The sequence below is a fragment of the Equus quagga genome, chromosome 2 (assembly GCF_021613505.1).
Source record: "Equus quagga isolate Etosha38 chromosome 2, UCLA_HA_Equagga_1.0, whole genome shotgun sequence".
Taxonomy (NCBI): Eukaryota; Metazoa; Chordata; class Mammalia; order Perissodactyla; family Equidae; genus Equus; species Equus quagga.
Window position 1 is genome coordinate 48,093,866 of NC_060268.1, and position 71,465 is coordinate 48,165,330.

Here is a 71,465-nt window from a genome sequence, read left to right on the forward strand (position 1 = left end):
GTGTGTCAACTTGTCTAGTTGCTAGTCACCAGTTATTCAATTAAACACTAATCTAGGTGTTGCTGTGACTGTGACTGTGGATCTGATTACTATTTGTAATTAGTTGACTGTAAGTAAAGGAGATTACCCCACACAGGTGCACATAGATGTCCAGATTCCCAGGAATATGTCAGAGCTTTTCAAAGCCCTTTATGGATATCTCATTTCCCAGCTTTTCCTTTTAAGTTTTTCGGTCAGCTTCTTGTTTCTCCCAACTGTTGTCACTGCCTCAGGCAGCTGCAATATTAAACAATTGTCCCTGATTATTTTCAACAAATTCCCCAGGGAAAAATTTGTTGGAATTGAGTGAGCTCTGAGTCAGGTCAAATTAAAAAAAGCCCTGTCAAGGGAAGTTTCCAGGGAACTTTCAGACAGGTCAGATAATGATAATTCTCTGAGAATGGTGTTTTGGGAGAGCTCCAACCCCTTCTGCCCCCTCCAGTGGCTGCTAGGTTGTTGGCTTTCACTCTGATTACAGGACTGTTAGTTGTCAAGGCTACTGCTGAAGAGGGGAGGGAATGGATGGGAATAGCACACATTAAAATGCCACAGAGCTGGCTGTTTTTACTGAGATTCAGCTGTTTGCTTAAATAAACATTCTTCAGATTGTATAAGCCTTTAGTTAACTTCTAGAGTTCTGAAAAAGTTGATTTTGACAATTTTTGCTAGTGTTGACATTGCTGTTATGGAGGAGTGGCTTTTTGCAGATCTTTATTCTGCCACCTCTCTGCCCTAAGGACGAAGGCACAGAGCTGATGTCCAGGTGCCCTCTCAGCAAGGAAGCCAGCAACCACAGGCCAGTGGTAACATCTTCAGAACTCAAGATTTTTTTAAACCTTCGTAACTTCACCATGTTGTTACTTTTGTCACGCCAAGTCTGTTTTTCCTCAGGGTAAAATGCAAAAGTCCTGAGGGCCTGGGTTGGGCACAGTGAATTGTGATCAGGGAAAAGGACTTCACATGCCCTTTTCTGAGTTCGCACTTTGAGAACATGATGTGTTATGTGAGGTTCCTGAGAAAGCTAACAGACATTTCGACTCTGAAAATGTCTTTAGGTTAGTTCACTTCCTAAGTTGTGATAGGAAGTTCAGATAGTTGTGGATGCAAAGTCTAAGTAACAGGAAAGCATGGTGATGAACAGATATTTCGTGAGGAATGATCTCATAGGCTGTATGCCCAACTGAGCAAGACAGATCCAGTGTCCACTCACCTGGAGTGAGTGTGTGTGTCTGTGTGCATGCACACACTGGAAGAGCAGACAGACAAAAGCAGGCAAATAAATACATAGTTAAAAATTAAGAAAAGTGTGGTGGAGATGAGGGCCAGGAGGCTTTGCTAAGGAGTCAGAGGGAGGGAACCAACTATTTCAGGTGGTCAGGCATGAGGAAAAAATACTTAAGAGACTTAAAGGATGAGGAGCCAGTAGTGTGAAGATCAGTGAGCAATTTTGCATGGTGAAGGGAAGGACAGCATTGCAGACAGAAGGAATGGCCTTCAAAGTTTAAGGCAGGCTGGGCTGGGAAGCCAAGCCTGCGGAAGATGGCATGATGTTTAGGAGGTCAGTAAGGGGCCAGCTCCTGCAGGGTCTTTAAGTGACTGTGTGTCCTGGTTTGCTGAGCATATTGTTTAGACGATAACTTTTGTGGTCATCTTACTTATTGGCTATGGTAAGCAACATACATATAAAGAATATGAATTTTATCCTATGTGCAATGGAAAGCCATGGGTTTGAGGGAGGAGAAAAATCTTTGGATTTTTTTTTTTTTTTGAGGAAGACTGGCCCTGAGCTAACATCTGTGCCCGTCTTCCTCTACTTATACGTGGGACACTTGCCACAGCATGGCTTGATGAGCGGTGCGTAGATCCACACCCGGGATCCAGACCAGCGAACCCCGGGCTGCTGGGGCAGAATGTGTGAACTTAACTACTTGCCACCAGGCGGGCCCCAGGAGAAAAATCTTGATTGGGAAGTCTGACTGGGCCACAAAGTAAGGGAAGGTTAAACCCAACCAGCTCTTACTCAGACTGTTCCACAGACCTCATCAAATTGTTGACAGTGGGCTATTGAAGTTCACTACTGTTATTGTAGTGTTGTCTATTTCTCCCTACAGATTTGGTAGTTCTTGTTTAATATATTTACTTGCTCCAGTGTTGACCACATATATATTTACAATTGTTATATCCCTCAATGAGTTGACCCCTTTACCATTATGTAATGATCTTCTTTGTCTCTTGTTACAATGTTGTTTTCAATTATTTTATTGAGGTCATTTTGGTTTATAACATTGTGTAATTTCAGATGTACATTATTATATATTAGTTTCTGTATAGACTGCATGGTGCTCACCACCAATAGTCTAATTTTTATCAATCACCATACATATATGCCCCTTTACCCCTTCCACCCCCTTCCCCTCTGGTAACCACTAATCTGTTCTCTTTATCCATGTGTTTGTCTATCTGCCACATATGAGTGAATTCATGTGGTGTTTCTGTTTTCTGTCTGGCTTATTTTGCTTAACATAATACCCTCAAGGTCCATCCATGTTGTTGCAAATGGGATGATTTTGTATTTTTTTATAGCTGTGTAGTATTCCATTGTATATATATATACCACATCTTCTTTATCCATTCATCAGTCTATGGGCACTTGGGTTGCTTCCACATCTTGGCTATTGTGAGTAACCCTGAAATGAACATAGGGGTGCATAAATCTCTTTGAATTGTTGATTTCATGTTCTTTGGATAAATACCCAGTAGTGGGATAGCTGGAGGGTGTGGTATTTCTATATATATATATAATTTTTTTGCTCAGGAAGATTCACCCTGAGCTAACATCTATTGCCAATCTTTCTCTCTCTCTCTCTCTTTTTTTTTTTTTTGTATGTGAGCCACTGCCACAGCATGGCCACTGACAGACAAATGGTGTAGGTCTGCACCCAGAAATGGAACCCAGGCTGCCAAAGCAGAGCATGCAGAACTTAAACACTAGGCCCCTGGGGCTTTCCCTGGTATTTCTATTTTTAATTTTTTGAGAAATCTCCATACTGTTTTCCATAGTGGCTACACCAGTTTGTATTCCCACCAGCAGTGTATGAGGGTTCCCTTTTCTCCACATCTTCTCCAATGTTTGTTATTTTTTGTCTTGGTGATTATAGCCATTCTGACAGGTATAAGGTGATATCTCATTGTAGTTTTAATTTGCGTTTCTCTAATAATTAGTGATGTTGAGCATCTTTTGATAGCCTGTTCGCTATCTGTATATCTTCCTTAGAAAAATGTCTGTTCATATCCTCTGCCCATTTTTTGATGAGGTTGTTTGTTTTTTTGTTGCTTAGTTGTATGAGTTCTTTATAGATTTTGGAAATTAATCCCTTATCAGATATATGATTTGCAAATATCTTCTTCCAGTTGGTGGGTTGTCTTTCCATTTTGTTCATGGTATCCTTTGCCTTGCAGAAGGTTTTTAGTCTGATGTAGTCCCATTTTTTTTTTTTTTTAAGATTGGCACCTGAGCTAACAACTGTTGGCAATCTTCTTTTTTTCTCCCCAAATCCCCCCAGTATATAGTTGTATATTTTTTAGTTGTGGGTCCTTCTAGTCGTGGCACGTGGGATGCCACCTCAGTGTGGCCTGAGGAGTAGTGCCATGTCTGCTCCCAGGATCTGAACCAGCAAAACCCTGGGCCTCTGAAGCAGAGCACACAAACTTAACCACTCGGCCACGGGGCCAGCCCCAAGTCCCATGTTTTTAATCTTTTCTTCTGTTTCTCTCATCTGAGTAGAAATGGTATACGAAAAGATCCTTCTAAGACTGATGTCAAAAAGCGTACTACCTATATTTTTTTCAAGGAGTTTTATGGTTTCAGGTCTTACATTCAAGTCTTTAATCCATTTCGAGTTAATTTTTGTGTATGGTGTAAGATAATGGTCTACTTTCATTCTTTTGCATGTGGCTGTCCAGTTTTCCCAACACCATTTATTGAAGAGACTTTCCTTTCACCATTGTATTGTCTTGGCTCCTTTGTCGAAGATTAGCTGTCCATAGATGTGTGGTTTTATTTCTGGGCTTTCAATGCTGTTCTATTGATCTGTATCTCTGTTTTTGTACCAGTACCATGCTGTTTTGATTATATAGCTTTGTAGTATATTTTGAAGTCAGGGGTTGTGATGCCTCCAGCTTTGTTCTTATTTCTCAGGATTGCTTTGGCTATTTGGGGTCTTTTGTTGTTCCATATAAATTTTAGGATTCTTTGTTCTATTTCCATTAAGAATGTCATCGGGATTCTGATTGGGATCGTATTGAATCTGTAGATTGCTTTAGGTAACATAGACATTTTAACTATGTTTATTCTTCTAATCCATGAGCATGAAATATCTTTCCATTTCTTTACATCTTCTTCTATTTGTTTCAATAATGTTTTATAGTTTTCAGTGTATAGGTCTTTCACCTCCTTGGTTAAATTTATTCCTAGATATTTTATTCTTTTTGTTGTGATTGTAAATGGGATTGTATCCTTGACTTTTCTTTCTGCTAGTACATTATTAGCATATAGAAATGCAACTGATTTTTGTAAGCTGATTTTGTACCCTGCAACTTTGCTGTAGTTGTTGATTATTTCTAATAGCTTTCTGGGAGATTCTTTAGGGTTTTCTATATGTAAAATCATGTCGTCCACAAACAGCAAGAGTTTCAATTCGTCTTTTCCAATTTGGATACCTTTTATTTCTTGTTCTTGCCTAATTGCACTTGCCAAAACCTCCGGTACTCTGTTGAATAGGAGTGGTGAGAGTGGGCACCCTTGTTCCTGTTTGCAGAGGGATGGCTTTCAGTTATTCACCATTAAGTATGATGTTGGCTGTGGGTCTGTCATATATGGCCTTTATCATGTTGAGGTACTTTCCTTCTATACTCGTTTTATTGAGAGTTTTTATCATAAATGGGTGTTGGGTCTTGTCAAATGCTTTCTCTGCGTCTATTGAGATGATCATGTGGTTTTTATTCCTCATTCTGTTAATGTGGTGTATCACATTGATTGATTTGTGGATGTTGAATCATCCCTGCATCCCTTGTATAAATCCCACTTGATCACGGTGTATGATCCTTTTAACGTATTGCTGTATTCAATTTGCCACTATTTTGTTGAGGATTTTTGTTTCAGTGTTTATCAGCTATATTGGCCTGTAGTTTTCCTTCTTTGTGTTGTCCTTATCTGGTTTTGGTATCCGGGTAATGTTGGTCTCATAGAATGAGCTAGGAAGCATTCTGTCTTCTTCAATTTTTTGGAATAGTTTGAGAAATATAGGTAGTAAATCTTCTTTGAATGTTTGATAGAATTCTCCAGAGACAACATCCGGTCCCGGACTTTTGTTTTTTGGGTTTGTTTGTTTGTTTTGTTTTGGTGAGGAAGATTGGTTTTGAGCTAACATCCGTCACCAATCTTCCTCTTTTTGCTTGAGGAAGATTGCTGCTGAGTTAACATCTGTGCCAATCGTCCTCTCTTTTGTATGTGGGACACCACCACAGCATGGCTTGATGAGTGGTGTGTGGGTCTGTGCCAGGGATCCAAACCCATGGACTCTGGACTGCTAAAGTGGAGTGCACAAACTTAACCACTATACCACCGGGCCAGCCCCTGGGAGGTCTTTTTTTAAAATTTGAGTTCATAACAGTTTACATCATTGTGAAGTTTCAGTTGTACATTATTTCTTGTCTGTCACCACATAAGTGCTCCCCTCTCTCCCTGTGCCCACCCACACCCCCTTCTTCTGGTAACCACTGAACTGTTTTCTTTATCCATGTGTTTGTTTATATTCCACATATGAGTGAAATAATCTTGTGTTTGTCTTTCTCAGTCTGGCTTATTTTGCTTAGCATAATTCCCTCCATGCTGTTGATGGACCAGCATAAGGTCCATCCATATTGTTGCAAATGGGATGATTTTGTCTTTTTTTTTTTGGCTGAGTAGTATTCTATTATGTGTGTGTATATATATATATATATATATATATGTGTACCACATCTTCTTTATCCAATCATCAGTTGATGGGCACTTGGGTTGCTTCCATGCCTTGGTTATTGTGAACAGTGCTGCAGCGAACATAGGGATACATATGTTACTTTGGATTGCTGATTTCAAGTGTTTGGGTAGATATGCAGTAGTGGGATAGCTGGGTCATATGGTAGTTCTGTTTTTAGTTGTTTTTTTTTTTAAAGATTGGCACCTGAGCTAACAAATGTTGCCAATCTTCTTTTTTTTTTTTTCTGCTTTTTCTCCCCAAATCCCCCCAGTACCTAGTTGTATATTCTAGTTGTGACTGCCTCTGGTTGTGCTATGTGGGACACCGCCTGAGCATGGCCTGACAAGCGGTGCTATGTCGTCACCCAGGATCCGAACCAGGGAAACCCTGGGCTGCTGAAGTGGAGCGTGCGAACTTAACCACTTGGCCACAGGGCCAGGCCCTATTTTTAGTTTTTTGAAGAATCTCCATACTGTTTTCCAAGGTGGCTGCACCCGTTTGCATTTCTACCAGCAGTGTATGAGAGTTCTCTTTTCTCCACACCCTCTCCAAGATTTGTTATTTTTAGTCTTAGTGATTATAGCCATTTTAACAGGCATAAGGTGGTATCTTAGTGTAGTTTTGATTTACATTTCCCTGATGATTAGTGATGCTGTACATCTTTTCATGTGTTTATTGGCCCCTGTATATCTTCTTTGGAAAAATGTCTGTTCATATCCTCTGCCCATTTTATGATCGGGCTGTTGGTTTTTGTTGTTTAGTTATGTGAGTTCCTTATATATTATGGAGATTAACCCCTTACCGGATATATGATTTGCAAATGTCTTCTTCCAGTTGGTGGGTTATCTTTTTGTTTTGATCCTCGTTTCTTTTGCCTTGCAGAAGCTCTTTAGTCTAATGAAGTCCCACCTGTTTTTTTCTTTTGTTTTGCTTGTCTGAAAAGACATGGTATTTGAAAAGATTCTTTTAAGTTTGATGTCAGAGTGTACTACCTCTATTATCTTCTAGGAGTTTTATGGTTTCAGGACTTATCTTCAAGTTTTTGATCCATTTTGAGTTTATTTTTCTGTATGGCATGAGATAATGGTCTGCTTTCATTCTTTTGCACATGGCTGTCCAGTTTTCAGCCCCTGGGAGGTTTTTGATTACTGTTTCAATCTCTTGTGATTGGTCTATTCAGATTCTCTGTTTCTTGTTGATTCAGTTTTGGGAAGTTGTACGATTCTAAGAATTTATCAATTTCTTCTAGGTTGTCCAATTTGTTGGAATATAGTTTCTCATCTTATAATCCTTTCTATTTCTATGGTATCCATTGTAATTATTTCTCTTTCATTTTATTTTTTTGAGGACTATCGGCCCTGAGCTAACATCTGTGGCCATCTTCCTCTACTTTATATGTGGGAAGCCTGCCACAGTGTGGCTTGACAAGTGGTACATACGTCTACGCCTGGGATCTGAACTGGCGAACTCTAGGCTGTCAAAGCTGAGCATGCAAACTTAAACTGCTATGCCGTGGGGCAGGCCCCAACTTCTCTTTCATTTTTAATTTTATTTATTTGAGACTTGTCTCTTTTTTCCTTAGTGAATCTGGCTAAAGGCTTGTCAGTTTTGTTTATCTTCTCAAAGAACCAGCTCTCACTGATCCTTTCTATTGTTTTTTTAGTCTCTATTTCATATATTTCTGCTCTAATTTTTATTATTTCCCTCCTTCTTCTGGCTTTGGGCTTTGTTTGTTCTTCGTTTTCTAATTCTGTTAGGTGTAGTTTAAGATTACTTATTTGAGATTTTTCTTGTTTGTTGAAGTAAGCATGTATTGCTATAAATTTCCCTCTTAGCACCACTTTTGCTGCATCCCATAAGAGTTGGTATGTTGTTTTCATTTTCATTTGTCTCTAGGTAGGTTTTAAATTTTTAAATTTTTTTGCTGAGGAAGACCAGCCCTGAGCTGACATCCGTGCCCATCTTCCTCCACTTTATATGTGGGACGCCCACCACAGCATAGCTTGCCAAGCGGCACCATGTCCGCATCCGGGATCCGAACCGGTGAACCCTGGGCCACCGAAGCAGAACATGCAAACCTAAGTGCTGAGCCACTGGGCTGGCCCTCCAGGTATTTTTTTGATTTCTCCTTTTATTTCTTCATTGATCCAATGGTTGTTCAGTAGCATGTTGTTTAGTCTCCACATATTTTTAACTTTCCCTGCCATTTTCTTGTAGTTGCTTTCTAGTTTCACAGCATTGTGGTGAAAAAAGATGCTTGATATGATTTCCTTCTTCCTAAGTTTATTGAGTTGCCTTGTTTCCCAACATATGGTCTATCTTTGAGAATATTCCATGCGTACTTGAGAAGAATGTGTATTCTGCTGTTTTTGGATGGAATGTTCTATATATATCTATTAAGTCCGTCTGTTCTAGTATTTCATTCCTTTAAATGAAATACTATTTCCTTGTAGACTTTCTGTCTGGATGATATATCCATTGATGTAAGTATGGTGTTGAGGTCTCCCACTATTATTGTGTTGCTGTCAACTTCTTCCTTTAGGTCTGTTAATAGTTGCTTCATGTATTTTGGTGCTCCTGTGTTAGGTGCATGTATATTCATGTGCTATGTCCTCTTGGTGGAATGTCCCTTTTTCATTATATACTGCCTCTCTTTGTCTCTCATTGTCTTTTTTTATCTTGAAGTCTGCTTTGTCTGATATAAGTATGGCAACATCTGCTTTCTTTTGCTTGCTCTTTGCTTGGAGCATCATCTTCCATCTCTTCACTTTGAGGCTATGTTTGTTTTTAGAGCTGAGATGTGTTTCTTGGAGGCAACATATTTTTTTTAAAATTAAGATTATGATAGTTTACAACCTTGTGAAATTTCAGTTGTACATTATTGTTAGTCATGTTGTGGGTACACCACTTCACACTTTGTGCCCTCCCCCCCCCCCCCCCCCCCCCTTTTCCCTGGTAACCACTGATCAGTTCTCTTTGTGTATATGATAACTTCCACCTATGAGTGGAGTCATACAGAGTTTGTCTTTCTCTGTCTGGCTTATTTCACTTAACATAATGCCCTCAAGGTCCAACTATGTTGCTGGGAATGGGATGATTTTGTCCTTTTTTATGGCTGAGTAGTATTCCATTGTATATATATACCGTATCTTCTTTATCCAATCATCAGTTGCTGGGCACTTAGGTTGGTTCCATGTCTTGGCTATTGTACATAATGCTGCGATGAACATAGGGGTGCATGGGACTTTTGGAATTGCAGGAGGCAGCATATTTTTGAGTCTTGTTTTTTAACCCATCCCACCACTCTGTGTCTTTTGATTGCAGAATTCAATCCATTTACATTTAAAGTGATTATTGATATATGAGGGCTTAATACTGCCATTTTATCTCTTGTTTTCTAGTTGTTCTATATTTCCATTGTTTTTTCCCCTTGTATTTTGGACTGCCAATTCAGTTTGGTGATGGTGATGATTTTCTCAGTTTTTCTCTCTATTTATAATTTGTGGCTCTGCTCTCATTTTTTGCTTGGTGGCTACCATGAGGTTTATATAAAAGATCTCATAGATGAGATGGTCCATATTCTGATAGCCTCTTATCTCCTTTAGCCCAAGCAGGTTTCATCCCTTTCCTCTTCTCCTCCGAGTTAGTGTTGTCACAAATTGTTCCTTTTTGTGTTGTAAGTCTGCAACTAAATTGAAGTGTTTATAGTTATTTTGGATGATTTCCTCCCTTTTGTCTTTTATGTTATAATTGGTTACTGACCTATTCTGAAATAGAGCTGCAGCTTTCTGATTCTGTCTGTCTATTTATCCTCTTGTTCAAGGTTTTGTAAACCTTTGCCTTTTTGTTACAGGTAGGAGGGCTTCCTTCATCATTTCTTGTAAACGAGGTCTTGTGGTGATGAACTCCCTCAGCTTTTGTTTATCTGGGAAAGCTTTTATTTCTCCATGATAGCTGAAGGATAGTTTCACTGGATAGAGTATTCTTGGCTAAAAATTTTTGTCTCTCAATGTTTTGAATGTATCATTCCATTCTTTCTTAGTGTGTAAAGTTTCTGCTGAGAAATCTGCTGAAAGCCTGATAGGGGTTCTTTTGTAGTTTACTTTCTTCTGTCTTTCTGCCCTTAATATTTTTTCTTTGTCATTGACTTTCACCAGTTTTAAAACTATATGCCTTGGAGAAGGTCTTTTTGCTTTAATATAATTAGGAGTTCTATTGGCTTCATGTACTTGTAAGTCCAGTTTCTTCCCCAGGTTTGGGAAATTCTCAGCTATTATTTCTTTGAACAAGCTCTCTGTGTCTTTCTCCTCTTCTCCCTCTGGAATACCTATAATCCTTATGTTGCTTTTCCTAAGTGTCAGATATTTCTCAAAGAATTTCTTCATTTTTAAAAAAATCTTAGTTCTTTCTCCTCCTCCACTAGAAGCATTTCTATATTTCTATCCTCTCAATCACTAATTCTGTCCTCCATAATGGCAGCTGTATTTTTTATGGAGTCTAGATTTTTTTTTTTTAATCTCATTAATCGTGTTCTTCATCTCCAGAATTTCTGTTTGGTTTTTTCCCGAGTTTCCATCTCTTTGGTGAAGTATTTCTTCTGCTCGTTGATTTTATTCCTGAGCTCATTGAACTGTCTCTCTCAGTTTTCTTGTAACTCATTGAGTTTCTCTGTGATATCTGTTTTGAATTCATGTCATTTAGATTGTAAATTTCTGTGAGTTCAGGATTGGTTTCTGTAGACTTGTTATTTTCCTTCTACTCTGAAGTGTCAATGTAGTTCTTAGTGGTGTTTGATGAAATGATCCTTTGCCAGCACATTTGTGGTAGTATCAGGTTGCAGATTCTACCTGCTACTGCTGGGGGTGGGGGGTGGTGGAGTAGGAGCTGTGTTTCTGATCCTGCCCCATCTGCTGGAAGTTTTGTGGGTAGGGCTACTCTGCATTTGCCTGAGCTGGCCACAGCCACTCTGCAGGTTGTGCTCATGTGGGCAGGGCCTCTGCGTGGGTGGGCACGTTGGGAACCATAGGCAGGGCCTCTGTGTCCCAGCATGGGACTGGCTGAGTTGCTGTGCACTAGGCAGGAGGGGTGTCTATACAGGGGCTGAACCACCACTCAGTGGGTCCTGCAGTTTGCTGTGTTCCACAAGTAGGGGCAGCTTCATAGTAGGTATAGCACCTTCTAAAGTGTCCTGTGTTCAGCAGGTGGGTGCCTTTGTTGGGGGCTGAGCCACCGCCACTTGGTATAGAGCTTTCCTGCCAGTGGGGCCACCATGGCATGGGAGATACTCGCATGGGCTGGGCTGCAACTCCAAAAGCGCTCTTGCAGATTGGGCTGTCCCTGCCTCCTCTTATAGTTGCACTGGATGCTGTGTGAGGATCCATGACCTGGCTTGCTGCCACTGGGGTGGGGGAGGGGTGTGCTCACCTAGTTCCACTGCCTCCTGGGGATGCAGTCCACCCACCTTCAGATGCACAGCTGCATGGATCTCTCAGACATCCTGTTGTGCTGTGCAGGTAATCCTCTGCTGGTTAATGAATGTCCATTTAACTGTAACTTAAAGGGGAGAGACTAAAGGAACAATTCACTTTGCCACGATGCTGACATCACCTCTACAAATTCTGAGTTAAAGTCTATATTCTCTGATATAAGTATAGCTACCCATGATCTCTTTTGGTTTCCACTTGCATGGAATATCTTTTTCCATCCCTTCACTTTGAGCCTACGTATGTCCTTGAAGTTGAAGTGAGTCCCTTGTAGGCAGCATGTAGTTGGGTCTTATTTGTTTGTTTGTTTGTTTTCAAATGTCACCATTTAATTACTTCTTAAAAACCCTTTAAAAGCCTCAATGACCAGCCCACAGTGGACAGGAAGGGGAGAGAGAGCTGCTCCTAATCTCCACTCAACATTGCCTGCCTTGTGCTTTTCCTCTGGTCCACAGGCAGGACCCATGAATCCTGTAGGGAGCTTCCAAGTCCAAGGTGGAGTCAGGGCTCCACAGGATGCCACCTCCTCTCATGTCTGGCCAGAGAGTGGAGCAGGAGCATGGGGGCAGAGGGAGGAGTAGGGGCACAGACAGGGGCTGGACCAGGGATACCAGCAGGCACAAGGCATCTGGAAGCAGCAGCGCAGAGTGGCAGACTGGGCCCTGAGGCCAACTTGGTGCAGTGGCAAGGGCCCCTCGAGTGTGGACAGCATGCCATGCACAAGGCCCCAGGGAAGCCCCCTTGGGCTCATCTGAAGGCTCTGCCCAGGTACCACAGTGCAGGCACCATGGCCTGCACCTCCTCCTCTGTCAGCCTGACTCTGGGTCTTGTTTCTCTATGCATTCAGCCACTCTGTGCCTTTCGATTGGAGAATTTAATCCATTCACATTTAGAGTAATTATTGATAGGCAAGGACTTAGTAATGCCATCTAATTGTTTTCTGGCTGTTTTATAGTTCCCTTGTTCCTTTCCTCCTCTCTTGCTGCCTTCTTTGTGAATTGATGATTTTCCATAGTGGTATATTTTGATTCCCTTCTCTTTGCCTTTTGTATATCTACTGTAGGTTTTTACTTTGTGGTTACCATGAGGCTTATATAAAACCTTTCATAGATATAACAGTCTATTTTACACTGATAACAACTTAATTTTTATTGTCTACAAAAATTCTACCCTTTTACTCCTTCCCTTTTATGTTTATGTTTTTGACGTCACAATTTATCTCTCTTTATATTTTGTATTCATTAACAAATTATTGTAATTATAGTTATTTTTAATACTTTTGTCCTTTAACTTTTATACCAGAGGCATGTGGTTAACCCACCACCATATTATAGTATTCAGAATTTGAATATACACTTACCTTTATCAGTGTGTTGTACATTTTAATGTTTTCATGTTACTAATTAACATCCTTTTATTTCAGCATGAAGAATGCCTTTCATTGTTTCTTGTAAGGCAGATCTAGTGGTGATGAACTCCGTTAAGTTTTTTCTGTCTGGAAAAGTCTTTGTCTCTCCTTTGTTTCTAAAGGACAATTTTGCCAGATAGAGTATTCTTGATTGGCATATTTTTTTTTCTTTCAGCCATTTTGAGTTCTCAGCCATTACTTCTTTAAATAAGCTCTCTGCTTCCTTCTCCCTCTCTTCTCCTTCTGAGACTCCAATAATTCACAGATTGTTTCTTTGACGGTATCCCATAGATCACATAGGCTGTCCTTACTCTTTTTCATTCTTTTTTCTTTGTTCTCCTCTGATTGGATAATTTCAAAAGTCCTGTCTTCTAATTCACAGGTTTTTTTCTTCTGCCTGATCCATTCTGTTGTTGATGCTTTCTACTCCACTGTTTTATATTTTATATTTATATTTCATTTTATATCTCATTCATTATATTCTTCAGCTCCAGAATTTCTGTGTGGTTCTTTTTTATGATTTCTATCTTTCTGTTAAACTTCTCATTTGGTTCCTGTATTGTTTTCCTGATTTCATTGAATTGTCTTTCTATGTTTTCTTGTAGCTCATAGAGCTTCACTAAAATAGCTGTTTTGAATTCTTTATTAGGTAAAATCACAGATCTCCATGTCCTTGGGGAAGTTTACTGGAAGATTATTGTAATCCTTTGGTAGTCTCATGTTTCCTTAATTTTTTTCATGTCCCTTGAAGTCTTGCATTGCTATCTTCACATTTTAAGCCACAGTGACCTCCTCCAGTCTTTAATGACTGATTTCAGGAGAGAAATACTTTCCATAAGCTCTACTAGGGATTCTGAGGCTTTCTCAAATCTTCTATGGATACGTCTGCTCCACACTTCTTTCTCCCTCTTGTGGCAGAATTCTTAAGCTTGTATGCTTTCTCTTGATCCTGCAACACACCAGGCCAAGTGCAGACAGCCTCCCTTTTGCTTTCCCAAGCGTGGTGCTAAAGCTCAAGTTTGTGGTCTCGCTCTGGCCCGTGGATACGGACTGTCTTTCTGTGTGTGCTCACTAGCTCTTTCACTGCTGTCGGGAGCACACACAGGGAGCTTGTCACAGGATGTGGGGGGTGTAGGTGAGGCTTGAGGAGTGCTGGGGGTGCCTGTGGCCAGTTGGGGGATCTGCAGGTGAGGCCTTCCGAGTAGATCATGCATGAGCTTCTTGATGGATTCCATGGCAAAGGATCTGCATCTCCTATTGCCCTCTGAGAATCCTATCTCTGACTCTCCCAGCCATTTCCCACGCCCCACTTGTGAGCTCATGGTTTAGTATTCTGAATGGAGTGAGAGAGAAATGGGCCACTTTGGCAGCATCCTGCACAGCTGGGGAAGCTGGGTGCTCACTCACATGCTCTCACTTTCCCCTGTGGGAGAAATCACAGGCCAAGAAGGTCTCTCTTGGCCCAGAGCTGTGCCGCCTGGGGGGAGGGATGATGCAGGTAAAGTCAAACCTTTCTCTTACCCTCTCCAGTGCATCCAAAATCATATGTTTTTGCTCCAATAGTGTGTTGGAGCTTCTCTGCTGGACTCCTGGACTTCCACAACAGCTCTCTCGTCCATGGGTAATTGTCTAAGACAGTGTTCGCCAGGAGCTCCTGGACCATGGCCAAGAGGGGCTGGAGCCAGTTCACAGTCCATTGCAGGGTCCACAGTAGGGTCTATAGCCAGCACTGAGGTCTGTATGCCTATTACTCGATGCACGGGTGGGCGAGACTCCTCTCAAGTCCCTTGGCTTATGGTGCTGGATCCCATAGCTCCCACAAAGCCACTTTTGTCCATGGATGCATGGACAGATGGATGCCAAGTTGTTATTCTTGAAGAGAGGATAGGAGTGAAGGACTTCTTATTTGACCAATGTTGATATCATTCCCTAGATGTCAGTTTCAACAGCTGTTTTCTTAGGCTGCTGGTTAAGAAAAAGTGCTGTATCCTATGACTGAAATTCTTGTTGTTTTGGAGAGATGGCTTTTGAGATCTAACCCTTTTCCCCCCCAAAACAAAGATCCTTAAGGAAGAAGCCAAAACAAAAATACTCCTGCTTAATGTTTTCTAAGGAACTGGCTGATAGAATAAACAATGTGTGGTCCTGACCATGGCAACTTGATTAAAATTCAAGTGGAGGGAAGTGAATGACCTGGTTTCGGAGACTTCTAGGGGTAACACATCAAAGGGTTAGAGGTGGGAGTAAAGGTTTAAACACCTGAAAAGAGAGCAAGGTGAATTCTTTCCCATCACCCTCTTCATGCTCATGAACACCTCTATTGAGTGCTCATGCTCTTCATGAATGCGGTCGCTGGAAGCAAGGACCCCGCCCAATAGGGTAGAAATAGGAAAAACTGCTTTGGAAGTAATGGAAACCAATTAAAGTTTATAGATCTTTATTTGCCATCTGCAGTCAGTATGTACACTATTTTCAGTGCTTTAATGAGATAGAAGAACAATGCTGACCCCATCTGGGAGGCTTCCATTTTTCTTCTGGCTTTCCTCCCCTGGGCTTCATTTATAACATTTTCCTCAGGTACTCTTAGCTTCCATAGGATCTCCCTGTGGAGCTTTCCAAATCTACCCAAATTAGCTCCAGTCTCCTGTAGATTCTACAGTTGAGGCTTTCATGGGACACTGTTTGGGATGCCTCCAGGAGTCTCTTCCTCCTCTGTAAGGTTCAAAGTCAACTCGTCCTTCAAAAATTTCTTCTTCACAGAGAATTGTTTTTTCCTTTCTGGTGTCCTGGTACTTAGACATTAAGCTAGAGACTGCTTCAGGGTCAACGCACTGGACCACTTGAGAGGGCCCCATTCACATTTTATTCCACAGCTTCTTCCCCTTACGTTTAGAGAATAATTATCATAATTATAGAATTATGTGAAGAAAGCAGCCCTGTTCTTATATTTTAAAAAATGAAAAACCTGACTTAGAAATGAGTGATTTTTTTAAATTGGAAAAAACATCTGCATTTTAAGATATTTACTGATAATAATAAAAATAGCTAAGATTTATTGAGGGTTTGTTATACGCTAGACACTGTGCTAAGCTTTACTTACTTCTAATTTCCAAACTTCAAAGCAATCCTGTAATATAGACATTTATCCCTATTTTACAGATGAGGAAACTGAGATTTGGGGAAGTTAAATAACTACCGAAAAATCACTTGCCCGAGGTCACACAGCTAGTGATCAGCATGACAGGAATTCAAACCCAGTTTTCCTTTTCTCAGAGCTAGGCCTCTTGATCAATCACTACACTCTATTAAATACAAGTGGATCCTAATTTCCCGGCTTGCCTCTAGCTCCTGAGACACACACGCACACACACATTATCTTACTGGAAAGGACTTTTAAAGGCCATCCTCTCTAAGAATAATTTTTATTTCTTCCGAGAGTCAATCAGGTTAATACTATAAATGGCTAACATCCACAAATAGAATGTTCCACTTCCATTTAAAAACATCCTCTTGCTCCACTAGAGAACACCTCCTTCTTTTTTCCCCTTAATTCATCTTTCTGTAAACCATGGCAGTGACTTTGGTTCTCAAGTGTCTTCTCCTCCCAGCTTCACCCTGCCTCCAACGAAATCCATGAGTGACTTGCTGAGGATTGCAGAGAGAATAAAAACAAAAGAAGGCAAGAATTCTCTAAATTTAAAGTGCTGGAAAATCCAACATTTTATTTACTACATTTTGGTGACTACATAAATGCTGAAACATTTTAACACTGAAAAGCATGATGGCATCATCACTTGCTTTTTTTTCTTTTTTTCTTTTTTGCTTAGCAAACACAGCAGATGATATTGCACGGCATAAAGTGAGAACAGTAGCGAAGCTTAAAAAAAAATAAAAGAAACCTTAATGCAGTACAGGAAATACTCATAAACAAACCAGAATAATGCCTAATGCATTACACTTTTTGTTGCTACACACAAAAATACAGAAGAAGCATTGGACAGAGAGAAAGAGAGAGAGACAAAATATTTGCAAACAACCGTAACTGGGTACAATAATCATTTAGTCTGAAATGTAGATGCAACATAGAAACTACTACTGCTTTCTAATTGACAAAGAAAATGACAGCAACATTTGTCTTTTATCAAAAAATCTTCTAAGCCCCTCATGGTTAGGTTTTTAAATTAATTATTTAATTATGTATTTACCTTTTTTTTTTTTCATTGCTAAGGATGAACTCCCTCTGCTCTTGGAAAATTTTCTACTCTACTGATCTTTTTTTAAATTTTAATTTAATTTTAATTTTTTTTTTACCTGATGATTGTCTTAGGCACCCTCCTTACATAATAAACCATCAAGCTATCTTGAACAGGGAAACTGAGTCACACTCAAACAATAGCTAAGGGTAAAGGCATACTGAAAATAGAAGAGGGGGAAGGGACGGACCTAGGTGAGTGACAGATGGGCTGACTCCAGAAGGGACAAGAAACACAGGAGATATGAAGACAACTACCAAAGCAAGTGGAAGACAATGTTTTAAAGTTTATTTTGTTAGAAAATACTTGTCACTTGGTTCAGACGACAAATCTAAAAGGAGCCCACAATGATTATGTAATAAATGCAGAACATACCACGAACAAATCGAGACTAAGAGAGAAACAGAAAATATGACGTTGTGAATACAACTCTGTTCAGCGTTTCACTGCTGATGGTAAAAATCTACTCCCTCAACCATTTTCCTGGGCTTTCTATAACTCACTGCACAGCGTTTGTGTTAAAAACAAATAGTCAGTGTTTACCACCAGAGCACTGAATGGTCCTGCAACTCAGAGCAGATTTATTGCCCTATTCAAATACATAACCTGTATAAAAATGTTTCTAAGAAAATGTAACATTTGACCAAAAGTCTAAGCCCTCCCTTTGCTTCCCCCCCCACCCCCAAACACCCCTGCAAAAGAAAATAAGGTCAAATTCTTGTATTGGGAGGAAAAGTATTTACATCTATGGATTTATCCCATGTAGTTGAAATAACTTATTTCAGCCAAATAAACTAAAATAGTGGGTACTGGGCATTCTGAGGATGCCACCAGGCAGCTGAGAACTCTGTGTGTGTGTGCCGATCTTAAAGCTGAGCCAAGTATCTGAACAGCCTCGATTAAGAGGGCCTGGGGCAGGGATCATCTCTAGTGCGGAAAAGAAAACTAGTGGGAGGATGAAGAGTGGGAGATGACAAACCCAAATAGGCTTGGGATCCATTCACCCGGGGCCCTGACATTTGAGGAGAATTCTTCCAATTTTGTTGGCGTGGGCATGGTTGGGGAGGGGAGGGGGTAACTGTGGGTAGCAGATTCCAAGAAACAGATGTGGGGAGGAATACGTAACTTTGAAACCTTTTCCTTAAACTCGATAGCTAGTTGGGGTCCAGCAACCATGTTTTGCTTCTTGCATGGGTTAACCACATGGGCAAGGAGCCTGGTCCCAGCTCAGTCTGGAATTTCTCCGTAAGGGCGTAAAGCCATTATCCTCTCCTCCCAGCTCTGCAAAAGGAACTCTGTCTCCCTGCCTTGCCCGCTGCCTTGAAGCAGTTCAGAGACTTGGTGAAACTTCAGAGGATTTCCAAATTCAAGTTAGCTTGTCTCTTTGCGTTTTCACACTCATGACTTCTCATACCCGTGCGAATGGTTTTAAAAAAAAAAATGCAAAGTATCTCACCAATGCCGGTGCTTTGAAACATTAAATGAGTCTTAAATTCTCTGGAATTTCATTCAGGTCTAACCTGCAAAGTAATCTTTTCCCAAAAAAAAAATAAATAAATTAAAGGAAGAATACAAATAATGCCTTTCTTCTTTCTAAGTGACAAAAAGGACGACCTTGAAACACTCATTTTGGCATGTACAAATTTTTCGAGGGGGGAACCTGGCAGTGTTCACAACACACACTGAAGTGCCTGCTAAGAAAAAGCTAAAGATACACCCTGCAGTTAAGAGAAGCTCTTGCCTTCAGCTTATCTTAGCATCAAGAACGAAAAGATTGTAACATAAAGCTTTGGCCATTTCGAATCTACTATATACATTTTAAAAACTACACAGTCATAAATTAAAGCAGTGATTAAATAAGCTCATATAAAATGTAATTAAATTAAAAAAATCACAGCACATTAGAGAGAAAAATAGGAACCAGTTTCACAAAAAAGAGATTATATATATATTTTTTACCCTGTGGAAACAAATTTACTACGAAACACAAAAACTTCATAAGTAACCACCAAAATGAAAATCATTTCTTATTCCATTCTTGCATTTTTACACAACCCTTAACCCACCTGGGGGACATTTCCAGAAATTAATTCTTCCTTGAGCATCAGAGCAGTTCTGCCAAGAAAATAAACCCCAAACCGAAGGGGGTGGGGTGGGGGGGAACATCCCAAACATACAAACTACAAAATAAATAAGAATTATAAAGTTTCTTTTAAAAGTAACCTTAACAATTATCAAACTAGTAGGTTCTGCCTTATCACATAGACTCTCTATACAACATAACCCTAAAACTTTATTACTATGAGGTATTTGGAAGAATTGGTAAAAGTGATGCACGGCCTGCCTGGGGAAGGGACCCGGTGAAGTGGGGGGAGCCTTGAGAGGGAACGAGGAGCAGGAGGAGCTTTGGTTTATCAGCAAGAAATTGGGAACAAAAAGTCATCCTTTGGTATCAAAGAAAGTTTCATTGCATGGTTGCACGGAAAAAGCACCACGGTGAATAATTATTCGTTTTTTTTTTTTTCATTAGTGGCCTTTCTAAGAGGCTGAGGTATTCAAAGAGTATAAGGTGAGAGAGGTCAACAGCGGTTTAACACTTTGGTTCAAGCAAGGCACTCATCCTAGGAGTTTACAAAGTTTGCAACATGTTTGCCTAGAGATTTACAAGTAGAACTAGCAGTAATAAGAGTAGTATTTCCTAACGTTGTTGTTATTATTGTATCATTATTATTAAGAATGAAGACAAGTTTACACACTGAGTGAAGAGTGAGGAGGGTGGGAGAGGAGGTGGGGGAGGGGAAAGGGAAAGGGGCGGAGTTCCCTCTGCAGACCAAGGCCGTGCATGAAAATATCTTTGGTATTCTTTGGTATCATCAATGTGATTAAAATCACCAATGGAAATCGAGTGAGGTAGCGTCTTTGGTTCACACTATAAATAGTAGATCTTTACACTTTTTTTTTTTTTTTTTTTTTTACACGTGGAAGTAGCTATTTCTTACCTTCTGTTTCTTTGTCCTTACTATTTAGGAAATAGTTACCAAATGTATTGTAAAGCTAACCACACCACAAGAATAGTCCAGAAGGCCCATCGTGTCTCAAAACAGCCTCTGGGGTTTGAATGAACCCTAAACAACTAGATAGGAAAAGAAGTGCTTTCTCTTTGTTTGCTAAATGCATAGTTTTCATTCTTTATGTACAAAGAAGGGAGGACCTTTCTTAGGGAAAATGCCTTTATAGCTCATGTGAAAATGTCCTAGGACTCTTTGGTATAGCGAAATTTGCATCTAACCTGCAAAGGCGGGTCATTCACCTGGGGTAGCAATGGGAGTGGCACGAGTCCCACCGTAGCATAATGCTTTGACTTTTTTTCCTGGAAAATTAATTACGCTTTCTTTGGGCAGAGTGAGTGACGTGTTCAGTTGGAACTTCTGAATTTCCCCACACATTTTCTTTGGTTTGGGGGGTCTGTTCCAGCTGCATCCAGGGACTGAAATACTCACTTACTGACATCCAGAATTCTTTCACCTGAACATTGCCTGAAGTCTGGGCTTGTGGGGTGTCCAGACGTCACATCTCCCATCTTTCTCTTGACCCCCTTTCAGGGAAGCTTCCGGTCACGAGAGGACCTGAATGGTTTATGGCCAAAACAGTCTAACTTTCATTCTACCAAAAAAAACCCCAAAACATGTTATTTGCAGTGCAGTTTTGGAGTAAACAAACATAAAAATAAAAGAGTGGCATACCTTTTGAGATGAATTTTGCTAAAGGATTGAGAAATGAAGGGTGAACAAATGGCACGTGATCTGCTCTGCTGAATGCGGCAGGTTAAGAAAGCTGAGCCATAACTTAATGCCATATGAAAGGGGAATGGAAGCATTTTCTCTCTACATGCCAAGCAGAAGCAGTAAAGAACCAGTCATACATGATGGGAGTAGTGTATTGCTTGGGAGAAGCTGAGTTTGTTCACTACGATTTCTAAAAAGCAAAGGCTGTGAGTATGCTTAAACAGTCAAGTAAAAAAATTGCTTTTCAGGCTCTGATTTGTGCATCTGTGTATGAGAAAATATATCTCTAGGCCCTGAAATCGCATAATGGGTGCAAATTCAATGCTGGTATGAAAATTATCTTTGGTGTTAGCAAAGAGGATCACTGGTTATTTTTCAAAAAACCATTATGGTGGGAATATTAAAAATGTAGTAATATTCTTTGAGACTGTGTCTACACAGTACTAAAATCATTGGTTGAAAATTTAAAATGCAGTTGGATAAATTTGAGGGAGTAATATAATAAAAACAAAAAAAAAAAACCCATGGTTGTCTGAATTCAACTTTCATTTTTCCTAGGGTATTGAATTTGGTAAGATTGTGTGTAGACACAGCTTGAATTTCCCTGCCTTTAAAATTCTCATGTTTTAAATAAATAAGGCTTTCCTCCCTCCTAAATTATAAATACCTTATGTAGCTGTACCCTTGGCCCCCTCCATTCCTGGAGAGAGGGAAAAAGTTAATCAGTTTTTTTCCTTTTTGTTTATGTCATTGACAAGATGATATTTTTAGCAAATCTCAAAGGGTGGCCATTTAAATGTTGTCTTTAACAGCTGAATTATAATTGTGCCATATTTAGAAGGGAAAACTTTAAGCTGGAATTTGGGGTGAGATTAAAAAAAATACTCAGACAAAATGCGTCAAGGCAAACGCGCTATTTCATCAAAGGAGAAGGAGGTGTTCGTTTCCTTTTCTCGTTATACAGCAAACACACAGGAGACACAGATGGTTTGTTGGTCTGGCCTCCTTCCTCCATGTGCCTGCCTCTTCCAGACCTAGACAAGATGCTGAGATTTGATCCTAAGGAGTTAGGTTTTGTGTCAAGATAGTTGAATTTTTTTCTTTAGTGTTTTAGTGAATCTCAATAAACAACTTATTGTTGAGCTAATATTTAAGTTTATATTTCTAGTTAGGCGTGTTAATTAACCAAGAGTATCCAATTCTTACTTAACAGCGCAAAAGGCATCCACTTATATGAGTTACAATTCAACGGAATTCAGAGAATTTTTCTAGGAATCAAGTGATTCATTCAGGTACTACTTTTACAACTGTTATCTTTTTTTTTGGCCTTGATTTCTATAGCCCTGGTTAAGTGATTTGAAAAAGTAGAAATTTAAAATGTCGTATTTCGAAGCCCAGGTCTAGTTTTTCATCTGTCCCTGCTAGAGAGTGGAATTTATGTTATAAAGCTTCCAGCTTAATGCAGTAGCAAGAAAGAATGCAGTATGTTTTAGAGGCTATGCTGTGAAATAAATAGCTTCATACGTATAGAACCCAATGTCTTGTCTTTCACTAGAGCTCAGGCTTTTTCTATGCAGTTCCACCAATTCTACCATTTCTTGGTCGTACCTGCTATTTTTGTTGATGTCCAAGTCATAAAATGTCTGGGACTGGCAATAAAATCAGTTGGATTACATTTTAAGGATGATTACAAATACTATATAGTTAATTTTAATAATATTGTTGATCTACTCACTCTATTTGTGTTTGTAAAGTATTTTAAAAAGCTATTTGGTGTCAAATGCATAAAGTGAATTTAAGTCAAATTAACCTAAGTATGGAGTCTTTTATTCAGTGGTCTTTTACTAAAAAGCATTACTTGGAACAAATTTTCCAATTTAGTTACCTGCCCTGTTAAACATAGTTGTGTAGTTTACAAATGGGGTCCTACTTTGGAAGAATCTCCAGGTTTTCTCAGCTGTGAACAGATTATGGAATCATGTCTGTGTCTACTTACGCGACATTTATGGATCCCGAAAGGGAGTGTGCCATCTGGATGTACACGTGTTCTGCATCAACCTCTCTGTTATGATATTAATTGCTTCCCTGAAGCTACATTCTTTCTTGCCAGTTCTGAAAACTAATATTTCAAATGCTTCCAGAGTCATAAATAATAGTCATGGTTCTATGTGGCATGTGTATTACAGCTAGATCAGTTCACACGTATAACTTTACATAGTATCTTGTGTAAAAATAGCTTTGGTTATTAAAATCATTGCAATAAAATACCTGCACTATAATATTAAGTGTGTTCTTTGGTACCTAGGTGATTTTTTTTTAATGGGTGGACTCTTGTTTCATTTCTTAAAAAATATCTGAACATTCCTTAACAAACAAAGAGAATGCACTGGTTTAGGTGTCATTCAAATTTCCTCTGCTGGGTTTGAATCTGCATTTCGGTTGCGGGCCTGGCAGGTTCAAACACTCTAGGCTAGGCGAGCGAAACCACACTCCGAATCCAATGAACTCAGACAACCCCACACTGTGTTGGTTGCACTCCTACAGCACAACCGTTCCTGAAGACCAGCCCTGCCTAAGTCCCTAACCACTGGTGGGGTGTGTGTGTGTGTGTGTGTGTGTGTGTGTGTGTGTGTGTGTACACACGCACACATGCACACACAGTACTGAGACACCGTACACCTTCGTGGCATAGTGGAACAGATAAGAAAGTTCGATCTTAAGAGATGTCCACTCAACGGCTCCCAACCACTATGCTCCAAACCTCAAAACAGCCAAGCACAGCGAGAACAATCCTAGATTAAAGGGATGAGATCCACTGGTGTCTTCCCGCTCATAATTTTTCTTGCCAAGTTGTCGCCCCGCTGAAGTGTGTGTCTCCGAACAAAGTCAGAATGCAGGTGAGCTCAGTCTTTGGTTTCTTTGGACTATAAATAACATTTTTTTTTCTTCAAATATTTCTAAGTATAAACCTGCTATCTTGAGGTCCTGGTCTTTTAAAAATTTTTTTTTTTATTTAAAGCTTTTCCACCGAGGTTTCAGTTTGTGGTTACTCCTTCATGCTTTGGTACAAGTGCTTGATGAAGATGAGTTGCCTGAATTGGAGCTGCCCTCGTCCTGCCACTTGTCCAGACTCCTCCTCCTCGCGTTCATGAAGAAGTTGCTGACGGTGCTCAGCTCCAACCCCAGCTGCTGGGAAATGGTGATTTGTAATTCTTTGGATGGACGCTTATTTTCCTTGAATATTGCATGGAGAGTTCGACGCTGGACATCTGTGAAGACCAACCTGGGCTTTTTGGGTGTGTTGCCTCTATCCTTCCCGTGTTCTTGCTCTTTCCTTTTGCATGCTGCAAAGAAACACAGAGGATGTTAGGATAAACTGCCCGGGGGAATCAAGAGTAGAAAAGTAGAGCCAATAAAATTTGTTAGTCCTTCTTCACGCCCGCTTTCTGTCTGCTGACTTCTGATTTCAGGGCCATGGTGAGCTGGGAGGGAAGTGTAACAAAAGGATAGAGAATTAGGAGGAGGGGGAATTCCGTGAGTCCTGGGCTGGGTCCTGGCTTTGAAAAGCATCTGCATTTTGTCTGTGGTAAATCAATTAACCCTACCTGGGCCTCAGATTCCTCATAGCAGAACGTAGCGTCCTGGCTAAATGAACTTATTGTTTGAATTTTTATAACATCATCTGCAAAATGGTTATGAGAATACCTACCTTGCTGGGTTGCCGTAGGGATATGTGAAATAATACATGTAAAAGTTTATGTTTACCGAAGTGCTTTACAAACGTAAAATATTATTAGCTAGAAGTGGGTGTATTCTTCAAAGGCTTTAGTCTGCTGCTGGTAGAATACCAAGAGCCTAAGTGAGACTCTTAAAACCAAATAAAAAATAATTGCATTTGTTTCCCTTCTGATCTTTTTTGTTTTCCAGGAAACTCTGTATGTAAGAAGATTCTGCATATCGTGTCCCACCACGCCCATCAAACAGTCTTCCACTGACTCTTTAGTGGCACTGGGACTGGTGGCAGTGTGAAGCCAGCTTCCTCACCGTGGGGCTAAACCCTGTCGAGTGAGCCGTGTTCTCCTTTGGGGTCTCTCTGGGCCTCCTTTTTGATCGTGGTGAGAGTCTTGCCCTTGGAGCCCCCCTTCCCTTACCTCATCTCCCACTGAGAAGGTCCATTCCTTGCTCATGCACTTTGGTCCTGGATCATGAAGCTGCTTCTTGGCTACTAGAGCTATTATGGAGCACCCTATCACAAGCTGCCCTCAGGCCCCCAGGGCTTGGTGCTGGGTCAGGGTCTCTCCTCACCTCAGAAGCTGTCCTCCTCTTTCTAGCCTAATGTGGCTCACTGGCTTCCACCTGCCAGAGGGGCACTAAGGGCTGCATTGCTAACCGCCTCTCACTCTCCACCATCATCCCTACGGCCATCCCCAAAGAACCATATGACTCAAGTAAAAGCAGTGCTCTGGTTATGCTGATGCAACTTTAAGACAAGGCTCCTCTGCCCTGACTCCTATCAGATTGCTGTCTCTTGGGCCCCTAGGCAGGCGTTCTAGAGCAGCCACTGCTATCTTCATATCTGGCTGGCTCACTCTGACGTGCGCTCCAACCACAGTGAGAGGCATCCTCCTGGTGGAGGTTGGGACTGTTGCTCCTTTGTATCTCCCCAGTCCTCCAGTTGGCTGCCCTGCCTGTTGCTGTTTCCTGCTCCACCTCCTGCCTTTCTATATCCCAGTTCTCAGTCTCTCACTAGGTGTCCACCAGCTCTGGCTACGTGCAGCCTCTGCTCCCCATGTCGCTCTGCTCCCCTGCCTGCCCCTACCTGTCATTCTTAGCTAAGCAGATCCTGGATTTCAGAGTTCCCCTAAGGCCTTAGGTGCCCAACAATCAGATCCGCTGAGAAGCTAATAGGTGAAGGGTGAAGACATTTCCAGTCTTTCGAGTCCAATTGAGGGGTCTTCAGATTTTTTAATGATGTACTACTTAGTAAAAAATGTTTTGAGTGTATACTCTCTTATATTATTTGTTTATAAATTATATATATATGTATTATTGTATTACTATATTATGGACATTACAAAGCATTCATAAAATAAAAATAAATAGACATAGAAATTCTCTTCAACAGAGGCATCAGCTTGCCCAGGCTCTAGAGTGCTCTCACCCCCCTCACAGGACCACTGGTCCAACCGTTAGGAAAAATAAGGGTAAGAATTTCAGAATGGACATGAAGGGAGACCCCAGTCATCAAAGAGAGATTTTTAGGCAAGTCAGGCCTTACGGTACCTTTCATAACATATCCCGTAGGTCACTGGCTATGCCCCCTGCCCTACGTGAGGGGCGGCATCAACATCATGAGAAGTATTCATTTGATGCCCAATTCCCTCAAAGTGTTGAGCTGCATATACTGAACGAGATGAGATGCCCCAAACAGAGTCCCTCCCCCCAGGGACCTAAGCCTTCATTGAGCAACTGGATTAAGTCCCTGAAAACACAGCTGACTAGACTGAAGTAAGCTTCAATTAGTTTGAGACAACCCATGTGGACGCAGCTTTATGCAATACTGATGTGTATGGCTGATGGGTTCACTCACATTCAAAACTGAATATAACCCAGGCTCTGCTCTTAAGGAGGTCAGTCTAGCAGTCACATAAGTAAATAACTGCAAGAGTATAAAGAGAGTATACAGGATGTTAGTACTGCCTGAGCATGTTAAGGAAGGCATCACAGAGGAGGGGGTGCTTACGCTGGGCCCTAAAGGATGAATACAAGTTTGCTAGCAAGAGAAGTGGGGAAAACTCATTCCCAGCAGGGGGATCAGCATCTGTGAAGGATTGATAAGTATTAGTAGATTGGTGTTAGTGGCACAATAGTGCATGCAAAGAGGAAAGCTGTGGGAGCAAGGCTAGAGACTAGATATGAATTATCTTGTAGGCAAGGAAGAGTTATTGAAAGGTCTTGAATGAGGGTGTAGTGTGATTAAATTTGGGTTTAGAAAACTTTGCTGTTGTGGGGCATGAATTGGAAAGTAGCAAGGTTAGGGCCAAGGATGCTGTGGCACATCACCCTGATCCCCCTCAAGACTAAGGCACACATTCCTCCACCTGCTGTAAGAGTTGGGGGCGGGTGGCTCTCAGCTGAGGTCCATTCTGGAATTGCCATTGGCCAAAGGTTGCACCACCCTTGGGGGGAGAGGGGGGCTCCCCACATCCAGTGGGGGTGGGAGGATAGGGAATGTGGGTATGGAGGGTGGAGGCTGATGAGAGTGGGAATGTGTTGGTTGAAGGCTCCCACCTCCCATCCCCTTGCAGCAAGTTGGGACAGGTCTGAAGGGTCATCCAGTTCCAGAACATTCCATAGGATTGGTTGAGGCTATTCTCCCAACTACATCAAAGTTCAACTTCTCCCTCTGCCTGGGCTTACTTCCTCTGCTCTCCACCCTCTCCTCTGCCCCCATATGTTATTCTCCATAGCTCTCTCCAACAACCTTCCTGCATGCAAGTCTCAGAAACCCAGAGTCTGTTTCCCAGAAAGCCTGACCTAAGATAGAAGCCAATTAGAAAACCACTACAGTGAGGACCCCAAATTAGATGATGGCAGTTGAGGATGGAAAATAGGGAGAAAATTCAAGAGCTTCTTGGAAAGTAGAATCAGGAAGACTTAATGACTACTTGGCTGGGAGGGTGAAGTTCAGAAGATCTCCCAGGTTTCTGGTTGGATGGTAGTAATGGGGCCATTAGGGAATGTGGATAGAGAACTGGGTTTTATGAGGGCAGTAATCACTTCTGTGTGGGACAAATTGCATCTGAAGTGCTTGTTGGACATTCTGTTAAAGATCTCCAATAGGTGGTTGTCCAGCAGATAGCAGGATATATGGGGTCTGGAGCTCAGGGGAGAGGTCTGGGCTAGGAGTATAGACTGGGAAGTCATTAGGGCTCTAGATGGTAAGTTACATAGAACACACACATATGGAAAAGTAAATAACTGAGTGTCGGGTGCACACAACTTCTTTATCATTCAAAGGGCATAGCTAAGGGAAATCACAAAGAGATATCCATTTTCCACCTAACCAGGATGTATGTTCGAATGACTTCAATTTGGTCCTTGGCATTTGGCAGGACTGACTGGGCTGAAGCTACTTTCCAGCCAGCAGCTCCCAAATGGCGTCAGAGGAATGATACTGTCTCAAATAGGGGTTCCTTGAAAAGATGGTTTGCAGGTCAAGTACATTTAGAGAAACCTACTATATATCGCCTCCTCCTCAACATTCATAATATGTGTTTAGCATGTGTAATTCTATTTCCAAAATTTCCTTAACCCCAGAACCCTGTTTGGTAGAGACCATCTAATAATGTCTCCTCCATTACTAACGTTGGGGAAACACAGTTTGGGAGTTTCTGCCCCCAGCTCTCAAGCATTGTCGACATCACAGTGTCAGAACCTGGGAAGGGAGATTCTCCCAGAGCAGGGAGCCTGGCTGGCTCATTCTGTGTCTCCAGGGCATCCTGGCATAGTGTCTGGCTTGAAGGGGAGCTCAGTACCCGTGTGGGTCCTGGAGGGGGTGTCTGTGACTAAATGCACGTGGTATATTTGGAGAGAACTCTGTGTAGAAGTTGAAGTTGCTTAATAAGAAAGCAGAGACATCAGCAGAATGGAGAGTGGAATAAAATTTGTTGAGGGTCACTGGGTGATCTCAACAAGGAGGCTAGGAGAGGCAACCCACATAAATAAAACCATGCTTCTAGAAGGTTGTATAAAATTATAGCTTTTGGAACTGTTAAGAGAACATGAATGAGAGCAATGTTTTGGAATTTCCACGGAATTCATTGCAGGGCAGAGATTACTCATTATAAGGTAGGAAGCCCCCAACTGGAGCACACGAGAGTCCACACAAGTGTGCAAGGCAGAGAGAGTAAGGGAGTGGGAGCGGAGCATGACAAGAGTTACTGTTGCTTGGGGAGCAGTACTGCACATGTTTTATGTGAAAGTTATTTTGTGTTTTATATGAAATTTTCTGTTTGGGTATGCAGTTTCCACTAAGAATAGAGAAGTATTTATTATCCAACTGGGTTAAAGAGAAGGAGATTCCTATCGTTTGTGAAAGGCAGTACTGAAAAGGAAGATGACCTGTCATGAGTCACCTCCACGACGTGGGCAAGCAGATGTATCTGGAGGATGCAGTGGCAAAGTGTCGTCAGGGCTGTCTCAGACAGGTGACTTTGATCTTCTCTGTGGGTGAGGTCACCCACAGCTGGTACCACATAGGAGGAAGAAGTTGGCATGGAAGATGGTAAAAGGCAGAGCATGACTTTGTGCACCACAAGAATAAAAGATCATAATGAGTAAAAAAAAAAAGCAAAAGGCAATGCATGAGGATGTGGGCAAAGGACAGAGGCTTTCATTTCAGGTATGCCAGGGCCCGTGCTTTGCCCACAGTTGGCAAGACAGAGCCAAGGGTACTCCAGGAAATATGAATTCTGAATGATGTTGAAAGATATTCCATGCACAATGAGTTTTCAGGTCAGTCAGTTTCGGAAATGCTGAGTTAATGAACGATTAAACAAGCTTCTTCAATGCAGGACTTCTCAGAGCCTTTAATATGCTAATATGCACCGATACTTTCTAGTTTATGGAGTCTCCCAAACTTATTTGATTTAGGAACTCTTTATTCAGGAAATTTCTCTCAGGAATGGTATTGCTTACAACAGTGTTCTTCAAAATGGGGTTGCCAGACCCATGCTGGTCTGTGAACTGTCACTGACCTGCAGCAAGATCAGTACAGAAAATTGAGAAAAAGTAATTAGAAATTTTTATGGCAGTTTGACATTGCTGCAACATTCAAGTGTGTGATTATTTTTTTTGTACTATCAAAACTATTGGTCCAGGACAAATGGAAATTAGAAATGAACAACTAGTCCTTTACTACATAGAGTTTAAGAAGCCCTGCCTTAGAGCACACTTTATCAAACACGGTACAGAGAAACATCCTAGAATCACTGTCAGCCAAGCATTCGTGTACCAACTTATATCCATTTTCCTGATTTAATGACACAAAGGACGTTACAGCGTGGAAACTGCTGATCGAGCTGTGCAAACGTCTGCCAAGAATTCGTCTGGGAGTATGTAGGCACAGACATATTGGCCTGGGAGACACTTATAAAGCCAGAGGGATTTATAATACAACTTCTTAGATGAACCTGGGCTGAGAGGAGACAAGCTCAAGTCCCAGCTCTGTGGCCACTGACAGATGTGTGATCTGGGGCAAGTCCCTCACCCTCTTTGAGCCTTAGTTTACCCAGTTGTAAAACAGGGGACAATGGCCTTCTTTCCTTACAAGATTGTCATAGGAATTGAATAAGATATGCTGAAGCGACTGTTAAAACTATAAACTCTCAAGGAGTATTCTAGACGTTTGCAACTTGATTTTCTGATCCTTCCTTCCTTCTTTAGTTGAGACAAAAGGATAAACGTCGAATTACAAAGCAGGCTTGCATCTCTGCTGTCTCTAGCCTGTGCTGTGAACTTGGATGCATCACTTGACCAAACGAGCAGGCTGTGTTCTAAGGCCCCTGCGGGCTCGAAAGCCCTGGAGTCAACAAATGCACGGCTGCAGGGTGCCCCCGGATTCCAAAGGCTCTCATTCTCTCAGTTCAAAACATCTGAGCTAACCTTAGCCCATCACTTAGAATACATCGCCACTCTGTTGACTTTTCCACCGCATCTTCTCCATCCCTACGGCTGCTCAGAGAGAGCAGACAATGGCTGTGCAGGGACATCAGCCGGTCCAGCAAATCCTCCAGACCACGTTCATCTGAATGAAGGTGATACAACATAAGCTCACAGTTCCTTTGACCTCATGAGCTTAGAGGTTAAAACAACTACCACCATCACCACAGACCCTGCGGATAGTCAAGTATCTACCTGCCTAGGACTCTGAGCCGTTGAACGACAGGTACTATATTTTTACTGAGTTCCTACTTTTCATTAAAATTGTAAGACAATTTGTTTAACTTGCTTCCTGAGGTCCTTGGTATATTTGTCCCAGAATTGGTTGCTTCACATAGAATGCAGCCTCAGGATTAGAATAGGCTGTCTTCTTGGGGGCAGCAGAGCTGTGTGTGTTCCAGTGTGTACTTTCTGGAAGTACGCTGATGGTCCAGCTCTAGTCAGAGGGTGCTCTACATTCCTGGCTTATGACGGAGGAAGCTTCTGTCAAACGCATTGCACTAGCTGTCAGAAGGTCTGGGTTCTGCTCCTGGCTCTGTCATGAATTAGTTGAATGACTGGGTTAAATCCCTTGACCAAGCTGGGTCCAGGTTCTTTGGTTGTATAACGAAGGGATTGCACTAAGTAACTTACAGTCCCTTCTAGGTGCCGCTCTATGACTGGATGTGTGTAAACAGCTGTCAACATCCCTCTGGGGGAAGCAGCAGGCGGTACCGTACAGGCAGGACCATTGGTTTCTACATCATAAATGGGCGCCTGGAGAGTGTGAGGGTTAAGCTGTTCACTCTAGGGGCAGCTGGGCCACCCTTCCAGTCCATGCCCCTCTTTGGTCAGACTATCCACATACCACTACCTGCATGTCACTCCTGGCAGGCAGAGATGGGCCGGGGTGGGGATGGGGGGGCAGTTTGGGGAGGAGAGCACCTTTAGACGAGGTAGGAAAGGAAACAAGACCTGTGTGCTTAGTAAACAATATTATCAGGTAAAGTCAGAAAATTGGACTTCATCAATTGAGTTATTCTTAGACATAATTCGTAAATTTATGTAATTTTGTAAATCTTTGGCAAATTCTAGCTTATCTTAGTTACACTCAGGAGGAGAATGGAGAATGTGTGTTTTTGGTGGGGGGACGGTGGGTGCACAAACAGACAAGAGAAAATCAGGGATTGGCGCACTTCAAGGGCGGCATGGCATCTGACAGAATAAGACGGGAGTGGAGCCAATGAATGGTAAACCGTGTGTCTCCCGCTTTAGACACATTATTTATTTAATTTTGGCAACAGCTCTCTGAGGTGTTGCATTTGATGGGCTAAAGGAAATTGAGGAACTTAACCTGAGGAGAGGACAGTTTCAGCCTCGAAGTCTGGATGGAGAACCCTAGAGACAGGATGCAAGGATTGAGGGGGCTGGCGCAGAGCCAGGCCTGAGTGACTGAAGTCAGATTTACTTGGTAGTCCAAATCGAATGGACTGAAGATGGAGACTATGCCCACAGCTTCCCCATTCACGTGTGGCTTGTACCCTGTGAGTCCTTACACTGTGGCCACATAGTTTCTCCCTCCAAACTCCTGAGTGTCTGCTGTCCTCACATGATTGCAGGGGAGAGCAGGAAAGGAGAAAGGCTGAGATTTTCAGGGCACCGTGAAACTGCCTTGCCACCTAAAGACAGCGTGGCATTTAATAGGGGCTGCTAGAGGCCCAGTGTCTTCACCCCAAAGGCCAATGCCAGTGCTGAAAACAGCAAGCCACAAGGTCAAGGACTTTTGAGCAGGTAAGCCTGTGATGTCCCCAGTCGCAAGCCTGGATATAGAGGAAAGCCAGGCACGGCCGAGGCCCCTCAGCTCCTCTGCTGCTCCAGTGCCTCTGGGGGCAGGGAGGGTGCACGGGTGAGGCAAAAGCACACCCTTGATTCTACCCAAATTCCAGATGGGCTTGGCAGGGACATCCCTGCACCTCTGCTCAGGGGAGCTGGGGGCTTCAGGGGCAGGAAAAAAGGATAAAAAAGCAGCCGGGCCAGAATAGGCAAATCCATAGGGACAGAAGGTAGGTTGGTGGTTGCCCATGGGAGCAAGTGGTGGAAGGAAAGGGATTGAGTGCTAATGGTTTAGAGTTTCTTTTTTTGGAGGCAATGAAAGGTTCTAAAATTGATTGTGGTAATAGCTGCATAGCTCTTGACTATACTAAAAGCCACTGAATTATATACTCTAAATGGGTAAATCATATGGCACGTAAAGTATATCTCAATAAAATTGTTTAAGAAAAAAGCAGCTGGGCATGCACACAGGGCGAGCCCTCTGCTCTCACCCCTCCTGCCCCCCTGTCTGCCACTGAGAGGGAACCTTTCTGGACTGTGGCAAGGACAAGAGGGGGTCGGCTGTTACTGAGGTCTACTGAGCCCCCAAAGACCCCTTCTTGACAGCTGAAGCTGTTTTTCAAAGTAAACTCTACAAGATGATGTATATGGATAAGCAAGCATGCAAATACAACAGATTTCAGTAAAACAAGATCGGGGCCGGGAGGGACATAAAGGGGAGCTATGGGAGTGAACGTGGCAGGTTCCTGAGCCCATTTTACAGGCCAGTACCCACACTGCGGAGGTCAAAGCCACAGCCTCAGGATTAGAGCTTCGACTCCAGGAGTCCTGGGTCATCACGTTACCTGCTTTGCTTCAGATTATTTTGCTGCACTGTGTGTATATTTATAAGCCGGGTCCCCCAACTGTTTTTGGAATGAGGCAGCTCTCAAGTGGCAAATTTAGAGGGCACAGCACAATGTCCAATTTGAAAAGCCGCTCTAGTGAGTTCTAACTGATAGGGCCAAGGGCAGCCTTGCACGGGAAGCGAACTCGTGCACCGACTGTCAGGAAAGTGAGACGCCCAGGAGAGGGAGGTGGAGCCAATGCAACGTGCTGGACACGGCTAGCTGTGCTTGTGTCTGTGAGTTTGTGGGTAGCCGGAGCACCTGCGGAGACTCTCCTGAGCATGGACACGAAAGGCTTAGTGAAAATACACAAAGAGCAGACATCCCCAGTCGGGAACGATCCCTGTAACTCACCCCTGTACCTTGCTTTACAGTGCTTAGACCACCTCCATAAAGCCTGACTATGTGATCCCCACAAAACTCAGGGGAGGTAGAAATGGGTAATATTTCCTTTTCTGTAGATGAAGAAACAATGTCAGGTTAGGTAACTTGCCTATGGGCACACAGCTAAAAGTTGGGGACCTCCAACTCCACTGTGCCTTGGAGGCAGATATCAGCACAGTGGACACATCATGAAAACTTTCCCTAGGATGGTTCAACATGCAGGAGCAGCTGGGGAAGGGGAGCCCAGGGAACCCGCAGCCAGGGTGAGCGGAACGGGAGCAGTTGGCCTGCGGGCAGCAGGCTGGCTGTCAGCCAGACCTGCCTGGCTGTGGCTAAAAGGATTGTGTTGGCCCACGCAGGAAAGTGGGCTGCATGGAAGCTGAGATGGTGGGGGTTCGGGCAGCATAGGGGACTGCACACCCACACTGGCCTGGGAGAGGGACCGGAGTGAGTCTGGTTTCAGTAGGGGTGCAGAGGAACACTGTCTCCACATGGTTCTTGGCTTTGAGAGGAAGCTGAAGGAAACTGAGCTGACCCACGGGAAAAGGAAAGACGGGGAAGGTGGGCTTCAGCTACAGCTAAGAGAGGTCTGTTCCATCAAACTCAGGTTGGAAAGTCGCCCAAACCTCTCACCACTCCACTTGGTTTGCTTTTTTAACAGAGCTGTCCAGGACAGAGACCTGCCTTCCCATGCACCTGCTGCCTGGAGTCTTCTGAAGTCAGCAGAGAAAACATTTCCATCAACCGCTCTTCTATAGATACAGCTCCCTAGCTGTAGTCCAGGAGAGGCAGGCCTATTGGACTTTACCATCAAAGGAGGGCAGAAGATGCCTGGACCTGGGAAGGGTGGAACAGGACCAGCTGAAACATATGGCTGCTTCCTCTGTGCTAAGCCAGCAAGCGCATCACTTTACAGAGCCTCACGACAACAATGGGAGATAGGTATCACTATTATCTCTAGTTTAAAAGAGGGCAGCCTGAGGCTCAGAGATTAAGAGACTGGCGCAACGTCACCTTGCCAGTAAATGGTGGAGCAGGTGTTTGAGCCCGTGCGGGGGCCCAGCAATGGTCCTGGAGGAGACCAGGACACGTGGCCTGGGTATTCTTCTGGCACAGGGGGGAAGTCAGGGAATTACCAACTTCCACTTTTCATGGCTCCTCAAACAGCCCTTTTTGTGTGATTCTAGACTATCTTCATTCTTCTCCCCAAACACTTTTTATCCTGTGTTCCCTCTGGCACAGGCTGAACCCGAGACAGGAAGATGAGCTGGGCATCCTTGTTGAAGGAACGCACGTCCAAACCGCTAAGAGACTTGCATCATCCTCTTGCTGCCCGTTCCCGCTCACAGGCACACATCTTCCTGAGCACAGGGTCAAGGTTTCTCATACTCACAGGAAGAGACACCACCCTCTGACCCTCTCTCCACGAAGCCCTTTCCCTGCATTGCGGCTTCAGAGAAACCGGTGGGGAGAGAAGCCGCTGCCTTGCGCCTGCTCTTCAGTTAGTGATGAAAGGTAACGTGGCTCTTTTCTGAACGGTTGCTTCAGGAATTCTGATTTTTAAATTCCTAAACTTCTGTTAATGCCTGATCCATTGGCATTTTATTACATCAGTATCCCTCATCTTAAAGAGCCCCCCAATAGTCTGGACCCCAATCATTGGAAATACATGATACTGAGGCCCTAGTTATGATGTTGATTCCACAAAACAGTCAAAACAAATGACTCATCTGATGACTTACTTATTACGCATTGTTATCTCATATAGGCCTACTGCGAATTCTAAGTCTTAGTGGCTTGACCCCATTTCTTTAATTAATAGCTGTATATAATACTTCATAACATTCACATCAATTTAAAGTTACAAAATGGAATTCCTTCAAAAATAACCTACAATTTTGACTATTCACTAAGTCATCAGACATTTTCCACAAACAATTTCAAATTACTGGTTTTCCTTGTTTCCATTTCTGGAAAGTTGTCAGTAGAGTCAAATTGTAAATGCCAGTCTCCCAATCACATGTATCATACAATTAGCCTCACAAGGGTCTCCCGAAAGCCTGAGAGGAAAGCCCTTGGTTGCTGCTCCATCATGATATTCAAGGACCTTGACACTCTGACCCCAACCACCTTTCCCATCTCACTCGCTCTGGTGCCCAGCCACCACCCACACTGAGCCACACTGCTCAGATGTCAGTCCTGCAACCACTATGAACTTTCACACCTCGATTCCTTTGTTCAAATCGTGCCTTCCTTCCTTTTCTTTGATGTCCTTCCTTCTCTTTTTTTTCCATACGAAAGGTTCCCTATGTGATCAAAGCTCAGCTCAAGCCTTTCGTTTTCTGCTGTCTTCTCCATCTCCTCTCCCACCCAGGGAGAACTTCTGTCTCCTGTGCTGATAGAGCCCCCTGAATAATTAGTTATCTCCCTACCCACCTCTCTCCCCAGACCATGAGTTCCATAAGAGTAGACCATGGCTTCTTTCTGTGGCATGCTCAGTATGCTTGTTGGATAAATAAGTTGGATGTGGCCCCATAGAAAATGGAGATGCTCAAGACACAACTCTTTATCTTTCAAAAATGGGTACATAGGGTGAAGCTCCATGAAATCTCCTTAATTCTTTTACTGGATAATTTATTTTGAAGCAGTTTAATGACATTGTGGGGGAATATTTCTGAATTGTCATTGAGAAGTCAGTGAAAGAGGGGCTGAGCTCCTGGTGAAGGAAGCTGGTATTGTCACCACACTTAGGATTGAGTCAGAAGGTGGTTCAGGGCCAGGTAGGGAGGAGGCTACAGTAACAGAGCTGGAAGAGCAGAAGGTGCGGAGGGGCTGAATTTGGGCTGGGGCACTGAAATGAGCTAGGAATAGGGCAATCATCCCCACCCAGATGAGGTGCCCATGTGGGGCACTGGGTATCAGAGGGCAGAGGGATACTGTCTGTGTCTGCTTTTGCTAAGTCTGGGTGGTGATTGGTCGAGATATACCTTAGTCAAGTACAGAGTTGATAAAGATCTGATTTATGGATAATCTCAGCAAATATCCATTGCAGAGTCTGTGCGGTGGAAACCATAACAATAAATTAATGAGATGACCCCAGGGGAATAATCTTGGAGAAATTCAATTGACAGGATGAAGGACTCAGATGAAGAATGCTTTATAAAGAAGGCGAAATGAAATACCATTTTGTTTCTTTTTCTTCTGGCAACTGCCAAGTCATCGGACTTCTTGGGTAGGGCCTCTGGCTGTTGGTGGCCTGGATCCATGGGTGGGGGTGTCATTTCCCCTGGGTTTCAGGATTGGCCTGAATTTTGCAGTGGGAGAGGCTGGAGGGACCCTCAGAAGTTCTTAGCCTTTGCCATAAATTGGAATCACCCAGGAAACTTCAAGAACACTGATGCCTGGGATGGATCTTCAGAGATACTGATTTATTCAGCCTAGTGGAGGCCTGGGCCTGGGATTTTTCAAAGATTCCAGGAGATTTTAACACATACCCAAGGATGACACCACTACTCTAAACCAGTGCTGCTCCAACTTGAGTGTACAAATTTGAGTCATTTGGATGTCTTGTTAAGATGATTGTCTGATTCAGCAGGCCTGGGTGGGGCTGGAGATTCTGCCATCTAACAAGCTCCCAGGTAACCCCCAGCTGCTGGTCCAGGACCGCTGTCTGAGTAACCACGGTCTAGAGTCCGGAGCAGAAACTCTAACTAAGGTGTAGGCCAAATACATCAACATCACCTGGGAGCATGAAGGGGAAGCTTGTTGAAAATGCACATTCCAGAAGCCCTTCTATCCCTACTGAATTAGATTCTCGGAGAGAATGGGATCAACAAACGTACATTTTAAATAAGCTTCCCAGGTAATTCAGATGCCCAATAAAGTCGGAGAGCCACTTGCCAAGACCAAAAGAATCACCCCATACGGTTGTCAGAAATATAGACGGGCTAAATTCGAATTTTAGTAGTGGCCTGGGAATCTGTATTTTAAGAAGAGTGCCAGGTGATCTCTCTGATTTCAGGTTGAGGAAAGCCTGCTTGGTGAGACCTTTCGGTGGGGCTGCGGGAGGTCCAGGTAACCCTTCTCCCTCTCTCCACCATAAACCTGTCCCTGTAAAATCCAGCTACACGGACGATCATAGACCGTCTGCAGAGGAACAGAAGCGGATGTGTGTGGGATTGGGGCAGCCCAGAGGTGGAAGCATCCACGGTGTTCAGTGCTGGAGGCAGAGGTTTTTGTTCTGTGATTCTTAGAAAAGAGGAAGTTGGGTGAGAACCAGGGGAAAGGATCAGATTACTGGCTGTGATCGTTTCAGCACTGACAGAACCTCCTTCAACTTGAGTTTAGGCCAAACGCATAAAGCAGAGGGAGGCGGGGCAGCGGCTGTGGAGCTGGAGAGCGCCCCCTCCGGCAAGCGAGGGTACTTCACACCCACCTGCTCCCTCTTCCTCCTGATTGTCCACCGCCCTGGCACCAGGAGAAAAACAAAAAACTGGGGGTTTATTTTCTTTTACATCTACACCTCCACACTCATGCTCTGACAGAGGACCCCTATTAGTCTGCTCTGGACCTGTTTCATGGCTGTCACATTTAGAGTACGTCTAAAGTATTATTTTACATAATTACATGGAGGCACATGCACATACACATATGGTAAACCCATGCTGCATAATTTGGGATGCGCTTCTCAAACTTTATGATGCTTTAGAATCTCTTCAAGAGCTTGTAAAAACACAGATTACTGGGCTCTACCCCAGAGTTTCTGAATCAGTAGGATTTCTAACAAGCTTCCATATGATGCTGTGGTGTATGTATGGGGGAAGAATTGCAAATGAGCTCTAAATATTTTTTAACAGGTTTGTTTATTTTATGGGTATAGGTAAAGCAATTTGAAATTATTTTATATGTATCATAGGATTGAGCAAATAGAGTAAGTGTGCGTGTGTGTGTGCATGGGGGAGAGAGAGAGATGGAGAGAGAGGTGATTGGGCGCCAGGTTCTCACCGTAGAGGAAGGAACACACAAATACGGAGTGGGGGAAGGTAAGGACAAATCCTATGGCGATATACTGCAATTGGATGTGGAGGTCCTGGTGTGAACTCATGATTTTTAAAGTATGTACGTAAGCATGTTTGTGTGCACATGTATATTATGTATGGATGAGTGTATGTATATTTGTGTGTGTGTAAATATACATGCATATTTTTCCTGGCTTTTTCTGAGGTGGCCAAAAAACAAAGTCACCCTAGTAGCCATGAGCCCACCTAGTGTCCACATCTTCTTGGGTCTTCTCTAATACCATTTCCCACCAAAATAAACCTCATCAAAGAAGGGGCAGATTCTAGGGCTGGGGCAAGGTAGGTAACAGATGAGCTTGGAACATCTTATTATAATGCCAAAAATTAAAAAAAAAGAAAAAAAGATGGGAGGATGTCGCAAGAACACAGGAGCCAGATTAAAGGTCTCCCACTGGCCAAATCTGGGACAATTTGAGCACCCAAGAAGGTAAGTGCAAGAATGAATGGCAAACTGTTGGAAAAGAAGGAATGCATGAGTCTACACAAATAATAAATGGATAAATAAAAGAGAGGGACGGGGGCTCTTGCTCATGGAAGAAACCTGAAAGCTGACTGTTAAACATGGCAGGAGTGCTGGAGATGGAAAGTCATTTTGAAACCATGGTGATAAAGATTACGTCAGGTGAGAAACAACAGATGCTAAATCTACGAGGAATTTTGATGAGGAGTGGCCTATTTGCATGATCTTAAAGTGTCTCTCCACAGATTGCTTGTTAGTTGTAAGGGAGAACCCTCTCACACCCAAAACAATGATTAGACAGTAGAGAAATTAGGCAACACCTTGACGGGGTGATCAAAATGGACTCACCAGCTAAGTGAGGAACAGACAGACTTCATGGGCCTCCACATGTGATCCCCTGAGAAGGACACACCTCACCCATGCAGCTTTCTGGGCGAGAAAGCATCACCTCAATGTAAACATGATGATACATCAGATAAACACAGACTGAGAAATATTTTTTTTAAAAAGTGGGGACTGTATTCTTCAAACTTGTCAATATTATAAAAGGTAAAGAAAGACTGTGGAAATGTTTCAGATTAAAGAAAAAAAGAGATATGACAACTAACCTGAGACTAGATTTTGTACTGGAGGAGAAGAATGCTATGAAGGACATTATTGGGTCAACTGACAAAAGTGAACTGTGGATACCTAAGGGAATATCCCTAGTATTGGAAATGCATTCCTAAGTAGTTAGGGGTTAGGGACCATGGCACATGTAGCATCATGTTACCTACATACATGTACCCTCAAATGCTTCGTGGAAAAAATGCTGTACGAGAGAGAGAGAGAGAGAGAGAGAGAGAGAGAGAGCGAGCTCAAGCATGTGTGTACAAATGATAAAGCAAATGGGGCACAATGTTAACAATTGGTCAGTTGGTCATGTTAACAATTGGGTAAAGGGTATATGGATGTTCTTTGTACTATTTTATTTTTGTACTTTTAAAAATTTTGAAATAATTTCCAAATAGAAATTTTAAAAACATTGCTTTTGCATAATATTTAAGGACACCGAGATATGTTCAATTATAAATTCTCTATAAGCTCAACTTTTTGAAATACAAACATTTTACATGTATCTTATTTGTGTACTCTTAAAAAGCTAGAAGGAAACAAACCAACTATAAACAGGTATCATCTCTGGGTTAGGCAATTACGGATGGCTTGATTCTGTTGTATTGTTTATAATGTTTCATATTTCCCAAAGTTTCTACATTGAGCATGTATTACTGTAATAACTAGAGAAAATTTTTGAAAGAGGAAAACGAATATTCAGTTAAGTTTCATGTATAAGGTAGCTGACTGCCGTGTCATTCATTAATAATAAGAAAAACAAAATCAAACAAAAAAACCTGAAATCATTGAAATGTCCAATGACAGGAAAGGTTGTTGGAGAGGTTATATAAATTATGATACTTCTAAAATATTATAGAGTCGTAAAAATTTATGTTTACCCAATCCATTTATGGACCAACCTAAGTGTCCAAAAATAGAGGGTTGGTTAACTCATAGCATAGCTGTAAAACACAAAATCTGTAGAATGTTTTCTTTCTTTTTTTTTTCCCTAGATTGGCACCTGTGCTAACAACGGTTGCCAATCTTCTTTTTTTTTTTTTCCTGCTTTTTCTCCCCAAAGCCCCCTGGTACATAGTTGTATATTTTTAGCTGTGGGTCCTTATAGTTGTGGTATGTGGGATGCTGCCTCAACGTGGGCTAATGAGCGGGCGCCATGTCCGAGCCCAGGATCTGAACCAGCGAAACCCTGGGCCGCCGAAGTGGAGCACGTGAACTTAACCACCCGGCCTCGGGTGGCCCCTGTAGAATGTTTTCTAACACAGAGTGTTCCAGGAGCACAGGGAGCGCTTGTACCTCTTTCTCTGCTGTCTTGCAAATTGTAAACATCTATCTACACCTATGTATCTGTTGAATGAATGAATGCTACTCCTGAGGTATTTGGGAGGGAGCAGGAATGGTGGAATTATTAGGCTTTTTTTTTTATTGTCTCTATTATTCTTTTACGTATCTTCAAATATTCCACCGTAAATTTAATAATATGGGGTAATTTAAAAAGTTACAAAATAGTATGTATGTATCATCCCCTTGAGAAAAGATTCCAAGGATATTCAGAAGAAAAGAATGGGTTATCTCTGTGTAGGGGCTATGGGTGATTTCAATTCAGTAGGTCTGGGGTAGAACCTGGGCATCTGCATTTCATACAAGTTCCCAGAGAAGGCCAAAGCTGCTGGTCTGGGCACCACACTTTGAGTACTAAGGACCTACAGACCAGTAATAATTATTTATTTATTTTATTATTCTATTTTGTGTGTGTGTGTGTGAGGAAGGATGTCCCTGAGCTAACATCTGGGCCAATCTTCCTCTGTTTTGTATGTGGGATGCTGCCACAGCATGGCTGATGAGTGGTGTGTAGGTCCTTGTGGGGGTGGGGGTGCAGGGGGGGGCATGGGGTCCAAACCTGTGAAGCCCTGGCACGGAAGCAGAGCGCAGGAACTTAACCGTTAGGCCCCAGGCTGACCCGAGAACAATAATAATTTTTTAGATGGAGGAGAGTATGGAAACAATTATTCTTACAGGAATCTTGAATTTTTGAGTGAACTTTTGACCTCAAAAGAGATAAAAAGAAGTGAAATAGTATATAATGATATATAATATCTATATCATATATTATATAATATTTTTATATATATTAAACTATGAAACTATGTTATTCCAGAAAAAAGGTAAAATAAATAAATAGTAAAGGGGCAAAACCCAAAGTCATCTGCTCTTAAATTCTCAGTATCAGCATGCTAATTCTCCACTTGAAGTTATATTAGAATTGCCTGGGAGGTTTTTTAACCAGCACTATCTTTCTCCCCCTTTCTTCTCCATCAATCAGATTTGCTCCCTGAGAGGAATCCGAACCCTCTGCCCACCCCTCCCCACCTCTGAAAACCACAGCTTGGAGAAGGCCTTTGTTATTGCTGTGAAGGTACTGTGTCACTCAGCTGTGCCAGGGAAGAAAGAAGCTTCCGGCTCTATAATAATTCAGATCCAAGAAATCTTCTGCAAAGGGTTTTCAGCCAGGGCCTCCACACATGCTGTTGTTCCCTCTGCCTGGAAACCTCTTCCTCCATTTCTGGCTCAAGTCCTATGCATTTTCTGGATCTTCAAAATTGTCCCTTCATTACACCCCAAACTTCTCCTTCTTGGCACAAAACAAAAAAACAACCGAGAAGAAGGATATGAATAGCTGTTTGTCTCTCTTCCCTACTAGACTGTGGGTTCCAAGGGGACAAGCCTGCTGGACCTGCCATCCCCAGTACTGAATGAACCCCTCTCTCCATATCTAATGAAATTTCCTCTTTCACTTCTTATGCCTTGTCCGCAACTGGTTAGATATAATTCCTAAGAGGGCTGACATTCAGTACAGGGCTGGGAACTGAGTAAACGACAATACCAATGTCATGGGGTGTGTTTGGTCCAAATTGTTTGGGTTGGGGAACCAGAAAAAAACAATCTTTTTCCTCCCCAATATTAAAATTAAATAATATTTACCTTTTACAAAACAATATACATATTTAAGATAGGAAGCATAGCAACAAAATGACCATCCATGAAGGCAGCACCCAACAAAAGAATTAGAATATCAGCTGCTTTTTGATAAAATACAAGGGTTCTCCTCTTATCATCCTGTCTTCCCCTACAGAAGTAACCACTCTCTTGAATTTGTATTTATTATTCATTTGTTTCTTTAAAATAGTTTTTTACCACATACTTACGCATCTCTAAGCAGCAAGTTTAGTGCTGCTGGCTTTTGATCTCTGTAAAAAATGTGTGATCTTCTCTAGCTTTTTCTTTCTTTTAAATTCAACATTGTTGCTAAGATTCAGCCATGCTGTTGTGTATAGCTGTGGTTCATTCATTTCCATTGCAATATTCTATTGCTTTATATGAATATATCACAATTTATTTATGCACTCCTTTTTAGTGGACATTTGGGCTGTTTCTGGGTTTTTGCTCTTCTGAACAATGCTGCTACGAACAGTCTCGTACTTGTCTCCAGGAGTGTCTGTGAGTTTACCTAAGGTATATACCAAAGATTAGAATTGCTGGATAGGTGTAGGGTCAGGTTTATAAAACAATGCCAAATTATCTTTTGAAGCAACGGTGCCAATTTACATTCCCACCAGCTGTGTGCGAGTTCCTGATGATCCATATCCTTGACAACAGCTTGTATTATTAAGACACAGGAATTGTAATCTCAAACGGCAGCATTTTTGTGCCAGAAGGTGGCACTCCTGACTGCATGGGCTGTTTCCTCCTGGCCATCTGACAGGAAAGCGTGGCCTGAGACTCTGCCCAAGAGATCGGCCCCCGGGCCTTACACCTTGTTCAATCCTGATTTCAGGACAGAGCACTAAACTGAGATCAGAGACTTTGCTGTGGATATACCGTTATCATAGAGGGCAATCAATCATAGAATGTGGGACCTGGAAGGAGCCTAAGGCCAAATCCTTCATTCTACATTTTAGGAGACTGAGGCCCAGAAAGGTTAAATGACTTGACAGGTTCTCAGAGCTAATTAGTGCAAAAACCTGTCTCCTGGGCTCTTGATTCTTAGTCTAGGGTTTTGCTTTTCGTTTTTTTTTTTTTTTTACATTTGTCCCTTTGTTTTATTAATTTAAGATGGCATAAGATGATCTATTAAATTCATAGTGAATCTTTAAATATTCAAATAACTGCCAATTTATTTTTTAAAGGCAGTTGTTTGACTTAAGTGACTGATGAATTTGATAACTTTAGCTTCTTTGCTTATGAAGTAAACACGGGTAATATTAAATTTCAATGGGATAAATAGGGGAAAGATCCAACCTCCACAATTATAGTTTTCAATATGCAAATTTAACAAATATTTTTTAAAAGACACTGATCTCCTGGGGAAAATAATTCCCAATTTTCTGACCGATCATCCCATCCTTGGCTCATCCTCCCAGGCAGATGCTAGGCACTGCCTTAAGACGCCATTTTTGTGAGGAAGGCAAACTTCAAATTCTAAGTTTAAATTCCTCCTCCTCTTATGAACAGTCAGAAGCTGGGAGCTGTTTGTGGACATTATGGCAAAATAGCCTTAGTTACCTGATAGCTCATAATCTCAGATGGCTTTACATATGAATGTAGAAAAACACTGCAAAGAGACCAATTCGGAGCTGAGGTACTTAGCGCTCTTCAGAGTGTGCATAACAATCAAAGGTGGCATGATCTTGTGCAGAGGACTCTGTCCCCATGCATCAAAGGCAGTAAAAGTGGAAGTGGGGAAGGGAGAAGGAACACTTAATAGGAAAGGTGTCTGTTTGAAGGGAAGTGGCTCCGAAGCCTGCAGTGGAAAATCTCTTTCTGGAGCTGTTTGCTTCAGGAATCTGCCCCCCTACCCGCCCTGCCATCTGCCTTGGTCCTCTACCCCAAGAACGCATTTACCATTTAAAACTAGTTTTTGGTTTAACACTGTCTGGAGGCTGGCAATAAAAGCTTTCTGTGAGCCATCCCTCTTTTAACATCAGGATGGAACCCAGGAGCTGGTTATTACTTTGGGGTGGGGGCGTGGAGAGAAAGAACACTAAGTAATTTTGCTGAGAATGCTGACCCAACGGTACTGAGGTACTCCTGGAGCAGGTTTTCCTCTTAGCAGCCATTTTAATCAGCACTTCCCCTATTTAATGAGCTTGTAGTGCCATTACATAATCACCCAGCTCACTGGATTAATGATGAAAAGAGGAACTGATTTTTCCAGTTGCATCATTTGAAGTAAATGTTAACTTTCTTTCTGAGTCCTTAGTTAACCGCATTAGTGTGACAAATATGTCTTTGTCTAGCATAAGTAATTAGAATTTAATCACTTTAACTGCATCTTAATTACCCCAAATGAATTGAAAGGACATTTAATAGCAAAGATTAAATTGCCTTAATGAACGATTTTTGTGACTCCATCAATACTAGAATCGCGTTAGCCACTCCTCTCACGCACTCCACCTGCAGTGAGCACGGGGGTCACTAGGTGGCGCGCTTCGCTCGTTTATTTATTTAATTTTCCCCATTGATCTGTTTTAGAAGACAACAGGAAAGAAAGCGAAAAGCACATAGTTTATTGTGTTCCTTTGATAACCTCTCTTTGGGAGTATGAGATCATCACCAGATGTGAAAACGAAAGCAGTGATTTCAGAAACTGTCGATTCTGAGTACCCTATGGCATATGCAAAGGAAGATGAGAAACACATGGATAACTGGAAACATGCGGTGTTTGACGGAAATTGTAAGTTGCCCTCTGGATGATTGCCAACATATACACAGAGTTTTAGTCAATTTATTATTTTTTAGTGCAGAGTCCTAAAATATGAGTAACAGGCAAGACAGGCACTGATGCGAAGCCAAGAAATGTAATTGCAGTGTGAGTGCAGATCAGAACACCAATGCCTGAAAGTGGGCAAGGTTCGGGCCTCTGGGCCTTCCTCCAGGCGTCCGTCCCAGTGGACCAGTCCTACCCACAGAATACATCTAATGAGATGGGTCTTGCCCATCAACAATTGTTTAAGTGAACAAATGGATAGGGAGACTTCGGTTCCACGTCCAGCTCTGTTACTGCCTTATATTCCCTCTGGCCACTTCTTCAAAAGAGAGCAATAAAAAGTCTCTCTTATAAGTCTTGAGTAAAAAAGAAATAAGTTTCCATAAGTAACTCTCTGAGAGTCCCAGAGGGGAGATCTGCATTCTTTAATTTCAAGACTTTTATTATGCACAGACTTTCTAGATTGGGTGTTTATGACAGTGACTCAGACATTTCCACCTTCTGGGCCCACTGACCTGGCAGACCTGTACTAGTAACAGAGGCACAGGGGAGAGGATCAGAGGGTTCTGGGCTTTGAGCCGGGAAAGCCGAGTTCAAGGCATGAGTGATTTCCAGCTGTGTTACCACAGGTAAGTTATTTAACCTCATTGAACAGAGAAACAGGGAAAATAACAGCAACTAGCGTATAAACTAGTGGCTCCCAAACTTTGCTGCGCATTAAAATCACCTCAAAGCTCTTAAACATTCCAATGCCAGGTCATGCCCTATATAATTACAACAGAAGATCTGGGATTTTAGCCAGGAATCATTTTTTTTTTTAAAAAAGATTCCTAAATGATTCCAATGTGTAGCAAGATTTGGGAGCCACTGGAATCGATGGTAAGTATTAAATGAGAAAGTCTATGTGCCTAGCACGGTACCTGACCAATAGAATGTGCACGGCAGATACAAGCTCCTTCCTTCCCAATTGCCAGGACAAACATGATGGGTTGTATTTCAGGGTCTGGTTCTGTTCAGCTGTTGTCTTATCAAACTGTCTCACTTAAAGGAGAAGAAAGTTTCTAGAAGCTAACTTTGTGATAACGTAGCATCTTTTGGGAGGAACACAGTGTAGATGACTTGATAGTTAGCGCCGGTGATAAAACAAATTCGTGTGTTTGTGCCAAAATAATCAGATTGTCTTGTGGTTGGTCTTGTCGTCTAACCCAATCCTATCACTTCAGGAGGAAATTAAGCGTCATTAGTGTTAACACACTTGTGTTAAAAGAAAAACCTGTGCAAATCTATGGAAAGAAAATAGGAATTTATGATTGTGCACTAAATTCATTCCCGTTGGAAATAAGTTTTTGCTTTTTACTGAGCTCTGTGAGGCTGACACTTTTTATGTGAAAATAAAGTGACTTTCTTCTCTCAAAGGTACTTCTTCATCTTATTTAAATAGAGACATAATGAAAATAGTGTTTAATGAACACTTGTTGAATGCTTTTATCCAGAATTATAAGAAATCTAACCTCTAACTACGATAACTTCAATAAGACCTTCCTGTTGCTACTCTAGTTTGGGGACTATTCAGTTTTACCAAAAGTGGAAATTCTACTGTTTTAATGGGGACAGAAATGAAACTAGTCATTTCTCATCCAATCCATCAAAGGTCCTTGGTTGATTAAAAGTATTAAGTTGGTGTTTATTCCAATGCATGGAGTTTACAAAGAGCACTGAACACTTACTTCAAGGGCAAGGTTTCTAACTATGGATTTTGAGGAGCCAACGACCTTCTTTTTAATTACCCACCTTCATCAGACTTGAGGATTTTCTTTCTTACAAGGAAATCAAGAATAAATTTTACCAGTACACTCTGTAAGAACTATTTCTTCTGAGAACTTTGGGTAGCAGCGTCTGTTTGATTAGCTGAATTGGCCATGAATGTGGAAATGATGACATCAAAAACAGCTCGTGTAACAACCTCCTTAAAGACCTCGTAGATTAGAGATGACTATAGATTTTCCCCAGCACGGATCAAAGGGAGTGAATTGAACGTTTTCGCTTAATGATCCAACCCCGTCACACCCACTGGGACTCGAATTCCGATTTTATAAGCAGGTGTGCACGTGCAGTCAGATGCACGCAGAAAGCAGCCAAGGAGGCAGGAAAGATCAACCACCTGATCGACGAGGACAGGTTTGATCTTTTCGATTCCGTGACTGTGCCGGTGTATATGCCTGGCGGGGCCTCATGATTTCTCATAAACTTCGGAATATTAGCTGTTAGTTTTCGTTTCCTTACTACAACTCTTCAAAGGCATCCTAGCCACCTTCCAGGGGTGAAGAGAAACTAGAGCAGGCGAAGCGCTGGCGGGACCCTGTCCAGGGTCCTGACGCCGCACCAGGGCTCCAGGCCTGTCTGCAAACGCCCTTTCCCCCACCCCACACGAGAGGAGACAAAGACCTCCAAGCTCAAAGCCTCAGGGCAGCCTCCGAACTCCAGTCAGTTAGCTGAAAGGGGAAACAACCAAACAAAGGAACCGCTAATCCGCCCTCTCGTGCCAAATCCCCCAGCCCTAACCTCCTACTTCAGACATCCAGAGTCCCCTTTTCTACTCTGACTCTGCTTTTCTCAAATAAAAACATTCCAGCAAAAGCATAATTCAGATAGGAAATCTAAACATGCATCTTGCTTGGAGAGGTTGGAGCAGAGGTGTACTTTCTGAGGATGGCAATTTTGTCTCATCAGTGGGGTAATACCCAGGCATTGTTGGGGACCAAGATAGATCCCACTCGGTATCCTTTTTTTCCCTCCTTCACACCCTCTTCCTATCAAAATAGTTATCGTTTTGAAAACCACTAGGACAACGGTGTTCTGAACACAAAGCCGCAGCAAATATCCCTTTCCTCTCGCAGCGGGTTGACCCGCCGAGGTTTGCCCGGCGCGGGGCCCTGGCGTCCGATAGGGGGCGCGCGCAGCTATCGCAGCCCAGCCCGTCCGGCTACCGGGAGAAGGTGAGCCCAATGTGGGGCATCAGGGAGGGCAGGAGTCCAGCTCCCCGCGGCGCGCTGAGGGCTCGGGGCTTGAAGATAGAGAAAGACGCGCCCTGGGCTTTGAGTCGCTTGGCTGCTACAGCACAACAGTGTTATTGTTGGTATAGTCTTCCCAAGTGCCAGTTACAAAACATTGATGGCAGGGCTGGGTCTCTAGTGACTGCCACAGCCCTGGGCCGGGTGGGTCGCCCTGGCCGAGCCCGATCGCCCTCTAGGCGCTTCCAAGTGGCTGGGGGCTGCACCGGCTGGCGAGACAGCCAGCTGCCCTCCGAGCAGGCCTCGGGGTTTATTTGTCTCAGGCGGTGGTCCTCCATGCGCTGACACCAGGGTTGCCACACAGCAACCGTCAGGCCTCCTCAAGACCCAGAAGCCAGTCTCCTCTACTCTGGTCAAACTATCGGCTCCAGTCTGCACCACACACACTCTTCTTTTTAACCCCATGCACTCCTTTCTCTCCTCACTGGGGTTTGTGCTCCCTAGTGGGGACTGCAAGAGGGAACTACTGTCCCACACCCTCGAGGGGTCTGACATGGGCTGTGAGAAAGGCCCACGCAGAGCCTTCTTGTGATTGTCTCCAAGAGCGAGACCTTTTGGTTTCCTCCTGCTCGGCTGATGTGTGTGAGGGGTCCCCAGGCAACTCCTCTGGCGCAAGGCCACCATTCGGCTTGGGAGGGGGGACTCCGGGACTCCTGGGCCTCCGCCTGACAACTGGCCGGTCCCTCGGCCACACGAGGAGGAGGCCACCCCAGGCCTCCCGAGGAGAAGCTCCCCACGGCAGCCTCCCTTGCCGCTGGGCTGCGAGGCGGACGCGGTCGGCCGTGCCCTGCCGGCCCTTTGTTCACGCCGCTGCTGGCGGCTGGGAGCAGCTGCGCTGCGCGAGTCCCGCAGCGCCAAGACGCGGGGCGCGACGGAACCAGTCCGCTTGGCGCCTTCTCCTCCTACTCTCGGGTACAGGAAGCATTCCAGTTCCCAGTTCCCGCATACCACAAGCCCAGTCCTGGCTTTTCCCCCGGCCAGGGTGTCTTCGAGGATTGGGCAAGTGGGGTTCCCAGGGCTCAGCACCGCACTCCTTCTGTTTGGCTCCCGTGGCCCAGGGAGGCGAGGGGACAGTTGAAATGTCACCGCTGGGATAAATATTAACAAAAAGCAAATGGACTTGCGCGGGGGCCAGTTATCAATCAACCAGGCCACAAGGCCACTTATGGCAAACACGGCCCAGGTTGGTCCCGGCGAGACTTTCTCATGGCCACCTCTTGGCCGGACGGGCTCCCCCCCAACCCCGCCCCGGGCTCAGGCGGGGCAAATCCCGGACAGGGAGGGGCGCAGAGAGTGCAAAGACCCGGCCCCCCCCCCCCCAGCTCTGTTTGGAGGTGGCCCTGCACCCACCCCTGCCCGAACCTGGGGCCTGCGGGCCTCGCCTCCTGGGTCCGTGGTGCTGCACCGGCTGGTGGGTGCGCGTAGCAGCCTCTTCCTGCGCAGGCAGCTCCCCTTCTGTGGACGAAGGAAGCCTTCTGGAATCTTTAATTGGAAACTAATCTGCTCACATCTTAATAGGCGCCCACGTCAGAGGCGGGGCACCCACCCACCGGCACAGCCCAGCCCGCCCACCCCACCTGGGACAAAACACGCGCGGGCCTGGTTGCGCTGCACTTTAATGGGGCAGCGGCAAGTATTACATTGAGGGAACATATATTGATTTTTTAAAGGTAGTTAATTTGGTGAGAATTTCCTCCTGTCTCCCGTCTTCCACCAGCCTACGTAATTTCGTAAGGAGAAATCGCCTGCCCAAACACGCCGCCACGTGCCGAGGGTTTGGACCCTCCACAGGCTGCGCCGAGCCTGTGGTACAGGGAGGGGCATGGAGAAGCCCCTCTCCTGCCACCGAGCCAAGGCACCGACCTCGGTAGGCCCTGCCTCCAATGGGGTAGGGACAAGGCTGAGCGGTCTCTGAGTGCAGCAGAGAGCAGAGCTGCGAGGGGCACCTCTGTGCACGGGAGCCTGCGGTGGGGAGGAGACGGCAGCGGCCCACAGCCGCGGCCAAGGTGCCCTGTATTCGTTTTAAGCCTCCTACAGTCAGGCAGAGCCAACTAGAGATCATTTGGAGGGTTCAGGAAACGGCCTCACTTTTTTTTTTTTTCCTAAATGAAAATGTTAACGGGACGGCTTGATGTTCTTCAGTGACTTAAAAATAGGTCGTGGCTTTCGCAGGGTAATGGGATTGCTCCCGGTTCGCTCTGCACGCGCCCTCCTCCCAGCGGTCCCCACCCCTTTAATTAAGTTAAAGAAAGGAAAATGAAAGAGAGGTGACGCTCCATCTGGGTCTTAGGACGCGGAGTCCGCTTGTGGTTTGGCGCCAAATGCATGTCCGGACAGAGTCTCCTATTTCCCTCCTTTTTTTTTGGTCCCCCAGGAAAAGGCCACGTGCCTAGGGCCGAGGGCTGCTGGGTGCCAGGTAGGCGCCCCTTCGAGAACCTCTTGGGTCCGGTGAGCCCAGGCCGGCACCCCGCTCGCGCCTCCCGTGTGCGGGTCGCAGTACTGGGACTGTCCCCTCATCTGCACTGCGGTGCCCACGCGGGGTGATCGGGGGAGGGGGCGCTCGGGCAGGGCAGGGCCCGAGGCCGGGTTTCTAGGGCTCAGGAGTCGTCTCTGAACAAAACCTGTCAGTCTGTCTTTCCAAGGGGTGACAGGAGGCAGCGGGGGAGGAAGGTCATTGAAGTCCCGAGCAAGCGCCTTCACGGGGCGGGGGTGTGGACCGAGCTTCCCTGGGGGCACCCCTCTCCATTTCCACTCCCTTCCTCTCTTCCCCCGCCCCTCGCCGGCCTCTGCCGGCACCGCCTGGGTAAAAGGTCCTGAAGCCGGGGCTCCGGGCCGGCGTGCGCGTGTGAAAAGGCTCTGACGACCTCGGGCGCCGGCGGAGGCGGAGCAGTCAGGCAGAGGAGCAGCCGTTTTGCCCACCCCTTCTGGAACTTCGGCTGCCCTGGGGTCTCGGTCAGCCCACGGGGGGGCGATATGGTGGCTGCACACAAGGCCAGAGGGTGGAATCGCGAAAGCCCCAGAGGGCACCTGGTCCATCTCTCCCTTCCCCCAGCCTTCCCCCACCCCCGCCTCGCCCGGCTTCCAGGCGCGGGCTGCAAGAGCCCGCACGAGGACTTCGCTGGGAGCGAACGAGCGCGGGGCCGGCGGAGGCTCAGTCAGCGCGGCGCTAGGGCGGCGAGGCCACGAGCGCCCAGACCCTGGGAGTGCTTTGGGTCGCATCGGGGCTCGAGTCGCAGGCTCGCGGGCACGGTGGCACCTGCCTCTCTCTAGCTTCTCATTGGCCCGCCCGAGGCGGGGGAGGGGGCTCTGGCCTCTCGCTTTGATTTTAGACTGTGAAACGGCTCAGTGCCCCCGGCTCTGAGCGGATTGACTGTCTCTCGTCCTCCAGGGACGAATTAATAGAGAACGATCAGTTAATTAACAAACCCTCATTCCGGCTTTTTACCTTTCTCTTCGCCAGGACTCAGGCTAGGGCGCAGGGCTGAGATTGAGGGGAGGGGGACATGGACCCAGGAGTCAATCAGCCCAGCCCGGGTCTCATCAAACCCAGTCCGCCCTCGGCTGCCCTTGGCTCTACCTCCCCTGTGTCCTCCGCCCTCAGGGTCGCCGAATCCGCTTCAAATCCCCGGTGCAATTCGGGCTGGGCTCAGCTGTCCCCTCGGCTACTCTGGCCATAGCCTTCCACGCACCTTGGCCTAGAGAGGCTGCAGGAGCTAGGCGTGGGGTCGGTGCAGCGCCGCCGGGACATGCCCGCTCAAATCGGAAACACCCGGCCAGGGAAACCACTGCTCGCTGACTTGGGAGTCATCCACCCTCCCAACCTCCTGCATTTTTCAGACGAAGAATCGCGCAGAGGAATAAAACGGAATACGAAGTTCTAAGCGAGTCGGCAGCGAAGGCGGTCCCTGGGCTCGGCTGAAACCTCCCTCACCGAGACCTCGGCACCGTCTGCCTCCCTTTCCTTTCCACCGCGGGGTGCCGGCGCAGAGTGCGTGTTACGCCTTACACAGCGCCCGCGCCACACACCCACTGCCCCGCGACTTCGGAACCTTTTGCCGGAACTCTCAGAGTGCGCTCTCCCATCCCCCCCACCCCGCTCCAGTAGAGTGAACGCGGGAGGTGGTTACCGCAGCGATATCAGCCACACACTGGCGGGGAACTCCGGCACACTCCAGCCCAGCGCCCGGGTATATGCCAGGGGTACTGGCTCGCAGCACCTGCGCGCAGTTCCACGCACTCGTCGCTTCCCTATCCCCAAACCCAGAGTGCCCAACCAGAGAAGCGACGCACAGACCGTGTCCAGCCAGAAGCGGGGATTTCTCTCCGCCTCGGGCCGTGCGACCTTCCAGCGCCGTCTCTGAGCACAAACGCGCCCCTGCAGTCGCGAAGGTCGCGCCGCTGAGCTCCCGGAGCCTTCCACAGCCCATCGTCCTGGAGAAGGCGATCTGCTCCCGGGAGCCGGGTGCTGGCTCTCCCAGGCCCAGAGATCTCCCCCACCCCTCAGGGAAAGGAGGACAGAATGAAGCGTTCCCAGTCCTCCTTCCCTCCCTCCTGCTTCCCCATCCCTTATCTCTCCGCGCGCCCAGCTCCTTGGCCCGCTCACCTGCTAAGCGGAGCGCAGACATGCGCTGGAACTCTGGCTCCTGCAGCCACTTCCACATCCTCCGGAAGGTCTCTCGGCCGGACTTGAGTTTGCTCCAGGGTTTGGGGTTGCGCAGGAGGTCCGAGAGGGTCCCTTGGGAGCGGCAGAGCACCCTCTGCGCGAAGATGGCCTGTGGGATGCTGTAGCGCTTGAGCTCGGTGGTGATACGCTGCGCCACCTCTTTGGTATTGATCTCTTCCATCTGCCCTGAATTACTTCCATTGCTAACCTGCGCACCGGTCACCGAAGGGTTGGGTTCCCGGGCCGTGCCCAGGAGCTGCCCGTGGCCCTGGGCGTTCAGGTGGGCGTGGGGGTGGTGCGGAGGAAGGCCGTTGATGGGCACCATGCCGGCCGAGGTGGGCGTGAGGTGCTGCTCCCCGTGACGGCCGAGCATGGCCGGGTGGTGGGCTTCGAAGCCGTTGGGGGTGAGCATCTTGTCGGTGGGCATGGCGGCGCCCGGGTGGGCATAGTGAGGGAGCCCTTGCTGGGAGTTGTGGATGCCGCCCAGACCGGAGCCCGAGAGGGGCGAGAGGCTCTGGCCCATGCCGGCCACGTCCTTGTGATAGGGAGTATAGAGGTTATTCATGGAGGCCAGCCCGCGCTCGTCCCGCATGAGCGTGAAGCTACCGCTCACGTTGCCCGCCAGGCGCTGGTGGTGGTGCGGGTGATGGTGGTGATGGTGGTGGTGGTGATGGTGGGGGAACTTGTCCGAGACGGTGGAGATGGGCGGCAGCGGCTGCAGAGGGGTTAAGGTGGTGTAGGTGGTGGGCATGCTCATACCTGGGGGAGTCTCGCAGGCCATGGTCATGGTAGGGTGCAGGGGGCCAGCCAGGCTGTGCTCGGGGGCCCGGTGGTGGTGGTGGTAATCGCTGCCGCCGCCGCCGCCGTCCAGCAGGGACGCCATGCCCATGGAGCGCGGGTGCGCGGGGGGCAGGTGGCTGCCGCGGTGCGCCACGGAGCTTCGCGCGTGGGGACTGCCGCCCAGCAGGTCGGCAGGGGCTGGAACCGGCTCATGGCTCACCCCGTGCAGCTCGCCGATCGCCTCCATGGTCAGCTGTGCGTTCATCGTGATCCGGGCGAGCGGGCGGCGGACACAACATCGATGAGGCCGGGCAGAGGCGGCGAAGGGCGCACGGAGTCCTGTGTTCACAGCGGCTGCTGGCGACTGTTGCCTTCCTTCCTTCCTTCCTCTCACTGTGGGGCTCTGTCTCCCTCTCTGTGTGTCTCGCCTTCCCTCTTGCCCCCACCTCTGCGTCCTCCGCTTTTTTTTTTTTTAAATATTAATTTCCAAAAAGGATCCGCGCCGTTGGGCGAGCGCGGTGCCCCCGGCCCTCCCGCCCCCGGCCCCCTCTCGCCCCTCTCCTTCTTAGAATTGTGAGGTCCCCGGCTCCCCTGACGCAGCCCGCGCGCCTTCCGCGGCTGCTGCCTGCCCGCGCCGCTGGCCAGCTCGAGCCATGGCTGGGTTACTGTTGCAGACTCCGGCCGCGGTTCCGCCGCCGCCGCTGCCGCCGCGGCCCGCCCTCACGCCCGCCAGGCGCAGCGCGCAGGCGCGCGACTGGCCCCGCCCCCTCGGCCCCCGCGCGCGCGGCCCGAGACTTCCCTGTACAAATGAAGGAGGGGGGCCCGCGCCTTACTGGCGGCGCCCGGTGGCGGGGAAGCGGCGCGCACCTGGGGACGCCCGGCCTAGAGTGCAACCTAGGGCCGCCGCCGCAACCCCGAGAGACTTGCGCCCCTCTCCGCTCCCTGGCCCGGGTGGGCTCTCATCCCAGCCTCGGGCCGCCGTTGCCAGGCTCCCATCCCGGGTGGCGCGCTGTGCCTGGAGAGCCGTCGCCTCTCTCTCCAGTTGCTGCCTCCCGGCGCAGGTTGCCCGAGGAGCTGAGGACTGTGTCATCACTGCTTCCGCCCTAGCCCACTAAGCTTGATTTCCCGGAGGGCTTCTGGGAGTCCGCGCTCTCCGCTTCCCTAGGTGCTTGTCCTTTTGCGGGGGAGGGGACCATATATTTTAAAAGCCTTGGTCAGCTTGATGGCAGTTGACCTAGCAACCTCTATCTTCCCTGATAATCCTCTGCCCACCTTTCCTCTTCCATGCGCTGGGGAGAGGCGCGCTCAGTGCCAAGAGTCCGGGCCCGGGCCATACCTCGCTGTCCCCCGCCGCCTGGGTCCCTCTCCGGCTCAGTTGATAATTAAGGCGGCGTGCCGGCTTCGCCAACGGCTTGGCTTGTGTGTGTGTGTGTGTGTGTGTGGTGGGGGGAGCGCCCTGGTGGGTTCCCATGTTAACTTCTGGGTGCTAGTGGGGCCGCTGAGGTTCGGGCGGTTCCTGCGGTTGCTCCACGGCCCTCCTGGTAAAGCACCCTGAGGCCGCTGCTTTGGGGAAGGACTGACGCCGGCAGGGGGGACAGGGCGCGCCAGTCTCCGCTTGGCCCGTAGGGACGCCCTCTTCCCGGCGTCCCCGAGAGAAGCCTCCAGATTTGAAAATCAATTCAGCTTCGGGCATAATTGTCCTCTTCTCACAATCGCGCTCCAATCCGGAATCGAACCCGGTCCTTGGGCCTGGTGGGGACGCGTGGGGAGGCCCCCAGTGTGGGACGTACACCAGACCACCACATGCCGCGGCTTTCTTTCATTTACAAAAGAAAGGGAAAAAAAATCCGTAACAAAAGGCAGAGCCGTGTCCGCTTAGGTGCTTTCATCCCTCAGAGAAAGGACAGATGTGCCCATTGTCCAGCCCTTGGCAGTTACGACCGGGTCAGCGCCGAGCCTCAGCCCCAGGCAAGTGGTGGTCACAATGGGGGACTGCCTCTCAGAGCCTGGGTATCTGGGCCCGGATATGGAACAGTGTGTGTGGCCTGGCCTGGGCCAAACTCAGACTGTATGTTCCTTTGCTGGGGCACCCGGTTGGAGCCCACCAGCAGTGTCCCTACTGGAAATGTTCCCAGACCCTGGGAGAGGCCAGGGCTGGGGTAGTGGTAGTAGTGGTGGCTGGGTCCCCTAGGCAAAATCTTGGGCCAGCCACCCTTGGAGGACACTTCTCACCAGCTAAGGCATGAGCAGGCCCATCTCTTTGCCCTGGTCCCTGCCACCACCAAAGCAACATCATGATCTAGGCAGGTCAAGGCCAGTGGGTACAGTCAACCTGACTTCCTTGAAAGTGGTCATGTCCTGGGATTGGTTAATCTGCCTGGTTTCATCACCAGAGACACTCCTATCTTGTGCAAACAATGCCTATGGAGGCCCTGGAAATGGGAGTCCATCTCAGTGGACTTAGCATCTACCTATACAGAGAACATTTAGGAATTTAAGGCCCCCAGAGAGAAAAAAGATCTTTGGGGGAAAACAACACAGACATAAAGGAACTCAGGAAACAAAATTATTCTATTTAAACTTATATCTATCTTGTCATACCCACATACATACAAGCATAAAACATACATTTTCTGGATTCCAATATGTTGATGGGAAGCTGCGTCTTTGGTTCCTTATTGTTTCTGTTCTCTTTTCTTACAGCATTGAACACGTGGCTCTCATATGAGACCAAACATTGGGTTAAAGTAGCAGGCAGCCCTTGAGCTAACCTGTTGTCCTCCCCACATTTTAATCTCCCCAAAATGATTGATTTGCCCTATGACAACTCTCTTCCCAAAAGGCACTTTGTTCAAAGAAAGAAAGAAGTAAATACCAGCAAGTGCACAAATTGTTCATGGTTTTCTCTTTGTGTAACTAATTAGGGACTTGACCCTGGAAATCCTCCTCCATGTGAGGCTCCTAGCTGAGCTCCTGGAGGCTAAATGAAGAGGGCTGGGATCAGGTGAGCTCAGTGCCCCCCAACTTATGAAAAGGGGTCCTGGTCCCGTGTTGGTCCCTAAAGGAAAAGTCAGCCAAAGACAAGATCTGGATAAATATTATATATGTTGGGCTAACATGTACACAGGACTTGCTTTGGTTGCAAATCTCCCTAATCTTTTGTGGCTATTCATGCCTTTTATTTAACCATTGTTTTCCTGTAGTTGACCAAATTGCAGCGATTTCTCAGAAACATTTTATTTTACTTGACCTCTCAAAAATTTTTCCTATTACTAAGGATGTGTGATGAGTGGGAAGGATGCTCTCAGGCCTAGTCAAGGTGAATGTGCATGTGTGCATGCGTGTGGGAGGGACACCAGGCAGATTGCAATCTGCTGGAAGGCTGGGATAGCCTTTTGTCATTTTGCCTCTCTCATCCCTTCTCCCTTCCAGTGCCCAGCACAGTGCCTGGCATCCATCAGGTGCACTGTGGGGGTTAAAAGAATTAGAGCCCAAGGAGGGGGTCCGTTGAAACTACTTAGTTGTCCAAGTGTATGCGATTACAAGATGCTGCATAATTCATTATACCAGCCAAGAAGTTTGAGGGGAGGGCCTACTGTCAGCTGGTTAGATTTTGAGTAGCTGCAGGAAACTTCAAGAAGAAAATAGTGTCAATCACCACCACAAAATTATGTACATGTGTATATTTAAGAAAAAGGGAAATAAGACTATCCACTGGATGCTTGTTGCTGGCAATATTTTCAGTGGGGAAGCAAGGATTTCAGACTGCTTATTTTGTAAATGTCAGGGTGGTGGTGGTGATGCTTGGGCAGGTACAATCCTTCCTATGCTGGGTGGGCTAGAGCTTGCCAAGTAACCTCACCAGGCTTAGACAAGAGAATGAGAATAAAGCCATTCCTCCACATGCTGGCCGAATCAGTTTCCGAGTTATTGCTTTAGTGCTCTTTGTGAGTGATTAGAGATATAACATTTTACCCAGTCCCAGTTTTCAGGACCATTCCAAGGAAATGTTCCTAGCCCCTCTGAGCCATCAAATGTTTACTTCCCATTGTTGACCAGACAAACAGCAAGGCTGGGAGTCACGGCAGATTGCCCACCCAGAGCTCCAGGGGAAGGCTGACCCTTTGGCTAGAGCCTCAGAAGGTAATTCGCCAGTGTGTCTGATTTCTATAGTAAGTCTAGAATTAAACTCCTGGAGAGAAAACATTTCTTTGGTGTCTGGCAACTTGATAACTGTGGCGTGAAGAATTTGGTCCTGGGTGCTTCCTGCAAGCCTCTTCTGTCTTCCTCCCACCTCTGCAGAAATTTTATTCAGAAAATTGTTGTTGGCTTAAAACAGAACACCAAGAAATTCAGAAGGGGGTGGCCTAGTGATTCACTATTGAAAAATATTTTTTAAAATTAATCAATGACTTCACTTTCTGGGGGCCAAGGAAGTGGCAACCAATTATTCTAGCCTTCTTTGTCAATCTTAGATCTTCTATTTAGCCTATAGTTTTAAATCATCTGTTCCGTTAACTTTTTTCCTCCTTAACAAATTACGATTTTTGTCCATGACAATATGTTTTTTTACTCTGTATTTTTCTACTCTCCTTTGTTCCATTTCCTATCCACCCCTTCCAAATCCCAAAGAGAAGATGCTCTGGTGAAGGGCTCTTGACAGCTCGTGCCCAGCCCAGCTGACTCCGGGTTCTAGAAGACGCCGCGGGCGGCCAGGGCAACGGTCCCCGGACGTCAGACCCCTCTGCAAGCATCTCCGGTTACTTCCTCTCCTGGGCCATCACATAAACTAGAGGCGGCTTCTCTTGGGCTTAGGTCCGTTCCGGCGGTCGCCCACTTCGGTGAGGGCTTTTCAAGACCTCAGGCCGAAAGCGTTGAAGGAATTGGGGGGGGGGGGGGGGGGTTCTGGTGCCGTGGGGCTGCAAGAGTGGTCCAGGGGTGACGCTTTGGCCGCAGGAACCCGCACTGGACGCAGCCAGCTCTATTCCCGGAGAGTTGCCCTTCTCTCGCCAACACTTCAGTGGATTTTCTTTCTTGGTCTTATCTTTACATTGTTGAAGTGTATCACAAAGCAGATCTGTGCCCGCCACGAAGGGCAATGAATTTTCCTGGTTTGGGGCGGTGGTTAAGGCTCCTCTTCTGGTGCCTCAGCATCTGGGGTCCTTCTCTGGATTAGCCGCGCGCGGGGGTAGAGAGCCAGGGCTGGGGGTGGCGACGACAGGGGCAGGGAGAAGGAACCCTCGCGCCAGTGCCGGTCAAAGTGTCCCGAAGTGAGGAAAACTCAGAGCGGAGGGCAAAGTCGGCTCACGACGGTCTCCAGGTGCACCGTCCTCCTACCCTGAAGGACAGGAAGGGCGGAAGTCCCGAGTCGCAGCCCGGCCAGGAACCACAGGCCGGAGGGACGTGGGCCAGCCACCCCCACTCGGGCCCACTGCGGGCTCGGCGGCCGGGCGCGCGGCCCACTTGGCGAGCTTCTCCGCAGCCTCTCAGGACAACGCCGACCCTGGCCCGAGAGCAGCTGCAGTTGGGAAGGAAAACTCTTTAAACAAATCATTTTGGTGTCTAATCAATTAGTGTTTGCGCAGTCAAGTACCATAGATTTAACAGAATAATCGTTACCGCCCTTGTCTTTATGTGACCCGCAGACACCTAGAAGATTTAAAAACGAAACGCCGGTGTGCCGGCTCCCCACCCCTTGCCTGCGCCTCCCACCAGGCCTGCTCGGCCCCCGCCGGGCCTTTTCTTTTCTCCAGGCCGAGCTTCCTCTTTCCCTCCTTCCCTTCGTCTCTCCTTTCCCACTCCCACTCTCCACTCTTTTCCTTCTTTTCTTGCCGATCCGGCTCTGTCCGCCTGCTTTGCACGTCTCGGCCTCCTCATCTCTTTCCACTCCGTGGCCGGTGGGACCCTTCGGGTTCCGGGCGAGCGCGCCTGCTCTTTGGCCCGAGCGCCATTCGGGCGCGGGATTATGGAGTCGTCAGCGCCCTGAAGTCTTTTCCCCGGACCCTCACCCTCTAACCCTGAAGCTCAACCTCTCGCCCTTTCTTGGATCGTCCAAGGCCCCAGAGGTCCTGTGCGTGCCCTTTAACTTCAGTGGAGCTCGGAAAAGACCTTCACTTGCGCAGTGGGGCCTGCGTGCGTCGCGGGGTCTGGCCTTGTAAATGCGGGGACCCCAGGCGCATGAGCAGAGATGAGACGAAAAGCTGAGAGCTCGACTTTGGCCCCCAATCCCCGAACGCGGGGCGAGGAGGCAGAGCCTGCGGGGAGCGGCGTCCCTGGCGATCGACGTGTAGGGATGTGGGTCGTCTCCGAGGCACACTTTTCAGGGTCGGGCCAGCGCCCAAGGTTCAGGAGCCGGGCGGGAGGGTCTCCAGGCGTTTATGAAGAGCCGCTCGTGTGTCTCCCTCCCCACCTCATGTTTTTTCTCAGGCCTAACGGGTGTGGGTGCATGTGTAAGTGTCTGTGCTTGTATTTGTGCAGGGGCGCCAGCTGTGCGCCCCGCCTGGCGTCAGGCCACCGACGCTGGGATGTAGGAACCCCCAGCTCTGGGTCAAGACCCATGAGGGTTATAGGAATGGTCACCGGGGCCAAGAGACCTGGAGGTAGGGTTAGAAGGCTGTAGGGAAGATGGGTGGCCACGGTGAAGAATTTTGGGGGACCCGGGTGGCCAAGAACACGTCCACCTGTCAATTTCTCTAATCATCATTTAACCCGGCAGAGGTCGAGCCTGACACACTTGGGTATTGGCTTCGTTAAACACGGGGCTGTAATTCTAAGAGAGGGGAGGAAGAGCGAGCTGGAGATGAAGGTGCCTCCGCCTTCGCACACTGCCGGCCCCTGAGGGCTAGAGCTGCCCCAACCTGTGCCTGGATGGTCTCCTGCCCCTGGAACTGCCTCACAGCCCCGAGTTTCTGGCAGTCACCTGAGAAATGTCGCTCTCAACAATAGATGATTATAATGTACTTGACTAATGCCTGTACTTTCCTGTTTAACATACATTAATCCAAGTAACAAAAAAATCAATATTGCTAACAATATTGCAAACAAATCCTAGTCTCTCACACAAAAACGTTGTCCGATTTTCAGTCACTCCTACTCACTTGAATTTTGTTATTTCTCCTAGCCCACTGGCAGTTCCTAGCTAGTCCAGAATCCAGTCCTGGCTTTCAATGGCCTTTCTCTAAAAATCCTGTATTTTTTTTTTTTTTTTTTTTGCCAAGAGGGGAAACTGGGACGCTCCAAATCCCAGCCTGCTCCCTTCCCGAGGCCCTTTGAGGACTCTGAATTAACCTCCAACTCTGTCCCTTCCAGCACCAGTGAATGCCCAAAGTCACTGCCCAAGACTTTGGCTTTTGTCTTCCCTCCTTAACAAAACCCCTGTATGGCAGCCCTCAGCCCCTCTGAGGGCTGGAGCCTCCTTGCCACCTGCAGCTAATCGCAGCCGGTGGTTCTTGTTAGGAGTTTATGGGTTTTTTTTTTTTTTTTTGGTGAGGAAGATTGGCCCAAGCTAACATCTGTTGCCAATCTTCCTCTTTTTTTCTCCCCAAAGCCCCAGTACATAGTTGTATATCCTAGTTGTAGGTCCCACTAATTCTTCTATGTGGGTCGTTGCCTGAGTATGGCCTGACAAGTGGTGTGTATGTCCCCGCCCAGGATCCGAACCTGCGAACCCCAGCACGGCTTCCCAAACCCAACCACTAGAGCCACCAGACCAGCCTCTATGATTCTTATTATGATTATTTTAAGAAATTGGTGTTTTCCACCTGGAAGAAACAAACCGGAGGGGCTGGCTAATGAAGGAACTTAGGTTTGCAAAACACTGTAAATAATTTAGTATTGTATTTCAAGGAAAAAAAATAGCTTTCTTAAATCATCCCCATAATATAAATTGCAGACTTACAGTATGGCCCTGGTAAGTCTAAATTTTTAAAGGAGCAATATTCAAAGAGACATAGATGTCTGTATTAATTATTTATTCGCCAGTGCCTTCCTTCGTTTCTAACTTATTATTAATTAGGCGCCTCTAGTCTTTCGCAGAGCGCTCCACCGAGCCGGTTGCAGCTTTAAATATGAATTAAAAGCAAATCCAAGCTACTGTAATGCGAAAATTATTCCGTGTCTTGCATGGCAGAGATGAATAGCCCCGTGGATCAATACCGTGAAACTCGGCTTGGAACGACAGGGTTATTGATAGCTTATATTAATGATGTTAATGATGGAAAAAGGAAAACAACGGCCCACCCGACTTAGAAACTTTTTAGTCGCTGAAACCCCGCAATAAAAACGGGAAGGGGGCAGGAATCGGGCTTAAGTGTAATAAGAAAATTATTTATGAAACCGGATAAATGACTTCAGAGCCCTGATGCATTTGAACCTAACGCTCTCGGCTCCTGGCGGCCCCGGCTCCAGCTGGGGAGACCGCGAAAACCCCAAGCCGCGGGGGGCTGGGGGGCGGGGGACGCTCTGCCCGCCTCGGCAGCCTCCGGTTTGCCGCCCGCCTTCCCCCGTCCCCGCCGGGAGAGCCCTCTGGGGCGCCGGCGGCAGGTGCTTTTGGAAGTTAGCAGAACGGGGCAGGCTCGAGGCTGGTCCTCACTGTCCCGGCGGGGACAGTGAGGCCATCAGTGGGGCCGGGCAGCCTGGACTTTGGACGGATTTCTTCACTGGTTCTCTTGGCATTCATTCCCGGAGGAGCCAAATGCTTTGGGCTTGAGGGTGGGGGGGCGCAAGTCTGACTCTTGCACTGTCGCCACCGGCCCATTTGGCCAAGGCTCTCAGGATCCCCAAAAAGCAAACGGATGACTGGTGTCTGAGCGTGTGTGTGTGTGTGTGTGTGTGTGTGTGTGTAGCTTTGGATGAAAAGAAACTGCCCTAAACAGGACAGGGAAACTGGGAAAGTCGCCCACTCTCCTCCTCCCTGCCCCAGCGGGTTCTTTACCAGGCGCGGGGTTTAACTGGGCCTTGGCACCGGCGCCAGGCAAGCGCGGGATCCTCGAGGCTCGGTTTTCTGGCCGTGGGGAGAGGAAGGAGCGCGCTGGTTTGGGACTCATCTTCGTGCAATTCGGCCTAGGCGGGCCCCCCCCCCCCTCCCCGTCCCACCCCACCTCGGCTGGTCCCAAATATCGACCCACTCTCCCCAGCCGAGGGCCACTGAGTGGCAGAGGTGGGGGGGGGTGGGCAGGGAGCGAAAGGTTAAATACTGACCCTGGAGGGCGACGGGAAAGGTCAGAGCCCGAGGGTCACTCACAGGCCCAAGGTTCCATCCCTCTCTGCCAGGCATAGAGCCACCAGGTCCCCTCCCCCAGCCAGGGTCCTGGCCCACGGAACCGGCGAGGGAGGAGCAGGGAGGGTGACTCCTACCAGCCCTGGCCCGGGTCGGCGGACGCTAGCGTGGCGGGTGGGTCCCAAGTCTGACATCGCAGTCCGGGCGCGCTCTGAGTCTAGTCTTTTGGATTGGAGTAGGAAGTTGGGGGGCTTTTAATTTATGCTCAGGACTATCATTTGTTCTGGGTTTCAGGAGGGAGGAGAAGCCACTAGAAGCTTCAGGAAAAGTCCCACGGAGTCCCCAGGGCAATCGCAGTTTCCCTCCCAAGGATGGGGTAATTTTGTAATTTTGTACTGTTTCTTTATTAGGTCCTTTAAAATCTGTTTTTCCTCCTTTTCCTTCCTTCACTCTCCTTCACCATCCTTTTCACTTCTCCTTTTCCCTATCTTTAAAATTTTCTTTTTAAATTCATTTTCTTTTTTTGAGGAAGATTAGCCCTGGGCTAACATCTGCCACCAATCCTCCTCTTTTTACTGAGGAAGACTGGCCCTGAGCTAACATCCGTGTCCATCTTCCTCTACTTTATCTGTGGGACGCCTGCCACAGCATGGCTTGACAAGGGGTGCATAGGCCTGCACCTGGGATCTGAACCGGCCAACCTCAGCCGCTGAAGCGGAAGGTGGGAACTTCACCGCTGCGCCACCGGGCCAGCCCCCTTTTTCCATATCTTTTATTTCTATCTTTCCCCTTTCCTTCCGTTTGTTTTTTCCTCTCTACCTCTCCTTTCTCATTTTCTCCTCCCTTCCTTTCTTCCTTATCTTTCCTTCCTTCTTTCTTTTCTTCCTATCTTTCCTTCTTTCTTTCTACCTCTTTCACATTCTTTTCTTTTCTGCAGCTTTCTCCCCTCATCCCTCCCTCCTTTTCTCCCTTCTATAGCTAGGTGGAGGCCTGGCTCACCCCTCTGCACCTTGAGACTTTCACATGAAAGGTGCTGATTCCATTCTATATCGACAGCAAATAATCTTATTTTGAAAAAGGAAAGAGGTAAGTGAGCACTGGCATGCGGAGGGAGCACCTGCACCTCCGGGCTCTTTCCCCGTGGCTCCCCTGACACTTCTCAGCTGGGCCTTTGCAGGGTCCACGTCCTAGCCGGCTCAGGGTCCTGCCCCCTTCCCGAGCTTGGGGCCCGGGCATCCAAGGGCGTCCCTTTTGCTAACGCTCCCCACGGCGCCAGCTGGGCCCCTGACATCAGCAAGATTTTTTGGTTGTTGTTTTTATTTTTATTTATTTGATTGTATTTTGAAAAGTAAAAATTAAACAAAGTGAGTCTCTGAGGCCATAACTCCTAAAAGCACCAGCCAAGCCTTAAATCTACCCTAGGGCACCAAGGATGGCCCAGTTGAAACCATTATCTAGATAATTAGACAAAACCCAAACTTCCTGCCACCCCGGAAGAGCCCCTTCTCAGCTATCCAGCTTCAAAGTCCACAACTAACTACGTGTTTCAGATAAGTGCACTGGCCAGGTGTGGAGGCAGCCTTATAGCCAGACAATCTACCAGCAAACGGCCCTTCCTCGGAAAGGAAACACAACAGACACTGCACAAAATCACTTGATTCTGGAAAAAAAAATCAATATCGAAATTAGGTTTATTGTCTGCTTATATGATTAAAAATGACAAAGTGTTGCCTTTTATTTTTATAAAAAGACGGAAGGCTGAACAAAATAATTTACCATCGAGTTCTGCTCGTTTCATTTGCCTGGCAAAACCTGGAGGAGGACGAAAGGGCGTCTGGGAAACGCAGCGGCGGAGCCAGAGGCCCCTGGCGTAGGGGTGAGCTCGCCGTCGGAGGAGATGTGTGCTACTGTGTGTGCGAGGAGAATACATTTCCTAATCTCCAGTTTTCGGCAATGCTGGTCCAGCTGGGTAGTTCTCAGTTCTGCCTCGTTCCAAAGAAATGCTGGGCCATCTGTCCCTTGCCTCTAACGTCTTTAACTCAAACCCAGGTCCCAGGTCTTTTCCCCCAAAATAACTCTCAAGATGACGCTGCTTTAGTGGTTGTACGAACCCGGCAGCGCCAGAGGTCTGCTTGGTCTGGATTGGGCTCGCTTCCCCGGAAGGCTTGCGGGGTTCCAGAGTCTGGGCTGCAATCAGGAAAATGGGGTTTCCGAAACCTCTGTGGTCTGGATTCTCCAAGTGTGGCGGGCGGTGCGCGCATTCGAGGAATACGACTGCATTGGGCGCGCGCTGGTTACCCCAATGCCGGGGGTTACTGATCTACGTTAAAAACAAAAAGAAAAACCAAAAAAAAAAAAAAAAAAAAAAATCCACCGTGTGAATCTCAGCTTAAACTCCTCTCCCCTATCCCCCAAATCCCAAAAGCCGAGTTAGAATCTACCCTCATCTCTCGGCTGCTGCTCTTGAGTGAGAGTCCAGAGTGCACGGAGCAGCTCCCACCGTCCACTGCCTTGTTCTAGAACAAAGTGGCTCCCAAACGCGTGAGGGTTCATGGAGTGCGGCCCTCGAGAGCGAGAGAATACCTTCACAAACACTTAGCACCATTAAGAAAATAACTACCAAGCCGGGTCCCTAAGAGCCCCAGACGCGCCTTCCGATTTGGAGCTGGCACTGTTTAGAGGGCTGCACACGCCAGAGGACTCATTTGTTAAAGTACTTAATTGGTCCTCCTTTTGTTCTGGAAACAAGAGGGCTTATCTCTCGGCGGTTGCTGAAATGGAACCCAACCAAACCTTCTCTTCCACGGAGTCCCTTGGGGCAGCGCTCAGCCAAGGTCATCCTGGCCTCCTGGTAAAGCAGTAGTGGATTATTTGTTACTTGCAAATCAGACAGGCCCGGTTGGGCGCCGACGCCGGGCTAACAGTGGTGGAGTCCCACTAGCTCAGCTGCCGCCCGCTGTCGGCCTCGGCGTCTCCCTGTTCGCCCCTGTCCGCCCCTGTCGTACCGGGCCAGCGAATCCTCGAATCGGGTCACCTTTCCCACAGACGCTGAAGGGAGGTGGTGAGGGCGCGTGGCCTGAAGAGGCCTCCTTGGGGAGCAGAACAGCAGCGGGAGGGTTAGGACGTCGGGTGGCCCTGCTGGGGGGCGGCTCGGGCTCCTTTCTGCAGATTCAGCCACCAGTTCCTCGGGGGAACAAACCAGACCTCTTTTTTCCCCTTCCCGGTACCTCTCTCCAGCCTCTTTTCCGGACCGGCCTCCCTCTCCAGCCTCGAGCACCAGGGAGCTGCCGGCAGAGGGTCAAAGGTTAGGCCTTCACTAGGCCCGGGTTTCCTTTCCGCACAGCCGTTGGCATGGCGTGAGTCGCGAGTCTGGTCATTGCAGTCAGGGCACCCATTGCAAACCAAAGAGAGAACAGATGCTGATCTCACGGCTCCCTTCCCTCCTTATTCCTCTCTGATGACATGGGTGTGGACAATTAAATTCCGGAAATGATATCAAGACAATAAAGTCACTCATCTGGATATTTTAGGATTTTTTTTTGGGGGGGGGGAGGTTAATGATTTCTGCAGGGTCCAAATTGGGGTGGTTTGAGCACAGGATTGACCTTGGGAGCAGGCTTCCATTGCATCGTTTCTTGTGCCCTAGAGCTTTCCTGGCCAGAGCTGAAAAGAAGTTGCCAGAAGGAATCCAGGAGAGGCAAATGAATGCCGAGCCTTCCAAGTAGGGAGATGTGTTCCAAAGGGGCCGACCTTTCGCACGAGTGGGGGCAAGGCCAGGAGAGTAAAAAGCAGATTTCTATGCATGTTCACGTGGCTCAATGTAATGAACACATCTCCATCAATTCCTGGAGGCAGAGGGCTCAATTTACTTCGGTTTTAGCTAAGGAACGTCCTCAGCCTCAGCTCTGACTGACTACAGAGCAGCCTAGTAGTTAGAATTCTCTCTCCAACGAAAGCGATAGTCAATAGAATTCTTGGTATCAAATGAGCAATAATTTGCTGTGGCTACATGCTGGATAATGAAAGATGTTAGCAGGATCAATAAAAAATGAAAACACTTTTACTTACATCTTGAGATACTGTTTTAAGAGAGCGAGAGGGATGCAACAAACCCAAAGCTAGGTTCAGAGCCACCCCACACCGGCCCTAGACCCACAAAGCTCTGCTACCACCAGACAGAGGCTCCTTGCTGCCAGGGCCTCTACCTTCCTCCTTCTGTGCTCAACGGCATGGAGGTTATTTACATCAAATTAACCCCTTAGAAACCAGTAATAATTTAACTATCAGGGTTTTAAATTTTTTCTTTTTTTTTCCTACAGCGAGAAATAATTTTAAATTGTTTTCCATCAGAACTAAAGGTCACCTAACTGGTTGTAGTTTACAGAAAAAATAGGAAAGCCTCCCAAAGCTGAATTGTCCTTTGAAATGCCTCAAAATGTGCACTTGACCAAGAGCCCTCCGATGGGCTGTGTTCTTTGGTTGTGCATGCACAGGCAAAGGAATAGATTTCATTACTTTTGATTTATAATAGGTGGCCATTAAATCTGGAAAATTCAGACCTTAAACTCGCTCTTTCCAGACTAGTTAATTCCCTCATCTACTTTCATACTCATTTTGTCTGTTCACTTTGTTCTCAATTTGCACCTTCCAGCCTGCTTTTCTCACCGTTCAATCTCAAACATTCCTCTACGTACCTGGTCCCTAAGAAACCTATTGTGAAACGATCGAGAAAGCATTCTACATATTTTTAAAGATACCAAGACTTGAAAAATGAGAAAAATATCCCGAATGCTCTGCGTAAAACAGGCGCAACGAAAAAGCTCATAGCCAGACAGCTTCCAGCACTGGAACCAATACAAGCAAAGAACATTGGGAAATGTGTGTTTGGCTGCTTCTGTGGGTTTAAGAAGCCTACATTTTCTCATCACTTAAAAAAGAAAAGACACGAATTTAGCCGCCGCTTTATGCCCTCTGACCAGAGGAGCTGGTTCTGTCACCGAGATAACGGTCAGTGTTACAAGAACAGTGGCCTGGGATCATCTTTGGCAGCTTTGGGCTGGATTTGGAGAGACAGCCTATCAACCTGGGAGACTTAGCGGGAACCAGCCCAGGGAAGTGCAGGCAAAATCCAATCTGTGGATTTCCCCAGGTGAATGAATCTGGCTGGCTCCCTTTCTACGACGCACCCGAACGCAGGTGCGGTTCTGCCGCCGTACGCTGCTTCCCAGGAGAACCGCGCACAAACCGCAGACGCGAGCTCGCGCACCGGCTGCCGCGCTGGGCACGCCCGGATATTTACACGCCGTGCGGGAGGCTTCCTCCCCGCCCTCTTTTGCTACTTTAAACTCCCCAGGAGGACCTGTTAGTGGCAGAGGCTGGAAGGGGGGCGCCCCCCCTCGGTTCCCCGGCCGTGACGCGGCTGCTGCCTTCCGCCCTTGGCTCCCACCCTGTTTGCGTGGCCGCAGGCTCAGCAGTGGACCAGCGTGGTTGGGCCCCTGGAGCCCCTGCCCGGGCCTAACCCCCCGCATGCGCCTGTGAGACTGGCTTACCCCAGTGGGCGAGTCGCGGCGCATTAGCGGATTTCATGGCAAGTTGCTTCTGTGACAAGCGATCAGGTTCGCGTTTGAGGATTTGCCCCCTAGGAGGGAGGGAAACGAGAGTCAATCTGCATAATTTCAAATAAGAAAGTAATCAGGAAACGGGGGAGCCTAATTTTAAGCCCCCTAATTCCCCTCTCCCCCGAACCTACAAGTACCCCCGCCACCCCCTACCCCCGCGCCAATGCACAGTAATTGTAATCTGCACACGTCGCAGGTGATACCTTTTATTGCGCTCATTTTAAAGACAGGGACTGGATGGCCCCCTCCACGAAGCCTTTCTCGGCAGCCGGGCCCGGGGCAGATGGGCCCGTCAGGCCGCTCCTGGGCCCGCGGATTCCTGCAAGGTCTCGAGGTGAGGGGTGCGGCAAAGAAAGACCTCGGGCTCCGTGCCAAGCGGCCCCGTTCGGCGCCCAGGGTCTGAGCCAGACGCACAAACTCAAATTCCCTCCAGCGCCTTCGGCTCCATCTTTAAGTCCAGGCAAAGATCAATTCTCCCTCTCTCTTGCACACACACATTTGCAGCCATAAATAAACAGCTTCCAGCTAAATCAGGAACCGGAGAAGAGAAAGAGAGAAGAAAGAAGAGAAAAGGATGAGAACCGTAGCACCGTTCTTGTTTCTCCCGGGCGCCGGATGGCTCTTTTTGGTCAGGCCAGCCTCTCATTTGGGGTTGCAACTTGCATTTGAATAGCTGCCTGGGCTTGTTATGGACCTGGGAAAGCTCTGAAAGGGAATCACTATGCAAATTGTCCCAGTTACAATCGAAAGGTTCGATCTCCAGGAGCTGCCTGACGGAAGTTGATGTCAGCTATCTGTGCATTAGGGTTGCATTACTGCCTTCGCCGGCCTCCTCACCACCCCCGCTCGCGCCTGCCGGGGAGCCTTTTTGTTTTTTTTCTTATGTGTATATTTTCCCTTAGTGATTAAAAAAAGGGAAGAAAAAAAGGGCTGAAGGTAGCGGCGTAGCTGGCTCAGGCCTGGGCGGCCCACGGGCGGAGGGGAGGAGGTGCGGCCCCTCGGGTGGGCGGGGGGGGGGGTGTCCATTCTTTTGCAGCAGGTGTTGACGGTGCTTCTGAAATCAGACATTTAGAAACGGTTTCTAGCGCTTTGCAGGACTCGGCGACTGCGAGGGGTGGGGGCGGCGATGTCCGCCTCCGCCCGCCTGCTTGATCCTACAATGCCGGCTGCAGATCAATACCCGCTCACTGTAATCCCAGTAATTGTAGGGCTCGCGGCTTTTATTTTAAAGAAATAGGACACTAGGGCGCGGGCGGGCGGCTGAAGCAGCGCGGCTGGGCCGCGGGGCCTCCGGGCGCCTCGTGCGGCATCTTTTACCCTAGAGCCCTGAAAGCTCCCCGCCGTGGGGTGGTTTTGGGATTCCAGCGCGCGGGCCTTAGCTGGGCCCGGGCCGGGGTCCGCCGGCACCGTGAGGCTCGCCGGGCTTCTCGCCGGGAATGGCGCTCGCGCGAACGCGCTCCTGGCGGCTCAGGGCAGGCCGCGTGCTGCAGGGCGTGCGGCGCGGGATCCGGCCTTTCCTCTGCAGGCCAGGCCCGGGGATGGGCATCTTGGGCTCGGAGGCCGCCCAGGCTCCAGACCTCGACGGTCGGGATGCTGGAAGCCCGGCCTTCCGGCATAGAAGGCGAGAAGTTTTGTCCCTCACCGGCCGCCTTCCAGGGCCTGAGGCCGGGCCCGGCTGCCGGAGGGCCTGGCGGAAGCCATGCTGCAGGCCTAGCTTGGGCCCGCTGTGCGTCGGGCGTTCGGCCTCGGAGGCTGGCAGGGCCGCCGAGATCCGGCCGTTTTTCGCCGGCGCGGCCTCTCGGGCCCTGGTTTCCTCCGGGAGCGCGGGGCGGCGCGTCTGGCCGAGGCCCAGCGACCCCGCCGCGCCGCGGGCCGGGCTTGTCCCGCAGGCCGCCTGCTGCCTCTGCTGCCCGCGCGTTGCTGGCACAGCCGGGCAGGACCGCTGGGGCCTGGGGCCGCGGCCCCCGCTCGGCTGGCAGCCCGCAGCTTCTGGCGCCCCCGAAGATGACCATCTGTCATTCAATTAAGGTTTCAGGGCAGCTGATGGAGGAGCCAGGGTCAGCGACCCCAGGACAAAACGGCCTGCTGCCTCGGATAGGAGAAGTTCAAATGTTAAATGCAGAACATTGTGTCCTCTCCCAGGCCGGGCCTCCACCCCGGCCGCAGGTCCGGCCGGTGGACAGCAGCGGGGTGAAGGGCAGCGGTCATTAGCACTTAGATTTCAGCTCTGGGCCGGGCTCCTTCTGTTGGGTCATTTTGACCAGAGAACCTTTAACCCTTTCACACCAGCCCTCCCTCTAGGGAAGGCCAGCTTGTCTGAAGGAGGAAAGAAAGAGAGGGAGATCAGATGCACCCATAATAAAGAGGGGTCAAACTATATTTCTGGCCACTTCTCTGTAAGAGAA

General features: G+C 46.9%; 1 protein-coding gene across 1 annotated transcript; it reads right to left on the reverse strand.

The window, feature by feature from the left end:
* Nucleotides 1–17,260: 17,260 nt before the first annotated feature.
* ONECUT1 (one cut homeobox 1) lies at nt 17,261–54,880 on the reverse strand. The gene is made up of 2 exons (XM_046652043.1): nt 53,386–54,880; nt 17,261–24,332 (listed from the first exon to the last, which is right to left on the reverse strand). The coding sequence occupies exons 1-2, from the start codon at nt 54,488–54,490 to the stop codon at nt 24,043–24,045; spliced, it is 1,395 nt and encodes a 464-aa protein (XP_046507999.1). The 5' UTR covers nt 54,491–54,880; the 3' UTR covers nt 17,261–24,042.
* Between the last annotated feature and the right edge of the window lie 16,585 nt (nt 54,881–71,465).

Coding starts and splice junctions, on each gene's coding strand:
- ONECUT1 (XM_046652043.1), bottom strand. CDS start 54,490: ATGAACGCACAGCTGACCATGGAGGCGATCGGCGAGCTGCACGGGGTG. Junction 24,333..53,385: donor GTCTGCGCTCCGCTTAGCAG/GTGAGCGGGCCA, acceptor GTTTCTTTGCAG/CATGCAAAAGGAAAGAGCAA.